The following is a 72,089-nucleotide window of genomic DNA, read 5'->3' on the forward strand; positions in this document are numbered from 1 at the left end:
AGGGGTCAGCTCTTGAGGAATGCTGATGGGATTAGGTTCCAGTTTAGTTCTGACACGAGTACTCATTCATGCGATGAAATATTCATTTCTGAATACGTCACGGTAGAAAGAAGCCACTTGTGCTCCTAAAGTGATTTCAACACCAGCATGTCCCACATCAGTCCAGAGCAAGTGTAGTAACTTTAGCTGTAACTTCCTACCACTAAACATGCCTTTACCCCCCCACCCCCGCTCTCCGCAGAGATCACTCTCTCTATGGTTTTCTTGTCCATTCAACCATCCCCACTGATCTCCCTTCCAGCACTTACCCCTGAAAGAGGCTAAAGTGCTGCACCTGTCCATTCACCTCCTCCCCCACCTCCATTCGGGCTCCAAACAGTCCTTTCAGGTGAGGAAACACTTCACCTATGAACCTGCTGGTATTGCCCATTGTGCCCACTGCAACTTTGTTGACATTGGTGAGAGCCGTTGTAAATTGGGGGATCGCTTCGTCGAGCACTTTCACACCATCTGTCACAAGCGGAACTTCCCGGTGGCCAAGCGTCTTAATTCTGATTCCCATTACCGTTTTGGCAAGTCAGTACATAGTCTCCTCTTGTGCCATGATGAGGCCACCCTCAGGGTGGAGGACCAACACCTTTTATTCCGTCTGGGTACCCTCCAACCTGATGGCATGAATATCGATTTCTCCTTCTGGTAAAAAAATTCCCTCCCCCTTCCCCCTTGTTCTATTCCCCACTCTGGTCTCTCATCTCTTCTCATCTGTTGCCTGGATTGGGGAGCATGCCTTATGAGAACAGGTTGAGTGAACTCGACCTTTTCTCCTTGGAGCAGCGGAGGATGAGAGGTGACCTGATAGAGGTGTATAAGATGATGAGAGGCATTGATCGTGTGGATAGTCAGAGGCTTTACCCCAGGGCTGCAGTGGCTAGCACGAGAGAACATAGTTTTAAGGTGCTTGGAAGTAGGTGCAGAGGAGATGACAGGGGTAAGTTTTTTATGCAGAGAGTGGTGAGTGCGTGGAATGGGCTGCTGGCGGCGGTGGTGGAGGTGGAAATGATAGGGTCTTTTAAGAGATTCCTGGATGGATACATGGAGCTTAGAAAAATAAAGGGCTGTGGGTAAGCCTAGGTAGTTCTAAGGTAGGGACATGTTTGGCACAGCTTTGTGGGCTGAAGGGCCTGTATTGTGCTGTAGGTTTTCTATGTTTCTATGTTTCTATCACCTCCCCCTGGGTCCCCTCCTCCTTCTCTTTCTTCCAAGGTCCACTCTCGTCTCTGATCAGATTGCTTCCTCTCCAGCTCTTTACCTTTACCACCCACCTGGCTTCTCTTGTTACCTTCCAGCCCACCTCCTTCCCCTTCCTCACTTTTTCTTTCTGCTGTCTTCCCCTTCCTTCTCATTCCAGAAGGATCTTGGTCCAAAATGTCGACTGTTTATTCATTTGCACAGATGCTGCCTGATCTGCTGAGTTCCTTCAGCACTTTGGGTGTGTTGCTTTGGATGTCCAGTATCTGCCAGGTCTCTTGTGTCCAGGTCCAGCTGTAATGGTCTAAATCTAATATTCGTCTCTCAGTAGTCACCTTCATGCTCTCCTTGGGATCTTCCTGTGCACAAATTGGTTACTGTTGTGAAGTGCAAAACATGGTAACCAATTGTGCACAGCAAGAACCCGGAAGCAACATGATGGTGAACATCATACACAAGATGCTGAGGGAGCTCAGCAGGTTTGAGCAGCATCCATGGTAAGGAAGAAACAGTCAACATTTCAGACCATGACTCTTCATCTGGACTCATGAAATGAAACGTCGACTGTTTATTCCACTCTGTGGATGCTGCCTGACCTGCTAAGTTCCTCCAGCTTTTTGTGTGTGTTGCACAAGACTTGCAGCATCTGCAGAATCTCTTGTGTTTATAACAGTGAGCGTTGAGAGATTAGAACAGGGAGTTCTACAGCAAGAAGATCATTCGGCCCATCATGATGCCGAATGAAACGTTCCCATGTGTACACGATCTATATCCCTCCATCTCTGGATATTCCGATAGTCCCTTTAACACCACAATCACATCTGCTTCAAGTTCAAGTTTAATTGTCATTCAGCCACACGCGGATAGTCATGTGCACAACCACATGAGACAGCGTTACTGCAGGGTCAAGGTGTAGAACACAGTACAACCAGTCACACACAGCACAAACCACATAGAGCATTTGTAAGGTATCAGTAAAATACAGTCACAAAAAGGAAACATCATCCTGGTCCATGAGTTCATGGATATTGCGGCTGACCACAATACAGCTTGTTTTCTGCAGAGTGAACAGTAGGGGGCAGTACCCTCCAGGTTGAATGCCACACTACACTGCCTCCAGTGAAGTGCACTGACTCCGATACCTCTATCCTAGGCAGCTGTAAGCAGGAGACACCACAGCTTGAGGCCGAATCCTCGCTACAACTGAGACCACACAGCTCCCGACCATCCGCTAAGAAATCAGTGAATCGATCTTGCAGCATTACACATTAACAATGTCCAGAAAGGTCTTGTGATCACAAGATTCCAACTCAGCCCTAACGGTACATTCCAAGCTCCTAAAACTCGGTATAAAAAACTTGCCCTACTCACTTATTTTTTTGAACAGAATCCTCTCAACTTAAATACATACCCTCTGGTATTAGAATCAGGTTTATTAAACACTGACATATAGAGTCATGGAGGCATAGAAAAGTACAACATAGAAATAGGCCTTTTGGCCCATCTAGTCTGTGCTGTACCATGGAAATTGCCTAATCCCATTGACTTGCAATGGGACCATAGCCTTCCATATCCCTACCATCCATGTACCTATCCAAACTTCTCTTAAACATTGAAATCATGTTTGCATGCACCACCTGTGCTGGCAGCTCGTTCCACACTCTCACCACCCTCTGAGTGAAGAAGTTTCCCATCTTGTTCCCCTTAAACATTTCACCTTTCGCTCTTAACACATGACCTCTAGTTGTAGTCCCACCCAACCTGCCTGCATTTATCCCATCTATACCCCTGATAATTTTGTATATCTCTATCAAATCTCCCCTCAACCTTTTATGTTCTAAAGAATATAGTCCTACCCTATTCAATCTTTTCTTATAACTCACGATCTCGAGACTCAGCAACATCCTTGTATATTTTCTCTGTACTCTTTTAAACTTATTTATATTTTTCCGGATTGGTGGGTGACCAGAACTGCTCACAATTAAGCCTCCACTAACATTTTGTATAACTTCAACATAACATCCCATCTCCATGCTCAGTACTTTGATTTATGCCATGAAATAATTGATTTGAGGCAGCAGTAAGGTGCAAGACATAAAAAACTTACTTTACATGACCATACAAATAAGGAAACAGTGCAAACAAGTAGTGCAAAAAATAGAAATAAAATAGTCGTGAGGTGGTGTTGATGGGTTCAATGTCCATTCAGAATTCAGATGGCAGAGGGGACGAAGCTGTTCCTGCATCCTTGAGTGTGTGCCTTCAGACTCCTGTACTTCCTCCTTGATGGTAGAAATGAGAAGAGGCATATTCTGGGTGGTGGGGGCCCTTAATGTTGGATGCCACTTTCTTGAGGCACTACTTCTTGAGGATGTCCTATATAGTGGGGAGATGTGTGTCCATGGTGAAGCTCAGTGTGTCTACAACCCTCAGCAGCTTCTTTGAATTCCGTACATTGGAGCCCCTAAACCAGATATCGTAACCAGTCAGAATGCTCTCCACCGCATGTCTGTAGAAATTCAGAAAGATGCCACTTGTCTATTCTAAGTCATTCTCTCGTAATTTAGAAAGTTTATTAGGTCTCCTCTCAGCTTCAGTTGCTCCAGAGAAAATAACCCAAGTTTCTCCAACCTCTCCTAATCCAGGCAGCATCCTGGTGAATCTCATCTTCAAAGTCCCAACATCTTTCCTGTAATAAGATGACCACAATTGAATGCAGCACTGCAGATGTGCCTTTGCAGAGTTTTAAAAGGGTGAAGGCTCTCTTGCACAAGAGTGCCCTGGTTTTGCTGTTTCACCACAAAATAAAACATCCAAATGTGTCTAATCTCTCCTTATAGCTTCTCAATGGCCTCAGGACTCGCACCACCAGGTTCAAGAACAGTTACTACACCTCAACCATGAGGTCTTTGAATAAAAGGGGATAATTACACTCACTTCCTCATCATTGAGATGTTCCCACAGCCAATGAGCTCACTGTAAGGACTCTTCATCTCATGTTTGCATGTTCTTGTTACTTGTTGCTATTTATTTATATTTGCATTTGCACAGTTTGTTGTCTTCTGCACTCTGGTTGATTTTTCATTAATCTTATTATAGTCACTATTCGATTGACTTTTCCAGTTTTATTGAGACTTATTGAGAGTGCCCACAAGAAAGTGAATCTCAGAGTTGTATATGGTGACATATATGTACTCTGATACTTTGAAATTTGAACTTTAAACTCTGGCAAAATGCAAAGAGATGAGGACACTTTTTCAGAAACGAGCCTCCCTTCCATGGACTCTACACCTTTTGCTGCCTCAGTAAAGCAGCCAGCGTAATCAAAGACCCTGCATATTCTCTCTTCTCCTCTTTCCCATCAAATGAGGAACAATTGATGGCTCTGGGCCTCAACTTACTGGAACTTAGAAGAATGAGGGGGGATCTCATTGACACCTATTGAATGTTGAAAGGCCTCGATAGAGTGAATGTTTCCTATAGTGGGGGAGCCTAGGACCTGGAGGCACAGCCTCAGAATAAAGGGACATTCATTTAGAATGGAGATGAATAGGAATTTCTTTAGCCAGAGGGTGGCAAGTCTGTGGAATTTGTTGCCACAGCTGGCTGTGGAGGCCCGGTCGTTGAATGTATTTAAGGTGGAAGTTGATAAATTCTGTATTAGTCAGTGCATGAAAGGTTACGAGTAGAGGGCGGGAGACTGGAGTTGAGAGAGAAATTATCAAATAGCAGAACAAACTCGATGGGATGAATGGCCCGATTCTGCTCCAATGTTTTATAATCTTCTCATGGGGCAGAAGATAGAAAAGCATGAAAGCACGTACCATCAGGCACAAGGAAAGCTTCTACCCCACTGTTAAAAGACTATTGAATGGTTCTCTAGTATGATAAGATTGACTTTTGACCTCACAATCTACATTAAGATCTTGCACCTTATTGTCTGCCTGCACTGCACTTTCTCCATAACTGTTACAGGCTGTTACACTTTGTACAGCTTCAATGTTGTTGCTTTTGTTGTTGAGTGTCGTCGAGTTGCCATCCACTCATGGATGGTACAGGATTTGCTGCCCAAATTGGGATCCTGGCCGGATTTGAACTCAGGACCTCCACCTCCAAATCCATTGCTGATGCCACCATACCACTAGCCAGCCCATTCTTCTTCAGTGCAGCGGGAAATATATTAGCAATATGCAAGACAGGCTTTTCATTGTACTCAGGATATGTGACAATAATAAACCAATTCCAAAATTCAAATTCCAGGACACTGACAACTTCTTCTTCAAATCTCCTACATAAAGCACTTACATTACCATGCAAAAGTCTTAGACACATAAGTCATTAGACATAGGAGCAGATTCAGGCCATTCAACCATCGTGTCTGTTCGGGCATTCCATCATGGCTGATCCCAGATCCCACTAGACCCCATACACCTGGCTTCTCACTATATCCTTTGATCCCATGACCAATCAGGAAACTATCAACTTCCGCCTTGAATATACCCAGTGACTTGGCCTCCACCGCAGTCTGTGGCAGAGCATTCCACAGATTCACCACTCTCTGGCTAAAAAAATTCCTCCTTACCTCTGTTTTAAAAAGTCACCCCTCGATTCTGAGGCTGTATCCTCTAGTTTTGGATATCCCCACCATAGGAAACATCCTCTCCACATACACCTGATCTAGTCCTGTCAACATTTGATAGGTTTCAATGAGATCCTCACACATTCTTCTAAATTCCAGTGAGTACAGGCCCAAAGCTGCCAAACGCTCTTCATATGTTAACCTCTTAATTCCCAGAATCAGCCTCCTGAACCTCCTCTGGATTCTGTCTGTTGATAACACATCCTTTCTGAGATATGGGGCCCAAAGCTGTTAACAAAACTCCAAGTGCGGCCTGACTTATAAAGCTTCAACATTATCTCCTTGCTTTTATATTCTATTCCCCTTGAAATAAATGCCAACTTTGCATTTGCCTTCTTTACCACAGACTCAACCTGTAAATTAACCTTCTGGGAGTCTTGCATGAGACACCTAAGTCCCTATGAACTTCTGATGTTTGAAATTTCTCCCCATTGAGATAATAGACTGCACTATTGTTCCTTTTATCAAAATGCATCATCATACATTTCCCAACACTGTATTCCATCTCCCACTTTTTTGCCCATTCTTCCAATTTGTCTAAGTCCTGCTGCAATTGCATTGCTTCCTCAGCACTACCTGCCCCTCCACCTATCTTCGTATCATCTGCAAACTTTGCCACAGAGCCATCAATTCCATTATCTAAATCATTGACAAACAATGTGAAAAGCAGCAGTCCCAATACAGACCACTGAGGAACACCACTAGTCCCTGGCAGACAACCAGAAAAGGCCCCTTTTATTCCCACTTGTTGCCTCCTGCCTGTCAGCCATTCCTTTATCCATGCCACTATCTTTCTTGTAACACCATAGGATTTTATCTTGTTACGCAGCCTCATGTGTGGCACCTTATCAAATGCCTTTTGGAAATCCAAGTAAATGACATCCACTGCCTTTCCTTTGTCTACTCCGCTTCTTACTTACTGGAAGAAAACCATAAAACCATAAAACAAAAGAGCAGAATTAGGCCATCTGGCCCATTGAGTTTACTCTGCCACTCCATCATAGCTGATCCTTTTTTTAAAATCTCCTCTTCCACCCCAGTTCCCGGCCTTCTCCCCGTAACCTTTGATGCCATGTCCAATCAAGAACCTATCAATCTCTGTTTTAAATACACCCAATGACCTAGCTTCCACAGCTGCCTGTGGTAACAAATTCCACAAATTCACCACACTTTGGCAAAAGAAATTTCTCCGTATCTCTGTTTTGAAAGGGTGCCCCAATATTCTGAGTCTGTGCCCTCTTGTCCTAGACTCTCTCACCATGGAAAACATCCTTTCCACATCTACTCTGTCTAGGCCTTTCAACATTCCAAAAGTTTCAATGAGATCCCCCCTCATCCTTCTGAATTCCAACGAGTACAGACCCAGAGCCATCAAAAGTTCCTCATATGATAACTCTTTCATTCCTGGAATCCTCCTGTGAACCTCCTCTGGACCCTCTCCAATGTGTTGTTTGAATTTCCAGCATCCGCAAATTTCCTCATGTCTACATCTTCTCAAAGATGAAGGGCCCAAGACTGTTCACAATACTCAAGGTGAGGCCTCACCAGTGTCTTATACCTCTTACTCTTACTCAATTCTAGACCTCTTAGAATGAATACTAACATGGCATTTGCCTTTCTCACGACTGACTCAGCCTTCAAGTTAACCTTCAGGGTGTTCTGCACAAGGACTCCCAATTCCCTCTACATCTCAGATTCCTGGATTTTCTCCCCGTTTTGAAAATAGTCTGCACATTTATTTACACTACCAAAGTGCATGACCATGCATTTTCCAACATTGTATTTCATTTGCCACTTTCTTGCCCATTGTCCTAATCTGCCTAAGCCCTTCTGCTTCCTCAACACTACCTGCCCCCCCCCCTACAATCTTCGTATCATCTGCAAACTTGGAAACAAAGCTATGTATTCCAACATCTAAATCATAAAAAGAAGTGGTCCCAACACCGACCCCTGCGGAACACCACTAGTCACTGGCAGCCAACCAGAAAAGGATCCTTTTATTCCTACTTGCTGCCTCCTACCAATCAGCCAGTGCTCTAACCATGTTAGTAACTGTAACACGATGGGTTCTTAAGTTGGTAAGCAGCCTCATGTGTGGCACCTTGTCAAAGGCCTTCTGAAAGTCCAAATATACAACATCCACCACGTTCCCTTTATCCATCCTACTTATAATCTTCTCAAAGAATTCCATCTGGTTCATCAGGCAGGATTTTCCCTGAAGGAAACCATGCTGACTTTGTACTATCTTGTCCTGTGTCACCAAGTACTTCATCACCTCAACCTTAACAATTGACTCTAACATATTCTCAACTACTGAAGTCAGGCTAACTGGTCTATCGTTTCCTTTCTGCTGCCTTCCTCCTTTCTTAAAGAGTGGAGTAACATTTGCATTTTTGCAGTCCTGTGGCACCATGCCAGAGTCCAAAGATTTTTGAAAGATCATTTCTAATGCCACCACAATCCCTAATGCTACCTCTTTCAGAACCCTAGGGTGCAGTTTCTGTGGTCTGGGTGACTTATGTACCTTCAGGTCTTTCAGCTTTTTGAGCACCTTCTCCCTTCTAACAGGAACTACACCCACTTCTCTCCCTTCATACACTATAACATCAGGCATACTGTTAGTGTCTTCCACAGTGAAGAGTGATGCAAAATACTCATTTTAGTTCAACAGCCATCTTCTTGTCCCCCGTTATTATTTCTCCTACCTCATTTTTTAGTGGTCCTATATCCACTCTCATTTCTCTTTTATTTTTAACATACTAAAAAATAAACTTTTACTATCCACTTTGATATTATTTGCTAGCTTACTTTCATATTTCATCTTTTCCCTTCTAATGATTTTTTTGGCTGCTCTCTGTAGGTTTTTAAAAATTTCCCAATCCTCTATCTTCCCAATAATATTTGCTTTGTCATATGCCATTTCTTTTGCTTTTACAATAGCTTTGACTTCCCTTGTCAGTCACAGTTGTACTATTTTACCATTTGAGTATTTCTTCATTTTTGGAATATGTGTCCTGCACCCTCGTCATTTTTCCCAGAAACGCACGCCATTGCTGCTCTGCTGACATCTCTGCCAGGAGCTCCTTCCAATTTACTGTGATCACTGGTTCCTAAGGGTTCTTTTACCTTAAGTTCCAATCAAGCATAGCTGACCCCCTAGTAGGCTCAACGACAAACTGCTCTAAAAGGCTATTTCTTAGGCATTCAACAAACTCACTCCCTTGAGATCCATTACCAACGCAGATACGGTAGGGTCTTTTAAGAGACTCCTGGATAGGTACATGAAGCTTAGAAAAATAGATGGCTGTGGGTAACCTTAGCTAATTTCTAAGTAAGTACATGTTTGGCACAGCATTGTGGACCGAAAGGCCTGCATTGTGTTGTAGGTTTTCTATGTTAACCTGATTTTCCCAATCGACCTGCATGATAAAATCTCCCATGACTACCATAACATTGCCTTTTGACTCGCCTTTTCTATTTCTTGTTGTAACCTGTGGTCCACCGCCCAATCACTGTTGGGAGGCCTGTATATAACTGCCATCAACATCCTTTTACCCTTGCAGTTCCTTAACTCAATCCACAAGGATTCAACATCTTCGGATCCTATGTCTCATCTATCTATTCATTTGATGCCATCCTTTACCAGCAGAGCCACACCATCCCCTCTGCCTACCTTCCTATCTTTCCTATATAATGTGTAACCTTGGATATTCAGCTCCCAACTACAACCATCCTTCAGCCACAATTCAGTGAAGAACTCTAACAGATTTGTCAGGCAAGATTTCCCTTCACGGAAACCATGCTGACTTTGACATATTTTATTATTAGCTTAGAGATACCCTGAAACCTCATCCGTAAAAATAGACTCCAACACTTTCCCAACCACTGAACTTAGGCTAATTGGCCTATAAGACTGTTGAACAGATCCTGACCCGGATCTGGGCCGTACCCTCCAAATATCCGGATCTGCCTCTCGGTTTTTTTTGCATTACCTTACTTTCCCTTTTCTATTTTCTATTTATGATTTATCATTTAAATTTCTAATACTTACTATCAATTTGTACTCCAGGGAGTGCGAAGCGCAGAATCAATTATCACTGTGATGATCGTACACTCTATTATCAATTGTTTGGCGACAATAAAGTATAAAGTATGAAGTGTAAAGTATTTCCTTTCTTTTGCCTTCCTCCCTTCTTAAAGAGTGGAGTGACATTTGTAATTTTCCAGTCCTCCAGGACCATGCCAGAATCAGGTGATAATTGAAAGATCATGACCAATGCATCTGTTATCTCTTCAGCAACCTCTCTCAGGACTCTGGGATGTAGTCCACCTGGTCCAGGTGACTTGTCCACCTTAAGACCTTTGAGTTTGCTGAGCACTTTTTCCTTTGTAATAACAATGGTACTCACTCCTGCTCCCTGACACTCACAGATCTCTGGCATACTCCTAGTGTCTTCCACAGTAAAGACTGAGGCAAAGTACTCATTAATTTCATCTGCAATATCTTTGTCCCCCATTACTACCTCACCAGCATCATTTTCCAATGGTCCAATATCAACTCTCACCTCCCTTTTACTCTTTATATAACTGAAAAAACTTTTAATATCCTGCTTTATATTATTGGCTACTTTGCTCTCATATTTCATCTTATAGCTTTTTAGTTGCCTTTTGTTGGATCTTAAAAGCTTCCAAATCATCCAACTTTCCACTCACCTTTGCTATCTTATATGCCCTTTCCTTGGCTTTTATGCAGTCCTTAACTTCCTTTGTCAACCATGGTTGCCTACCCCTGCCATTGGAGAACATCTTCCTCTGTGGGACATAGCTATCCTGTGCCTTGTGAATTATTCCCAGAAACTTTAGCCACTTCTGCTCTGCTGTTACCCATGCCAGTATCCTCCTCCAATCCACCTGGGCAAGCTCCTCTCTCATGCCTCTCTAATTCCCTTTATTCCACTCTGATACTGATATATGTGAGTTATACATCTCCCTCTCAAAATGTAGTATGAATTCAAACATATTATGATCACAGCCTCCTAAGGGTTCCTTTACCTTAAGCTCCCTAATATGATCTGGTTATTACACAACACCTAATCTAAGATAGCCCTTCCCTGAGTAGTCTCAAGCACAAGTTGCTCTAAAAAGCCATCTTGCAAGCATTCAACAAATTCCCTCTCTTATGATTTGACACCAACCTGATTTCCCCAATCCCTTTGCATACTGAAGACCCCATTACAATTGTGTCACTACCCTTAGTACATGCCTTTTCCAGCTCCCTTTGCAATCTCATCCCCACATCTTGGCTATTACTTGGACGCCTATATATGATTCACATAATGGTTTTTTTACCCTTGCAATTTCTTAATTCCACCCACAAAGATTCAACATTCTCTGACCCTGTGTCACCTTTTCTAAAGATGTAATTCTATCTCTTACCAACAGAGCCACACCACCGTCTATGTCTTCCTGCCTGTCCTTTCAATACAAAGTATAGCCTTTGATATTAAGCTCCCAACTATGGCCTTCTTTCAGCCACGACTCAGTGATGCCCTCAAAGTCATACCGACCAATCTCTAATTGCCCCCTGAGTTTGTCCACCTTACTCTGAATGCTACATGCATTTAAATACAGCACCTTCAGTCTTACATTCTGCACCCTTTTGAATTTTGCCTCTGTGGTACAATTTCACTCTTTGCTCTGTCTGCATTTGACCCAATCATTGGCTTGGCTTTCCTTACATTCATGTTACACCCATCATCCACTTGTAAAACTGTTGGCTGATCCTCAGCTCTATCATCCTGGTTCCCATCCCCCTGCCATATTAGTTTAAACCACTTCCAAAAGCTCTAGCAAACCTGCCCACTCAGATTCAAGTGCAACCTGTCCTTTTTGAAACAGGTGACATCTGCCCCAGAAGAGGTCCCAATTGTCCAGAAATCTGAATTGCTGCCCCCTGCTCCAATTCTTCAGCCATGCATTTATCTGCCACTTCATACTTGTCATGGTTTGGTCCGTGAAATCCGCATTCTGGTTCATGGTCCAGTCCATGTTCCTTATTCCAGGTTTTCCGGTTTTCCCCAGTTTCTGTTGAGGCAGCTGATTCTCGTTTGGGCTAGCTTCATAAATAGCTTCAGGATTCAGCCTCTGGCTGCTGGATTGTTCCTGTCCATACCTCTGTCTGAATCCCTTCCCTTCCTTCTGTTGCCTCGCCTGGCCTCGTCTGAAGCCTCACCTCGCCTTGTCTCGTCTGAATCCTCACCTTGCCTCACCTCACCTTGTCTGAAGCTTTGCCTCATCTGAAGCTTTGCCTTGCCTCACCTTGCTTCACCTGTAACTGTCGCCTGCACTGCTGTCTAGTTCAATCACTGGAGCAAGATAAGGAACTGTCTATTGTTGTCTTGAACTCTCTCTGTGTCCATGCATTCACTAAGTAAGTCTGGCTGTTTGCCACTACCTAGTGTTGGGAACTGTCTGTATCCATGCCTTTGCTAGGTAGGTCTGGCCGTTTGCCGCTACCTAGTGTTGAGAATCGTCTGTGTCCACGCCTTCGCTAGATAGGTCCGGCCATCTGCCACTACCTTGTATTGGGAACTGTCTTGTCATATTCTGCATTCTTTTTAATGAGTCCTGGCCCTACGTCCTGTTTCCAAGGAGGGGTCCTGGCTCTGTGTCCCATGTTCCTGTCTCTCCCTTGTCCAAGGCCCTGCGTTCCTGTCTCTCCCTCGTCCAAGTCAAGGCTTCGGGGTCTTGTCTAGTCCTAGCCATGATCCAAGAACCTTGTCCTGGCCAAGCTACGGCTTTGCGTTCTCGTCTTGTCCATGTGTCTCGCCCAGCCCAGGAGTAACTTGCCCAGCTGAGGTTCCCTCGTCCTGTGCTGGGGTTCCCTTGTCCTGTCCAGGAGTCTCACGTCCAGTCCTGTTGCCTCTCCTTGTCCTGTAGCCACGTCTTGTCCTTGCCTAGTTCTGGAGTCCGAGCCCAAGTGAAATCCTAACCCAATCTCTGGCTCAGAGTCCAAACCCAAGCCTCAAAGTACCCTCGCGCCTTGAGGAACCCAAGCCTTGTCATGTCTTCGCCTAGATGCAGGGTCGGAGCCCGAGCCAAGACCCAGGTTTCAGGTGCTAGTCCAATCTCTGGCTCGGAGTTCTTGTCCAGGCTCCTAGTTCCAAGTTCCATGTCCTGGTTCCGCTGTCCTAGCCATGTCCTAGCCCAGGCCCTGTATCCTTGTCTCGTCCAGGGCCTGTATCATGTCCAGCATCGTTTCCTCCTGACTTCCCTTGCCTTCTTGACACTCCTAGTCCAGTTCCTAGTATGTCAGTGTCTGTGCATTGCACTTGGGTCCGCCACCAACGCCCCCCTGTGACAATACTATTCTTATCCTCACTGTCGCGTGGCACTGGCAGCAATCCTGAGATTACTACCCTTGAGGTCCTGCTTCTCAGCTTCCTTCCTAACTCCTTGTATTCTGTTTTCAGGACCTCCTCCCTCTTTCCACCTATGTCATTGGTACCAACATGTACCATGGCTTCTGGCCGCTCACCCTCCCTTTTCAGGATATTGTGGACATATATATAAATAGGGTGTCAAAGACTCTTGCACAGTACTATATTTGTGAACGTGGAGTTGAAAGCGAGTTTGTAAATCTGGCGGGAGTAAAGGATGTTGGGAGTGGTGAGGGTGGAGCACCACGGGAGGGGTGTGGGCAGGGGGCAGAGATTGAGTCCAAGAGGAGGAAGGTGTTGAGGGTGCAGACACCCAGCCCTGAAACAACAGGCAAAGTAATTTGATTCCAAACAATTGGTTTATTGATCATTGGAGAATGTTTCTCTGGTGTTTAAGGCTCCCTTTCCTCTCCCTTCCCCTTTTCCCAACCATGATTCCCTCTCCCTGCCCCCTTCCCACTCTCAGTCTACAATAGAGACCCAGATCAGAATCAGGTTTATCATCGCTCACATATGTCATGAAATTTGGTTTTTTTTGCGACAGCAGTACAGTGCAATACATGAAATTACTGTGGTGTCCCTGTTATATATATGTACCGAAGACTTTTGCACAGTACTGTCGATTATATGTCATCCAGATATCTGGAGACACCAGATGGAGAAAAGACCCTGCTTATGAATGGGCAGCTAAACTGTGGTTCTTGGTTGCCTGCTGCTTGTCTATTGGACATGAGTCAGCCAATGGGAATTCCCTGATCCTGAATGATTGAACGGGCTCGAAGGGTGAATGGTCTTTCCCTGGAAAAGTCTGCTCAACTGTTCGAACTTATTTGAAGTATTTGACTGTGTTTGGAATCTAAATGATGTGCCCAACCCACTGGGGAGGATCTGAACACAATTCCTCGCCGTTGATAAACCAGTCTATTTCCAGTTTAGTGACACTATAGAAATAAGCTCCTGGCTTCCATCCTTCTGCTGCATACAATGTTATGCACTACATTAACTTTAGACTTTGCTCTTCCTATGCAGCCTGATCCGTGCTCTGCCCTCTGTGAACCTGGACTCGCGTTATAACCCTGCTTCCTCACTCCTGGGCTGGAGGGGTGGAGATACGTCTCTACCATAGCAGGTGTAAGGCACTCCCTCCCTCCGCCAGACCCCAGGTCACCCTCGATCAGGGTCACATGAAGCCATGCGAGCAGGTGGTGGATGGTCGTATGATCAGATGGTGTATATCACAAGCCCTGGGTGTACGGAGAATAAAGGAGGGCCCTCTACGCAGCCCTGAGGGGTTCCTGTATTGAGAGTCGGAGGAATAGAGGTGAGGGAGCCCACTCTTGCAACCTGCTGGTTATCTGACAGCAAGTCCAGGATCCAGCCGCACAAGGCAAGGTCAAGGCCGAGTTTTCTGTGCTTCTTGTTGAGCCTGGATGGAACTATGGTGTTGAATGCTGAACTGTAGTCCAAGAACAGCATTCCCACATCAGCAGTCTGCCTTCTCCAGATTGAACTGCCATTCAAGCAATGACTCAATGTTAGTCTTCTTATCCTTGTTTGTAATGTGCCAACCTTCATGTCTCTGGGTTGTGGGAGGAAACAGGAGCATCTGGGGAAGCCTACGTGCTCACAAGAAGAATGTGTAAACTTCAGACAAGCAGCTCCCGAGGCAGGGAATGAACCCAGGGTCTCTGATGCTGCGAGGTAGTGGCTTCGCTAGCTGCGCCAGTCTGTCACCATTGCTCTGATGAAGATTTTAGCTCTTAAACTTGTTTGTTCATTATGTGCCATGTCATATGATGCAGGCATTCATGGTCTTATCCATGAACTCTGCCATGATGGTCACAAACGAAAGGAGGACAGTTGGGCATGGGTCTAGCAATCTCATCACGTAAAATGCCAGAGCTACAGTAACGCCAGTAGAAGCTCCAGGGACCTCATCCCTAGGAGAGGAAAGATGCACTAAGAAGATAGACTACACCTGAGAAAGCTTGAAAGACTGGTGCAGGACAGAGGACTCTGGCAAGCTACTGTTGGTGGCCTATGCCACGGCAGGGGTGATGCGCTTAAGAAGAAGAAAAAGTTTTATCCATGACTATCATTGTTCTTGGCAATTTTCTTCTGCAGAAGTGGTTTGCCATTGCCTTCTTCTGGGCAGTGTCTTTACAAGACAGGTGGCCCCAGCCATTATTCAGAGATTGTCTGCCTGGTGTCAGTGATCACATAACTAGGACTTGCGATATGCACCAGCTGCTCCCATGATGTCACATGACCCTGATTGGGGGAGGGGGTAGCTAATTAGATGCTACACCTTTCTCAAGGGTGATCTGCAGACTAGTGGAGGGAAAGAGTGCCTTATGCCTTCTTTGGTAGGGACGTATCTCCACCCCACCACCCCTTGTTATCTCAAACTTGATAACTATTGAAACAGATCAGTGTCAAATTTTGGAGACACTAAGGACGGCAGTTGCTGGAATCTGGAGCAACACACTAAGCACTAGAGGAACTCTGCAAATCAGACAGCATCTGTAGAGGAAAATGGACAATCGATGTTTCGGGTCAAGACCCTTTAACTTGAAATGTTAACTGTCATTACGGCCTACATGGCCTACTGCCAAGCTGAGGCTAAACTCAGGTTGGAGGAGCAACACCTCATATACCGTCTAGGTAGTCTCCAGCCCCTTGGTATGAACATAGAATTCTCCAACTTCCGGTAATTCCCTCCCCCTCCCTTCCCCTATCCCTATGTCACTCTGCCCCCTCACCCAGCTGCCTATCACCTCCCTCATGGTTCTGCCTCCTTCTACTACCCATTGTGTTTCCCCCTTTTCCTCCTTCACCTTTCCTGCCTATCACCTCCCTGCCTCCCCTCCCCCACCCCTTTATCTTTCCCCTTACTGGTTTTTCACCTGAAACCTACCAGCCTTCTCCTTCCCACCCTCCTGCCACCTTCTTTGTAGGGCCTCTGCCCCTTCCCTCTTCAGTCCTGACGAAGGGTTCCAGCCCGAAACATCGACCGATCTTTTCCATAGATGCTGCCCGACCCACTGAGTTCCTCCAGCGTGTTGTGAGTGTTGCTTTGACCCCAGCATCTGCAGATTATTTTGTGTTTAACGTTAATTGTATATTTCCCTCCACAGATAACATACATAAATGGCTGGAGAAACTCAGCTGCTCAGGGAACATCTGTGGAAATGAATACACTGCTGATGTTTTGGGTCACGACCCTTCAACAGGTCTTAGTCCTGCCTGAACTGCTGAGTTCCTCCAGAGTTAAAAAGGTAACCAGGCAGGGTATAACCCATTCACTTTTTAAAAGTAACCAGGCAGGGTATAACTCATTCACTTTTTAAAAGTAACCAGGCGGAGTATAACCCATTCACTTTTTAAAAGTAACCAGGCAGAGTATAACCCATTCACTTTTTAAAAGTAACCAGGCAGGGTTTAACCCATTCACTTTTTAAAAGTAACCAGGCAGGGTATAACCCATTCACTTTTTAAAAGTAACCAGGCAGGGTATAACCCATGCACTTTTTAAAAGTAACCAGGCAGAGTATAACCCATATCAATTAAAATTAGTTCTAAACAAAAGCTAAAATTTACATCTTGTTCATTTGGAAAGGGGATATTTCTGTGTCATTGAAGGTAAAATGTTGCCCTCTGCCCCCTCAACAACACACACACAAACAAACAAACAAACACACACACACACGCACACAATAAAGTGTATAATTATTTTACAAAATGTCTATATTCACAGTATGGATTTCCAGCATCTGCAGAACCTCTGGTGTTTGAGTTGTCCTTCCACTGATGCTGCCTGACCCACGGAGGTCTTCCTGTAGTTTGTCATTTGCTTCAAGTTAAATTTCATTTGATAATGCTCCTATGTTTTGTGATATAAAGGGTAGATTGTAAATCCAAATCATCGCCGTGTGAGTGATTACAGTTTTTTGTCTTTTGCACCGGTTGAACGCCCAAGCTGGTGCAGTCTTTTATCGATTCTGTTATGGTTATTATTCTATAGATTTATTGATTATGCCCACAAGACAAAGAACCTCAGGGTTGTATATGGTGATATATGTACTTTGATAATAAATTTGCTTTGAACTTTGAAGAAGAATTGTATTTGACCCCCACTGGAGAATTGGAACTGGCATAACTCTCTCGGGCTGAATGGTTTTTCCCTGTGCTGTAAATACAAAGCTGATGGATCACCAGCCAGGAGGGCTGGATTCAACACAACTTGCAGGATGGGAACAGAGGTGAAGGAAAAGGCTCTGGAATTGTGGCAGGGAAGGTAGTGAAGTCAGAAACTCCCCAAACCTGTTGGGCCAACATACAGAGGTGGATCTCCAGGCTCTAATGAGAGCACACTTGGAGGATTGTGTTCAGTTCCAGTCAACTCATTTTAGGGAGGATGTGGAAGTTTTAGAGAGGGGACAGAGGAGATCTACTGGGATGCTGCCTGGATTAGAGAGCATTTCTTATGAGGAGAGGTTCCACGAGCATGGGCTTTTTTCTCTGAGGAGGAGGATTGCCAGTGTGTTGTATGTTTAATATTTGAATATTCTTCTATATATATTGTTTGGTAAAACAGTCTTGTTCATTTAAATAATTCATTACAGGTTATTTGTACAAATACGTGAAATGCATATGTCATCACCCTACCTTGTGACACGTGCACACCTCGCTTAAAGTAAACATGAAGTTACACTCACATTTCAGAATCCCATGTGTTCTGAATTAGATTAATGCTTCCAAGTTATGTAACATATCACAGTGCCTTTTTTTCTCCCAGGGTGGAAATGGCTAGGGGACACAATATTATGGTGATTGGAGAAAAGTATAGGGGGGATGTCAGAGGCAGTTTTTTTCAAACAGAGACTGGTGGGTGTGTGGAATGCCCTGGCAGGGATGGTGGTAGACAAAGACACAATTGGGACATTTAAAAGATCCTTAGATAGGTACAGGGATGAAAGAAAAACAGAGGGTTAAGCAGAGGGAACTGCTTGATTGACTCAGAGCAGCAGATAGTGGGCCAAAGGGCCTGTACTGTGCTGTACTGTTCTGTGCTCAAGCAATTCTTTATTGGCTGATACAAATGTGATTGATGTAATGGCTACAGCAGATGCGATCTCATTGGCTTTTCATGTGGCCTTGGATTACCTGGACAATACTAATACTTAAATCAGGCTGCTGTTCATTGACTACAGCTCAGTGTTTAATACAGTTATTCCTAGAAGTCTGACCATAAATCTCCAAAAGCTAGGCCTCTGTACCTCCCTCTGCAACTGGATCCTCGACTTCATCACCGGAGGACTACAGTCTGTGCCGATCGGAAATTACATCTCTACCTGGCTTATAATGAACACTGGCTCACCTCAGGGGTGTGTGCTTAGCCCACTGCTCTACTCTCTCTACACCAGTGACTGTGTGGCTAGGTACAGCCCAAATGCCATCGATAAATTTGCTGATGATATAATTGTTGACAAAATTTCAAATGGTGACGAGAGGACGTACAGGAGCGAGATATATCAGCTAGTTGAGTTGTGTCGCAGCAACAAATTTACACTCAACGTCAGTAAGATCAAAGTGTTAATTGTGGACGTCAGAAAGGGTAAGACAAGGGAACACACACCAGTCCTCATAGAGAGGTCAGAAGTGGAGAAAGTGAGAAGTTCCTGGGTGTCAACATCTTTGAGGATATGTCCTGGGCCCAACATATCGACACAGTTACAAAGGAGACACAACAGCGGCTATATCTCATCAGGAGTTTGAGGAGATTTAGTACGTCACCAATGACACTTGCAAATTTCTACAGATGTACCACGGAAAGCATTCTAATTGATTGCATCACAGTCTGGTATGGGTGGGTGGGGGCGGAGGTCCACTGCACTGGATCAAAATAAGCTGTAGAGAGTTGTAAACTCAGTCAGCTCCATCAAAAAGGCAGCATCCATCATTAAGGAGTCAAGGGCCCCCATCACCCAGGTCATGCCTTATTCTCATTGCTACCATCAGGTAGGAGGTACAGGAGCCTGAAGACACACACTCAGTGATTCAGGAACAGCTCCTTCCCCTCTGCCATCTGACTTCTGAATGGTCATTGAACCCATGAACACCACCTCACTACTTTTTTTCTCTGTTGGCACTACTTCCTTGTTAATTTTTTAAGATGCATAAATACTTCTAACTGTAATTTACAGTTTTTATTATGTATTACATTGTACTGCTGCCACATAACAACAAATTTCACGACATATGTCGGTGATATTAATTCTGATCTGGGTCTGATTCCTTCTACCTTATAAATTTTCAATGATCCTATGACTTTGAAATATTTGCATTTTGATGTGCTTGATCCCAATCTTGTGAGTGCAGCCACACTTGGCGAACCTCATCAAGTGTCAAGGCCTGTCAGGGTTTAGCCTTGAATTACTCCCACTTACATGGTTCAAAAATTTTCTTTTGAAGCTGTCAGCCATTAACTGGATGGACCACACACAGTTACTGGCCAGGTCTGTGGCAGTAAGGGAATTCAAGGCTGTATTTCAACACAGAGCTATTCACATCTACTTGAGCTATAACCCAAACATTAGTCAGTTTTGTTCTACCCGGCACAGGTTAAGCACAGTAATCAGGTACATTGTGCTATCTCTGGGAATGGTTCTCGCGGCCAACACTCCTTGCTGACGGTTAGCCTCTGACCCCTCACGTCCTGTCCCATTGCTCCCAGGGGAAATCAAGAGTGCTATAACTACACAGACATACTGCAATTGCACATTCTCTAGGTCAAAGTTCAATGTAAAATTTATTATCAAAGTACACATGTCATCATATACAACCATGGGATTTATTTTCTTGTGGGCACCCTCACAAATCTATAAGCACATAAGCCCATAGCACACAGGAGCAGAGTTAGTCCATTTGATCCATTGAGTCTGCTCCATCATTTCATTACAGCTGATCCATTTTTCCTCTCAGCCCCAATCTCCTGTCTTCTTCCTGTATCCCTACATGGCCTGACTAATCAAGAATCTATCAATCTCTGCTTTAAATATACGTAAATAATTGCCTTCCACAGTAACCTATGGGAATGAATTCCACAGATTCACCACTCTCTGGCTAAAGAAATTCCTCCTCAGCTCTGTTCTAAAATGACACCCCTTTATTCTGAGGCTGCGTCCCCTGGTCCTGGACTCCCCCACTATAGAATAGCCATAACAGAATCAGTGAAAGATCACCCAGCCATTGCATTCAACAAGTGCAGAAGGCAACAGACTGTGCAAATGCAGAAAGAAGGAACAATAATAATAAATAATCATTAAGTATTGAAAACATGAAATGAAAAGTCCTTGACAGTGAGTCTACAGGTTGTGGGAACATTTCACTGATAGGGCAAGTGAAGTTGACTGCCTCCAGCTCTCTGTCACCTGAAGGCAAAATAACTGGGGCATCCACTGAGACAAAAGACCTTGATGAGGATGGTCAGGACCCACATACTGGAGTATCCAAGGCAAAGACTTAAAGGAGAACTGAGCATTAAATAAGATGCTTAAATAAGTTGAGCTTTTGATTGAGCACTGAACCTAATTTCACGTGCTCCTTAAGTACTGCAATCCTAGTGCCAAAATATAACATCCGATTAGTGGGATGGCCCTAAATCCTTAAAGGGTTTCCAGCTATCCATACTCCAGAGAGCTAGAGTGCCGAAGTTCCAGAAGCTGGCACAGTTAGGTGCGCATCGTAACATCCACTCTTCCAGAAGTAAAGATTCACCCTCTCATTAAGACATTATTTTAACTATTGTACTTTGTGTTCAATGAAAAGCCCCAACTTGGATAAACATTGACAAGCACATGATATTTTGTCAACATTGTAACTTATTGCAAGGTCAATCTAATCCTTCTGTCCTACATAGAATGGCGCTCCGCCGGTGGGGGCTGACCATCGATGTTGCATTCCAGCTGTCTATGTGATATGCAAATCCAGGGCAGTACGATATAGAAAGCAAGCTGTTGCCCATGTAGCAGGCCCCCACTCTCCACGCATCTGATGAATCCAAATGAACGGCAGAGACCGATGTAGTTTGGTACCAGCAGTGTTCCAGGAGTTGCCAGTCACTGTTGAACTCAATGTAGGACTGCCTAGGGAGTCCAGTGCCAGACTTTTCCCTCGGGGTTTACTCCCAAAGCCTTCCCCATGAGTGGGTACAGCCACAAGGCAGCAGAAGATTGAGATCAGAGTTTTTCCTTCTCCAAGATGAGCTGCCAACCACAGCTGACGAGCTCCATCTGCCTGAAGCGACTGGTTATAGGGAGCTATTAACGTGACTTTGCCCCTTCTCCTGTCAGTAGAAACAGTTCCGGTACGCTTAGTAGCAGAGCCAGCCACGAAGGCCAGGCCTTGGTTGTCAGAGGCTATTTGATGTGCATGCCATTGGGAACATTTAATAGGTAGGGGGAGCTTTCTCTTACTATCCCTCCCCCACCTTAAGGAACCAACCTGCTACATCACTGTCCATTTTCCCTACATCCATGTACCGTGGGGACTTCCACCATCACTGCTTTCTCAGCTAACTGCAGTTGCTAACGCTTATGACTGAATGAACATTTAATCACAAAAATAGAACAGTTCAGCACAGTATAGGCCCTTTGCCCCATGATGTTGTGTCAACATTGTAATCTACTCCAAGATCAATCTATCCCTTCCCTATCACACACAGCTCCATTTTCCCTCATCCGTGTGTCTAAGAGTCTTTTAAGTGTCCCTAATGTATCTACTTCTACTACCACACTTGACAGAACATTCCACACACTCTCCCCTCTGTGTGTTAAAAAACCTACCTCTATACTTTCTTCTAAAACCAAAGTTAAGCTCCCCTGTATTAGCCATTTCCACCCTGGGAAAAACACTCTGGCTGACCACGTGATCAATGGCTTTTATCATCTTGTAGACCTCTATCGAACGCCGACTGTACCTCTTCCTAGAGATGCTGCCTGGCCTGCTGCGTTCACCAGCAACTTTGATGTGTGTTGCTTGAATTTCCAGCATCTGCAGAATTCCTGTTGCTTGCGTTTAAATTCTCTATAAAGTGCCTGTTTTACACTGTATCTCAAGAAAGGAAGTGTCTGTTCAACACTGTATCTCAATAACCTGCCTGTCCTGGTCGACCTATTGTCTCAGCTTGCTCCTGCCCCACCGAACTCGTTTCTGCATACCTCAACACGGTTTTATCACCCCTTGTTCAATCCCTTCTGACCTATGTTCGTGACATTTCTCACGCTCTTAAACTTTTCGATGATTTTAAGTCCCCTGGCCCCCACCGCTTTATTTTCACCATGGATGTCCAGTCCCTATATACTTCCATCCCCCATCAGGAAGGTCTCAAAGCTCTACGCTTCTTTTTGGATTCCAGACCTAATCAGTTCCCCTCTACCACCACTCTGCTCCATCTAGCGGAATTAGTCCTTACTCTTAATAATTTCTCCTTTGGCTCCTCCTACTTCCTCCAAACTAAAGGTGTAGCTATGGGCACCCGTATGGGTCCTAGCTATGCCTGCCTTTTTGTTGGGTTTGTGGAACAATCTATGTTCCGTGGCTATTCTGGTATCTGTCCCCCACTTTTCTTTCACTACATCGACGACTGTATTGGCGCTGCTTCCTGCACGCATGCAGAACTCGTTGACTTTATTAACTTTGCCTCCAACTTTCACCCTGCCCTCAAGTTTACCTGGTCCATTTCCGACACCTCCCTCCCCTTTCTAGATCTTTCTGTCTCTGTCTCTGGAGACAGCTTATCCACTGATGTCTACTATAAGCCTACTGACTCTCACAGCTATCTGGACTATTCCTCTTCTCACCCTGTCTCTTGCAAAAACGCCATCCCCTTCTCGCAATTCCTCCGTCTCCGCCGCATCTGCTCTCAGGATGAGGCTTTTCATTCTAGGACAAGGGAGATGTCTTCCTTTTTTAAAGAAAGGGGCTTCCCTTCCTCCACTATCAACTCTGCTCTTAAACACATCTCCCCCATTTCACGTACATCTGCTCTCACTCCATCCTCCCGCCACCCCACTAGGAATAGGGTTCCCCTGGTCCTCACCTACCACCACACCAGCCTCCGTGTCCAACATATTATTCTCCGCAACTTCCGCCACCTCCAACGGGATCCCACCACTAAGCACATCTTTCCCTCCCCCCCCCTGCATTCTGCAGGGATCGCTCCCTACGCCCCCCATCCCTCCCCACTGATCTCCTTCCTGGCACTTATCCGTGTAAGCGGAACAAGTGCTACACATGCCCCTACACTTCCTCCCTTACCACCATTCAGGGCCCCAAACAGTCCTTCCAGGTGAGGCAACACTTCACCTGTGAGTCGACTGGGGTGATATACTGCGTCCGGTGCTCCCGATGTGGCCTTTTATATATTGGCGAGACCCGACACAGACTGGGAGACCGCTTTGCTGAACATCTACGCTCTGTCCGCCAGAGAAAGCAGGATCTCCCAGTGGCCACACATTTTAATTCCACATCCCATTCCCATTCTGACATGTCTATCCACGGCCTCCTCTACTGTAAAAATGAAGCCACACTCAGGTTGGAGGAACAACATCTTATATTCCGTCTGGGTAGCCTCCAACCTGATGGCATGAACATCGACTTCTCTAACTTCTGCTAAGGCCCCACCTCCCCCTCGTACCCCATCTGTTATTTATTTTTATGCACACATTCTTTCTCTCACTCTCCTTTTTCTCCCTCTGTCCCTCTGAATATACCTCTTGCCCATCCTCTGGGTCCCCCCCCCCTTGTCTTTCTTCCCGGACCTCCTGTCCCATGATCCTCTCGTATCCCCTTTTGCCTATCACCTGTTCAGCTCTTGGCTCAATCCCTCCCCCTCCTGTCTTCTCCTATCATTTTGGATCTCCCCCTCCCCTTCCAACTTTCCAATCCCTTACTCACTCTTCCTTCAGTTAGTCCTGACGAAGGATCTCAGCCTGAAACGTCGACTGCACCTCTTCCTACAGATGCTGCCTGGCCTACTGCGTTCACCAGCAACTTTGATGTGTGTTGCTTGATCTCAATAAAGTGTCTGTTCCACACTGTATCTCAATAAGGTGCCTGTTCCACACTGTATCTCAATAAAATGCCTGTTCCACATTGTATCTCAATAAAGTGCCAGTGCCACACTGTATCTCAATAAAGTATCTATTCCACAATGTATCTCAATAACGCACCTGTACCACACAGTATCTCAACAAAGAAAGAGTTTGTTCCACACTGTATCTCAATAAAGTGCCTGTTCCACACTGTATATAATTAAAGTGCCTGTTCCACACCGTATCTCAATAAAGTGTCTGTTCCACAGTGTTTCTCACTGAAGTGCCTGTTCCCCACTCTATCTTAATATAGAAAGTGCCTGTTCCAATCTGTATCTCAATAAAGTGTCTGATCCACACGGTATCTCAATAAAGTGCCCGTTCAACATTGTATCTCAATAAAGAAAGTATCTGTTCAAAACTGTATCTCAATAAAGTGCCTGTTCCACACTGTATCTCAATAAAGAGCCTACTCCACACTGTATCTCAACAAAGAAGTGTCTTTTCAAGACTCTATCTCAATAAAGTTCCTGTTCCAGTATGTACCTCATTAAATTGTCTCTTGCACACTATATCTCAATAAAGTGTCTGTTCCACCCTTTATCTCAATAAAGTGTCTGTTACACACTGTAGATCAATAAAGAATGTGTCTGTTCCACACTCTGTCCCAATAATGTGACTGTTCCACACTGCGTCTCAATAAAGTGCTTGTTCCACACTGTATCTCAATAAAGTTCCTGTTCCTCTCTGTATCTCAATGAAGTGTCTGTTGCACATTGTATTTCAATAAAGAAAGTCACTGTTCAACACAGTATCTCAATAAAGTGCTTCTTCCATGCTGTATCTCAATAAACTGCCTGTTCCACATTGTATCTCTATAACGGTGTCCATTCAACACCATATGTCAACATTGAAAGTGCCCATTCCAATCTGTTTCTATATAAAGTGCCTGTTTCACACTGTATCTCAAGAAAGAAAGTGTCTGTTCAACACTGTATCTCAATAAAGTGTCTGCTCCACACAGTATCTCAATAAAGTGTCCATTGAACATTGTATCTCAACAAAGAAAGTATCTGTTCAAAACTGTATCTCAATAAAGTGCCTGTTCCACACTGTATCTCAATATAGAAAGTGCCTGTTCCAATCTGTATCTCAATAAAGTGCCTGTTCCACACTGTATCTCAAAAAAGAATTGCTTTTCAACACTCTATCTCAATAAAGTGCCTGTTCCACAATGTATCTCATTAAAGTGTCTCTTGCACACTATATCTCAATAAAGTGTCTGTTCCACCCTGTATCTCAATAAAGTTTCTGTTCCACACTGTATCTCAAAAAAGAAAGTGTCTGTTCCACACTGTATCTCAATAAAGTGTCTGTTCCACACTGTATCTCAATAAAGTGTCTGATCCACACGGTATCTCAATAAAGTGTCTGTTCTACACTGTATCTCAATAAAGAAAGTATCTGTTCAAAACTGTATCTCAATAAAGTGCCTGTTCCACACTGTATCTCAATAAAGGGCCTGTTCCACATTGTATATAATTAAAGTGCCTTTTCCACACTGTATCTCAATATAGAAAGTGCCTGTTCCAATCTGTATCTCAATAAAGTGCCTGTTCCACAATGTATCTCAAAAAAGTGTCTCTTGCACACTGTAACTCAATAAAGTGTCTGTTCCACACTGTATCTCAATAAAGTGTCTGTTCCACACAGTTTCGCAATAAAGTGTCTGTTCCACATTGTATCTCAATCAAGAAAGTGTCTGTTCAACAATATGTCGCAATAAAGTGTCTGTTCCACACTGTATCTCAAGAATGTGTCTGTTCCACACTGTATCTCAATAAACTGCCTGTTCCACTCTGTATCTCAATGAAGAAAGGGTCTGTTCCACACTGTATCGCAATAAAGAAAGTACCTATTCCACAATGTCTCTCAATAGAGCATCTGTTCCACAGTGAATCTCAATAAAGAAATTTGTTTGTTCCACACTGTATCTCAATAAAGTGCCTGTTCCACACTTTTTCTCACTGAAGTGCCTGTTCCACACTGTATCTCAATATAGAAAGTGCATGTTCCAATCTGTATCTCAATAAAGTGCCTGCTCCACACTGTATCTCATTAAAGAATTGCTTTTCAACAATCTATCTCAATAAAGTGCCTGTTCCACAATGTATCTCATTAAAGAGTCTCTTGCACACTATATCTCAAAAAAGTGTCTGTTCTACACTGTATCTCAATAAAGTGCCTGTTCCACATTGTATCTCAATAAAGAAGGTGTCTGTTCAACAGTATGTCTCAATAAAGTGTCTGTTGCACACTGTATCTCAATAAAGTGACTTTTCCAGAATTTATCTCAATAAAGTGTCTGCTCCACACTGAATCTGAACACACGCTGTGTCTCAATAAAAAGATGTCTGTTCCACACTGTATCTCAATAAAGTGTCTGTTCTACACTGTATCTCAATAAAGTGACTGTTCCACATTGTATCTGAATAAAGAAAGTGTCTGTTCAACAATATAGCTCAATGACGTGTCTGTTCCACACTGTATCTCAATAAAGTACCATTTCCAGAATTTATCTCAATAAAGTGTCTGCTCCACAATGAATCTGAACACACGCTGTGACTCGATAAAGAAAGTGTCTGTTCCACACTGTATCTCAACATAGTGCCCTTTCACATTATATCTCAGTAAAGTGTCTGTTCCACACTGTATCTCAATGATGTTTCGGTTCCAAACTTTATCTCAATAAAGTGCCTGTTCCTCATTGTCTCTCCATAAAGAAAGTGTATGTTCCACACTATTTTTCAATAAAGAAAGTGTCTTGTCCACACTGAATGTCAATAAAGTGTCTGTTCCACACTATATCTCAAAAAGTGCCTTTTTACACTGTATCTCAACAAAGTGCCTGTTCCACACTGTATCTCAGTAAACTGCCTGTTCCACACTTAATCTCAATATAGTAAGTTCTTGTTCCAATCTGTTAATCAATAAAGTGCCTGTTCCATATTGTATCCCAATATAGAAAGTGTCTGTTCAACACTGTATCGCAATAAAGTGTGTGTTCCACAATGTATCTCAATAAAGTGCCTGTTCCACACTGTCCCTCAACAAAGTGTCTGTTCCACGCAGAATCTCAATAAAGTGCCTGTTGCACGTTGTATCTCTATAAAGAAACTGCTGTTCCACACTGTATGTCAATAAAGTGCCTGTTCCACACTGTATCTCAATAAAGTGTCTATTGCACATTGTATCTTAATAAAGAAAGCGTCTGTTCAACACTGTATCTCAGTAATGTGTCTGTTCCACACTGTATCTCAATAAAGTGTCTGCTCCACACTGTATCTCAATAGTGTCTATTGCACATTGTATCTTAATAAAGAAAGCGTCTGTTCAACACTGTATCTCAGTAATGTGTCTGTTCCACACTGTATCTCAATAAAGTGTCTGCTCCACACTGTATCTCAATAAAGTGCCTGTTCCGCACTGTATCTCAATAAAGGAAGTATCTATTCCACAATGTCTCTCAATAGAGCATCTGTTCCACACAGAATCTCAATAAAGAAATTTGTTTGTTCCACACTGTATGTCAATAAAGTGCCTGTTCCACAGTATATCTCAATTTAGAAAGTTCCTGTTCCAATCTGTTAATCAATAAAGTGCCTGTTCCATGTTGTATCCCAATATAGAAAGTGTCTGTTCAACACTGTAACTCAACAAAGTGCCTTTTCGTGCTATATCTCAATAAAGTGTCTGTTCCACACTGTATCTCAACAAATAGCCTTTTCACACTGTATCTCAATAAAGTGGCTGTTCCACACAGTCCATCGATAAAGTGCCTGTTCCATGCTGTATCTTAATAAACTGTCTGTTCCACATTGTATCTCTATAAAGAAAGTGTCTGTACAACACTGTATATCAACATTGAAAGTTCCAATCTGTTTCTCTATAAAGTGCCTGTTTCACACTGTATCTCAAGAAAGAAAGTGTCTGCTCCACGCTGTATCTCAATAAAGTGTCTGTTCTACACTGTATCTCAATAAATTGTCTATTCCACATTGTATCTCAAGAAAGAAAGCGTCTGTTCAACACTGTATCTCAGTAAAGTGTCTGCTCCACACAGGATCTCAATAAAGTGCCTCTTCCACGCATTATCTCAATACAGTGCCTGCTGCACAATGTATCTCAATAAAGAAAGTGTCTGTTCAACACTGTATCACAATAAAGTGTCTGTTCCACACTTTATCTCAATTAAGTTTCTGTTCCGCACAGTGTCTCAATAAAGTGCATGTTCCAGGCTGTATCTCAATATAGAAAGTGCCTGTTCCAATCTGTATCTCAATAAAGTGCCTGCTCCACATTGTATCTCAACAAAGAAGTGTCTTTTCAACACTGTATCTCAATGAAGTGCCCGTTCCACAGTGTAGCTCATTAAAGTACCTGTTCCACACAACACCTCAATAAAGTGTCTGTTCCACACTTTATGTCAACAAAGTGCCTGTTCTGCACTCTCTCAATAAAGAAAGTATATGTTCCACACTGTTTCTCAATAAGGAAAGTGTTTGTTCCACACTCAATGTCATTAAAGTGTTTGTTCCACACTGTATTTCAAAAAAGTGCATTTTCACTATATCTCAACGAAGTGCCTGTTCCACACTGAATCTCAATAAACTGCCAGTTCCGCAGTGTATCTCAATATAGAAAGTCCCTGTTCCAATCTGTTAATCAATAAGGTGCCTGTTCCATGTTGTATCCCAATATAGAAAGTGTTTGTTCAACAGTGTATCTCAACAAAGTGCCTGTTCCACACTGTACCTCAATAAAGTGTCTGTTCTATGCAGAATCTCAATAAAGTGCCTGTTTCACATTGTATCTCTAAAAAGAAAGAGTCTGTTCCACATAGTATCTCAATAAAGTGCCGCTTCCACGCATTATCTCAATGAAGTGTCTGTTGCACAATGTATCTCAATAAAGTGTCTGTTCCACACTGTATCTCAATAAAGTGTCTGTTCCACGCATTATCTCAATAAAGTGTCTGTTGCGCATTGTATCTCAATAAAGAAAGTGTCTGTTCAACACTGTATCTCAATAAAGTGTCTGTTCCACACTGTATCTCAATAAAGAAAGAATCTATTCCACAATGTCTCTCAATAAAGCAACTCTTCCACACAGTATGTCAATAAAGAAATTGTTTGATTCACACTGTATGTCAATAAAGTGCCTGCTCCACAGTGTATTTTAATAAAGTGCCTGTTCCACACTGTATATAAGTGCTTGTTTCACGCTGTATATAACTGCCTGTTCCACACTGTATCACAATAAAGTTTCTGTTCCACAGTGTTTCTCACTGAAGTGCCTGTTCCAAACTCTATCTCATAATAGAAAGTGCCTTTTCCAATCTGTATCTCAATAAAGTACCTGATCCACACTGTATCTCAATAAAGTGCAAATTGTACGCTTTAGCTGAATAAAATGTCTTTTCCACACTTTATCACAATAAAACACCTGTTCCGCACAGTATCTCAGTGAAGAAAGTGACTGCTCCACACTGTACATCAATAAAATGCCTGTTTCACACCGTATCTCAATAAAGAAAGTGCCAGTTCCACACTATGTCCCAATAAAGCATTTGCCATTTACACACTGTATCTTAATAAAGTGTCTGTTACACACTGTATCTCAATAAAGTGCCAGTTCCACACTGTATCTCAATAAAGAAAGTGTCTGTTCAACACTGTATCTCAATAAAGTGTCTATTCCACACTGTATCTCAATAAAGCACCTGTTCCACACAGTATCTCAATAAGGTGTTTGTTCTACATTGTATGTTAATGAAGTGCATGCTGCACACTGTATCTCACTAATGTGCCAGTTCCACACTGTATCTCAATAAAGTGTCTGTTCCACATTTTTTCTCACTGAAGTGCCTGTTCCACACTATATCTCAATATAGAAGTCCTGTTCCAACCGGTATCTCAATAAAATGTCTGTTCCACGCTGTATCTCAATAAAGCCTCTGTTCCACACAGTATCTCAATAAAGAAATTGTTTATTCCACATTCTATGTCAATAAAGTGCCTGCTCCATACTGTATTTTAATAAAGTGCCTTTTCCACACTGTATCTCAATAAAGTGCCTGTTCACACTGTATCTCATTAAAGTGTCTGTTGCACACTGTACCTCAATAAAGTGCCTGTTCCACACTGTATCTCCATAAAGTTTGTTTTCCACACTGTATCTCAATAAAGTGCCATTTCCACACTGTATCTCCATAAAGTTTGTTTTCCACACTGTATCTCAATAAAGTACCTGTTCCACACTGTATCTCAATTAAGTGCCTGTTCCACACTGTATCTCAATTAAGTGCCTGTTGCACATTTTTTCTCAATAAAGGAAGTGTCTGTTCAACACAGTATGTCAATAAATTGCCTGTTCCACACTGTATCTCAATAAAGTTTCTTTTTTTAAATATAATTTTTATTGAGTTTTCAATCTTGATTACATGGAATAATAATATCTACCCTCCCCCCTCCCCTTGTCCCTTCCCCCAGATATATACCCCTACCTAAAAGAAAGAAAAGAAAAAGAAAAGAAAGAGAGAAAGACTGCCTGGATATTGGAAGGTCTCCACATGCTCCATGGGAGTCTAAGTAAATTAATATATGTATTTGTTTCTTTCCCCAAAGGACCAACATCTTTATCATCTAAGCACCTATATATGCCAACCTATCTTTTGTAAATAAGGGCGCCAAATATTCAAAAATGTATCATATTTATCTCTTAAATTATGATTAATTTTTTCAAGTGGAATACAGCTAAAAATTTCATCATTCCAATGAACCATACTTAAATACGAATCCAATTTCCAAGTAACTGCTATAGCCTTCTTGGCTACTGCCAATTCAATTTTTATAAATTCTTTCTGGTATTTATTCAATTTAAGTTTCGGTTTTATCCCTTCAATGTCACCCAATAAAAATAATATAGGGTTATGTTGAAGTTGAGCTCCAGTAATTTGTTCCAATAAAACTCTTAAATTTATCCAAAAAGGTTGAAATTTGGAACAGGACGAAGTAGAATGTAAAAAAGTACCAATTTCTTGATTACACCGAAAACATTGATCAGATAAGTTTGAATTTAATCTGTTTATTTTTTGCGGTGTAATATATAATTGGTGTAAAAATTATATTGTACTAATCTGAGTCGAACACTTATTGTATTTGTCATACTGTCAAGACGTAGTCTTGACCAATTTGTTTCATCAATATTAATACTCAAATCCGTTTCCCATTTTTGTCTTGACTTGTGGATTCCTTGTTTAAGTAACACACATCAAAGTTGCTGGTGAACGCAGCAGGCCAGGCAGCATCTCTGGGAAGAGGTGCAGTCGACGTTTCAGGCCGAGACCTTTCATCAGAGCTAACTGAAGGAAGAGTGAGTAAGGGATTTGAAAGTTGGAGGGGGAGGGGGAGATCCAAATGATAGGAGAAGGCAGGAGGGGGAGGGATTTTGAATCAGATTATACATAAAAGAAATAAATTTTTTAATTTTTTCTTTTTGAATTAAAATTTCAATTTCATTAGGTTTCAGCAAAAACATTTTTTGACCCAGTTTGTCTCTTAAATAAGCCCTTAATTGAAGGTAACAAAAGAAAGTGTTATTTGGTATTTTATATTTATTCTTTAATTGCTCCAATGACATCAATATACCTCCTTCATAACAGTCTCCTATACATCTAATCTCTTTTTGGTACCAATTATATAAAAGTTGATTATCCATTGTAAAATGAATAAGCCTGTTTTCAATCAAAGGTCTCCTTGCTAATAAAGATTTCTTTATTTCATCATCAATGTTTATCTTATTCCATAGATCAATCAAATGTTTTAATATAGGAGATTCTTTCTTTTCCAGTAGCCATTTAGATTCCCATTTACATATAAAATCTTCGGGTGTATTTTCTCCTATCTTATCTAATTCTATTCTAATCCAAGCCGATTTTCGTTCGTCAAAGAAAGATGCAATAAATCTAAGTTGATTTGCTTTATAATAATTCTTAAAATTTGGAAGTTGTAACCCTCCTAACTCAAACTTCCATGTCAATTTTTCCAATGATATTCTTGACATCTTACCTTTCCAAAGAAATTTCCTCACACATTTATTTAACCCTTGAAAAGATATCTGTGGCAGTTGTATTGGTAGTGTTTGAAATAAATACTGTAATTTGGGAAATATATTCATTTTTACAGCATTGACTCTACCCACTAATGTTATTGGTAATATCATCCATTTGTCAAGATCTTCTTGAATTTTTTTTCAATAGTGGTAAATAATTAAATTCATATAAATTCTTCATATCATTATTAAGTCTTATACCTAAATACTTTATACCATTTACCGGCCATCTAAATTGGGTTGCTAATTGGCATTGGCTATAGTCTCCTTTAGTAAGAGGTAAGATTTCACTTTTATCCCAATTTATTTTATACCCTGATACATTCCCATATTCTTCCAATCTAGAAGATAGTTTACGTAACGAATGCAGTGGGTTTGTTAAATAAACCAAAACATCATCAGCAAATAAATTAATCTTATATTCCTCCTGATTAACTCTAAAACCCTTAATATCTGAATCAATTCTACTTAGTTCTGCTAATGGTTCTATCGCCAGTACAAATAAAGCAGGTGATAATGGACAACCTTGTCTAGTTGACCTTTTTAACTGGAATGGTGTTGAAATTTGACTATTTGTCACTACTTTAGTGTTAGGATTAGCATTTAAGGTTTTAATCCAGTTTATAAAAGGTACTCCCAACCCATATTTTTCTAATACTTTAAATAAAAAATCCCATTCCAATCTATCAAATGCTCTTTCTGCATCCAAGGCTACTATCATACTCATTTCCTCCCTTTTTTGTGCCAAATGAATTATACTAAGTAGCCGAGTTACATTATCTGCCAATTGTCTATTTTTAATAAATCCTGTTTGATCCATATGTACTAATTTTGGTAAATATTTAGATAATCTACTAGATAAAATTTTTGCTATTATTTTATAATCTGTGCTCAACAAAGAAATAGGCCTATATGATGCTGGTTTTAAAGGATCTCTATCTTTTTTTGGCAATACTATTACAATCACTGTTGAGAAACATTCTGGAAGATTGTGTTTTTTTCTGCTTGACGTATTAACTCCATAAAAGGAGAAATTAATAAATCTTTAAACTTTTTATAAAATTCAGGCGGAAAACCATCCTCTCCCGGAGATTTATTACTTTGAAGTGATCCTAAAGCTTCTTCAACCTCTTTTAATGTAAAAGGCATATCTAATCCCTTCTGTCTTCTGAATTCAATTTTGGAAGAGTTATTTGTGATAAAAATCTTTCTATGTCATTAACATCGTTTTGTGATTCCGATTGATATAATTCAGAGTAGAAACTTTTGAAGGTATCATTAATTTCTAAAAGTTTATAAGTAATTTTATTTGCACTTGTTCTAATTGCATTTATTGTTTTGGAAGCCTGTTCTGTTTTCAACTGCCAAGCAAGAATTTTGTGTGATCTCTCACCTAACTCATAATACCATAGAAACCATAACCATAGAACCATAGAAACTACAGCACAGAAACAGGCCCTTTGGCCCTTCTTGGCTGTGCCGAACCATTTTCTGCCTAGTCCCACTGACCTGCACACGGACCATATCCCTCCATACACCTCCCATCCATGTATCTGTCCAATTTATTCTTAAATGTTAAAAAAGAACCCGCATTTACCACCTCATCTGGCAGCTCATTCCATACTCCCACCACTCTCTGTGTGAAGAAGCCCCCTCTAATGTTCCCTTTAAACTTTTCCCCCCTCTCCCTTAACCCATGTCCTCTGTTTTTTTTCTCCCCTTGCCTCAGTGGAAAAAGCCTGCTTGCATTCATTCTATCTATACCCATCATAATTTTATATACCTCTATCAAATCTCCCCTCATTATTCTACGCTTCAGGGAATAAAGTCCTAACCTATTCAACCTTTCTCTGTAACTGAGTTTCTCAAGTCCCAGCAACATCCTTGTAAACCTTCTCTGCACTCTTTCAACCTTATTTATATCCTTCCTGTAATTTGGTGACTAAAACTGAACACAATATTCCAGATTCGGCCTCACCAATGCCTTATACAACCTCATCATAACATTCCAACTCTCATACTCAATACTTTGATTAATAAAGGCCAATGTACCAAAAGCTCTCTTTACGACCCTATCTACCTGTGACACCACTTTTAGGGAATCTTGTATCTGTATTCCCAGATCCCCCTGTTCCACTGCACTCCTCAGTGCCTTACCATTAAACCTGTATGTTCTACATTCGTTTGTCCTTCCAATGTGCAATACCTCACACTTGTCTGTATTAAACTCCAACTGCCATTTTTCAGCCCATTTTTCCAGCTGGTCCAAGTCCTTCTGCAGGCTCTGAAAACCTTCCTCACTGTCTACTACACCTCCAATCTTTGTATCATCAGCAAATTTGCTGATCCAATTTACCACATTATCATCCAGATCATTGATATAGATGACAAATAACAATGGACCCAGCACTGATCCCTGTGGCACACGACTAGTCACAGGTCTCCACTCAGAGAAGCAATTCTCTACTGCCACTCTTTGGCTTCTTCCATTGAGCCAATGTCTAATCCAATTTACCACCTTTCCATGTATACCTAGCGACTGAATTTTCCTAACTAACCTCCCATGCAGGACCTTGTCAAAGGCCTTACTGAAGTCCATGTAGACAATATCCACTGCCTTCCCTTCATCCACTTTCCTGGTAACCTCCTCGAAAAACTCCAATAGATTGGTCAAACATGACCTACCACACACAAAGCCATGTTGACTCTCCCTAATAAGTCCCTGTCTATCCAAATGCTTGTAGGTTCTGTCTCTTAGTACTCCCTCCAATAACTTACCTACTACCGATGTTAAACTTACCGACCTATAATTTTCCAGATTACTTTTCGATCCTTTTTTAAACAACGGAACAACATGAGCCACTCTCCAATCCCCCAGCACCTCACTCGTAGACAGCGACATTTTAAATATTTCTGCCAGGGACCCCGCAATATCAACACTAGTCTCCTTCAAGGTCCGAGGTAACACCCTGTCAGGTCCTGGGGATTTATCCACTTTAATTTTCCTCAAGGCAGCAAGCACCTCTTCCTTTTCAATCTGTACAGTTTCCATGATCTCACTACTTGATTCCCTTAATTCCATAGACTTCATGCCAGTTTTCTTAGTAAATACAGATGCAAAAAACCTATTTAAGATCTCCCCCATTTCCTTTGGTTCCGCACATAGCTGACCACTCTGATCTTGAAGCGGACCAATTTTATCCCTTACAATCCTTTTGCTCTTAATATACCTGTAAAAGCTTAGTTCCTTTGCTTAGTTCTCATGATTGCTTTTTCCGTTCGATATGACTGAAGTGTATAATATTGTAACTTCCTATTGACAAGTTGTCTTCGTTTTTCTTCTATCATATGTCTTTAGATTCTTTTTCTAATTTTGTAATCTCTTTTTCCAATTGATCTAGTTCTACCATATATTCCTTCTTAATCTTAGACGTATAACTTATTATCTGACCCCTCAAATAAGCTTTCATTGCATCCCATAATACAAATTTATCATCAACTGAATGAGAGTTTGTATCCAAAAAAATTTGGATCTGTTTTTTCATAAAATCACAAAAATCTTGACGTTTTAATAATATTGAATTAAATCTCCATCTATAAGTCGCTTCTTCCTTATCCGTCATTATTATTGTCATTAATAAAGGAGAATGATCTGACAATATTCTTGCTTTATATTCCATATTTTTCACTGTCTTGAATATTCATTGATAATAGAAAAAAAAATCTATTCTTGAGTAAGTTTTATGACTGTTAGAATAGAACGAGTAGTCTCTTTCTTTGGGGTTAATTCTTCTCCATATATCAATCAAATTTAAATCTTTCATCAATGATAAAGTTAGTTTTACTACTTTTGATTTTGTAACAGCCTTGGTTGATCTATCTAAGACTGGGTCTAGGCAAAAGTTAAAATCTCCACCTGTTAATACTTTATCATGTGCATCAGCTAAATTCAAAAAAGCTTCTTGTATAAATTTTGCTCATTTTCATTTGGTGTATAAATATTCATGACAGTCCATAATTTGGAAAAAAAGTTGGCAGTGTATAATCACATATCTCCCCGTAGAATCAGTTATTACATTTTGTTTTCTAATTGGTAACGTTTTATTGATCAAAATTGCTACTCCCCTCGCTTTTGAATTAAATGAAACTGCAACAACACTTCCCACCCAGTCTCTCTCTAATTTCTGATGTTCTGTTTCTGTTAAGTGTGTTTCCTGCAAGAAGGCTATATCTACCTTCATTTTCTTAATGCCTGTTAAAATTCTTTTTCTTTTCACCGGTCCGTTAAGCCCATTAACATAAAAACTCAAAAAATTCAATAAGTTAGTCATTATTCTTAACAAAATTACTCCAATCTAAAACATTACTTAACATCTCAGCTCTCATAGTTCTTTGGGGAATCTCTTTAAACTTTACCATGTTGCTATGTGTTTCCCCCCCAATCATCCAGGCAAAAAGAAAGAAGTAAAAGATAGACATAATATAAAAAGAAAAATAACAAAATACCCCTCTACTAATGCTGTGAGTGAAAAAAACCGCAACATTACCCCCCCTCCATTTTGTGGGTCATGGCTGTTGCCACGATTGCACACATGAATCCCGTAGTGATTGGTCAGTATTTCTTCCAGCTCCCCCGTAACAAAAAAAATTACATATATATATAAAAAAAAGTCACTATTCCCAACTAATATTACTCAAACTTTTACATTTCTTCCCCTCTCATATAATTAGTAATATATTTATATATTCTTCCGCCTTTAAAAATCCACCAAGTCTATTCCCTGTCCCAGCCTTCATCTTTAATCCATCTCGCTCCCCTAGATTTCTTCTTGTATCTGGTGAATATTCAAAGATTCTCGCACAAACTCCTCTGCTTTCCGGTAATCATCAAAAAATTTTTTCTCTGCCAGCCAAAACAATCTTCAAAGTTGCAGGAAAGCGCACTATAAATTGATAACTGTGATCCCATAGGACTTTTTTCTCTGGGTTGAAATTCTTTCTTCTCTTCAAAAGTTCATAACTTATGTCAGGGTAGAAAAAAATATTGTTCCCTTCTATCATCAATGGCCTTTTCCATTCTTGGCAGCTTGGAAAGCTGCCTGTAGAATCCTTTCTTTGTCTTGAAATCTTAAACATTTTCTCATGGTGTGAGCAGAATTATCTGCAGCTTAATATGAAAAGACTAAGGAGCTGGTGGTAGACCTGAGGAGAGCTAAGGTACCGGTGACCCCTGTTTCCATCCAGGGGGTCAGTGTGGACATGGTGGAGGATTACAAATACCTGGGGATACAAATTGACAATAAACTGGACTGGTCAAAGAACACTGAGGCTGTCTACAGGAAGGGTCAGAGCCATCTCTATTTCCTGAGGAGACTGAGGTCCTTTAACATCTGCCGGTCGATGCTGAGGATGTTCTACGAGTCTGTGGTGGCCAGTGCTATCATGTTTGCTGTTGTGTGCTGGGGCAGCAGGCTGAGGGTAGCAGACACTAACAGAATCAACAAACTCATTCGTAAGGCCAGTGATGTTGTGAGGATGGAACTGGACTCTCTGACGGTGGTGTCTGAAAAGAGGATGTTGTCCAAGTTGCATGCCATCTTGGACAATGTCTCCCATCCACTACATAATGTACTGGTTGGGCACAGGAGTATATTCAGCCAGAGACTCATTCCTCCAAGATGCAACACAGAGCGTCATAGGAAGTCATTCCTGCCTGTGGCCATCAAACTTTACAACTCCTTCCTTGGAGGGTCAGACACCCTGAGCCAATAGGCTGGTCCTGGACTTATTTCATAATTTACTGGCATCATTTACATATTACTATTTAACTATTTATGGTGTTATTACTATTTATTATTTATGGTGCAACTGTAACGAAAACCAATTTCCCCCGGGATCAATAAAGTATGACTATGACTATGACCATGACTATTAAAATTGATCGTGGATATTGGTCATGTTGTGGTTTTGGGCTTAGAACTCTACGTGCCCGTTCAATTTCAATTGACCGATCTCCCTCTTCCATTTGCAAATTTTCCGGGATCCATGTTTGAAAAAATTCTATTGGATTATCTCCTTCTATACCTTCCTTAAGACAAACAATCTTAATATTAATTCGCCTACTAAAATTTTCCAGCACATCCACTTTTTCCAACAACCGATCTCTTTCCGTTTTCCAGGCAAGAATATCATTTCGTTTTTTCCACTCTATCATTGATATCTTCCATTGTTCTTTCCAACTTTTGAAGTTTCTTATCTGTTTTCTCCTGTCTTTTCATAGCTTTATCATACCTAATCCTCATGATTTTAAACTCTATTTTTATTCTTTTTAATTCAAGCATTATTTCCACTAAAGTCTCTATTATGTCTCCACGATATCATTTACTTTTTATCTCTTCTTGTTCTTTTTCCTCCTCTTCTTCATCTGCATTCTCCAGGGAATCCAATTCTGACTCCAGGTCACTTTCACTTTCAGTGGCAGTCAGTTCCTATAATTTGACTTGTTCGACTGTATCTCAATAAATTTTCTGTTCCACACAGTATCTCAACAAAGTGCCTGTTCCACACTGTATCTCAATAAGGTGTCAGTTCCACACTGCATCTCAATAAATTGGCTGTTTCAACACAGTATCTCAATAATGTGTGTATTCCGCACAGAATCTCAATAAAGTGTCTGTTCCGCACAGTACCTGAATAAAGTATTTGTTCTGCACAGTATCTCAATAAAGTGCATGCTCCACACTGTATCTCAATAAAGAAATACTGTTCCACACTGTATCTCAATAAAGTGTCTGTTCCGCACAGTATCTCAATAAAGTGCCTGTTCCAAACTGTATCTCAATAAACAGTCTGTTCCACACTGTATCTCAATCAAGTGGCTGTTTCAACACAGTATCTCAATAATGTGTGTATTCCACGCAGAAACTCAATAAAGTGTCTGTTCCACACTGTATCTCAATAAAGCGTCTGTTCCACACTGTATCTCAATGAAGTGTCTGTTGCACAGTGTTTCTCAATAAATTGTCTGTTCCACACTCTAACTCAATATAGAAAATGCCAGTTCCAATCTGTATTTCAATAAAGTACCTGTTCCACACAGTATCTCAATAAAGAAGTGTCTGTTCAATACTGTATCTCAATAAAGTGCCTGTTCCACAATGTATCTCATTGAACTGCCTCTTGCACACTGTATCTCAATAAATTGTACATTACACACTGTATCTCAATAAAGTGCCTGTTCCACACAGTATCTCAATAAAGTGTCTGTTCCACACTGTATCTCAATAAAGAAAGTATCTATTCCATAATACATCTTAATCAAGCACCTTTTCCACACAGTATCTCAATAAAGTGTCTGTTCCACAATGTATGTCAATGAAGAGTCTGTTCCACACAGTATCTCAATAAAAAAAAGAGTTTGTTCCAAACTGTATGTCAATAAAGTGCCTTTCTACACTATATCTCAATAAAGAATTGTTTGGTCAACACTGTATCTCAATAAAGTGTCTGTTCCACACTGTATCTCAATAAAGAGTCTGTTCAACACAGTATCTCAATAGAGTGCCTGTTCCACAATGTATGTCAATAAAGAGTCTGTTCAACACAGTATCTCAATAATGTGCATGTTCCGCACTGCGTCTCAATAAAGATTTTGTTGTTCACTGTATTTCAATAAAGTGTCTGTTCCACACTGTGTCTCAATAACGTGTCTGTTCCACTCCATATCTCAATAAAGTGCCTGTTCCGCACTGTATCTCAAGAAAGAAATTCTATTCCACACTGTATTTCAATAAAGAAAGTGCCAGTTACACACTGTATCTCAATAAATTGGCTGTTCAACACTGTATCTCAATAAAGAAAGTATCTATACAACAATATATCTCAATAAAGTACCTCTTCCACACAGTATCTCAATAAAAAAAAAGAGTTTGTTCCAAACTATATGTCAATAAAGTGCCTTTCTACACTATATCTCAATAAAGAATTGTTTGGTCAACACTGTATCTCAATAAAGTGTCTGTTCCACACTGTATGTCAATAAAGAGTCTGTTCAACACAGTATCTCAATAATGTGCATGTTCCGCACTGCGTCTCAATAAAGTTTTTGTTGTTCACTGTATTTCAATAAAGTGTCTGTTCCGCACTGTGTCTCAATAACTTGTCTGTTCTACTCCGTATCCCAATAAAGTGTGTGTTCCGCACAGTATCTCAATAAAGTGCATGTTCCACACTATATCTCAATAACAAAAAGTGTTTGTTCCACACTGTATCTCAATAAAGTGCCTGCTCCACATTGTATCTCAATAGAGTGCCTGTTCCACACTGTATATCAATGAAGAGTCTGTTCAACACAGTGTCTCAATAATGTGCATATTCCGCACTGCATCTCAATAAAGTTTTTGTTGTTCACTGTATTTCAATAAAGCGTCTGTTCCACACTGTGTCTCAATAAAGTGTCTGTTCCACTCTGTATCTCAATAAAGTTTCTGTTCCACACTGTATCTCAAGAAAGAAATTCTGTTCTGCACTGTATTTCAATAAAGAAAGTGCTAGTTCCACACTGTATCTCAATAAAGAAAGTGCCAGTTACACACTGTATCTCAATAAATTGGCTGTTCCACACTGTATCTCAATAAAGAAAGTATCTATTCAACAATATATCTCAATAAAGTACCTCTTCCACACAATATCTCAATAAAAAAAGTGTTTGTTCCAAACTGTATGTCAATAAAGTGCCTGCTCCACACTGTATCTCAATAGAGTGTCTGTTGCACACTGTATATCAATAAAGTGGCAGTTCAACACAGTATCTCAATAATGTGCGTCTTCCACACTTCCCAATAAAGTGTGTGTTCTGCACAGTATCTTAATAAAGTGTATGTTCCACACTGTATCTCAATAAAGTGTCTGTTCCACACTGTATCTCAATCAAGTGTCTGTTCCACACAAGCCCATGACATCTCCAAAGGGTTCAACGTTGCTACTTGGTGTCCCAGATACACCCCCCTCAGTTCCATACCCTCCTGTCTTCACCTTGCAGCACAGGTGTTGTCTTTCCTTTTAATCCAAATCCAATTGCGGCTTTCTTCTGCTGCATTTGACAAGGACTTGATTGCTTGTTGGATAGAGTGACCCCTCACCCCTATCTTCTTCAATAGACTGATCGTAGATGTAGCAACAAATCCCCTGCATTCCACTACTACAGGGAAAATCTTCCAGCCATTCTGGGCAGCTTCAGTTGCCATAAAGGAAGTATCTATTCCACAATGTATCTCAATAAAGCACCTGTTCCACACAGTATCTCAATAAAGAAAGTGTTTGTTCCACACTGTATCTCAATAAAGTGCCTGCTCCACACTGTAACTCCACACTTGCCTGTTCTACACTGTACCTCAATACAGAAAGTGTCTGTTCCACAATGTATCTCAAGAAAGTGTCTTTTCCGCACTATACCTCAATAAAGTGTCCGTTCCACACCGTATCTCAATATAGAAAGTCCCTGTTCCAATCTGTTAATCAATAAAGTGCCTGTTCCACATTGTATCCCAATATTGAAAGTGTCTGTTGAACATTGTATCTCAATAAAGAAAGTGTCTGTTCCACACAGTATCTCAATAAAGTGCCTGTTGCACACTGTCTCTCAATAAAGAAAGTGTATGTTCCACACTGTTTCTCAATAAAGGAAGTGTGTGTTCCAAACTGAATGTCAATAAGGTGTCTGTTCCACACTGTATCTCAATAAAGTGCCTGTAAGGGGTTTCTTTTTTTTTATGTCACTGCGTAGTCTAATTAAAATGGCTTCTTTGTTATGTTATAATTGAAAGGGCTTCTTTGTTATGTTAACTGCTGAGAAAGTCCTCCCGCTAACTGTTTGTTTTGGATTATCTATTGATAAGAGGACGAATGAACCAATTGGGTTAGTTGTTATGCTTTCTGTTTGTCTGTATGCGCAGGTTTTTGGGGAGAAGGCGGGAGAGAGAGAAAGGATGGACCAGGTGCTGCGAATCCGCTAACGGGGTCGGAACCCGAGCAGGAGTCCGAAGTCCAGGGTGTTCGGCGAGGAGAGGAGACGGAGACGGACTCATGTGGAGCACCTGGTCGACCACCGTTGTAGGTCCCATGCGGCCAGTTGAGGTGGTCCGAGGGGTCACAGCATGAAGAAGGAGGGTCCTGAGCTCCAACTGTTGGTGCACAAAGAGATTGAACTTTGATAAGTGTGTCGCTTTTTATTTTCCTTTTATATTTTATTCTCTATTAATTATATAGTTCCAGTAATATCTATAAACTGTACTTCATTTAATCATATCTGGTGTATTGTCTGTTATTTGGGGGGGCTGGGGTACATCCAGCATCCACTCAAACTAATTACCCAGATTGGCGGGGTCGAGGGCTGTTTCCCTAGACGACAGTGAGCTGAGCAACCCTGAGCCTGGCCGGGGGGCTACATTGTGTGGGTTTTTGTCCGGGATTGGATCTAGTGGTATGCTGTGTGGTTGCCCTGTATAAATCAGTAATGTGTCTCTCTGTGGGTTATTTGCTGGTTTTTCCTGCATGCGTGTTGGGTGAGGTCTTTGTTCAAGTTCAGACTAGCGTTGACGAGTTGGGGGTGGAACTCGGGGCTGTCCATGCTGTTGGGAGGGAGAATAAAGAGTGGTCTGATTCGGAGATTGTATCTGCGAATAAATGTTCTAGCTCTGGCAGGCTCCGCCTGGCGTTTGGGATAGTGTCTACCCCAAGAGGGGTGGAGGCATGCGAGGCGTGGGCGGAGCGGATCTCTCAGTTGTTAGATGAGTGGCAGTGCTCGGTTGAGGGAGAGTGACAGGGATTGGTTGAAAGTGTAAGTAGGCGGGCTGGTGACGGTGTTAGAGCTATCAGATTCAATTACACCGTAGTGACAGCGGTCAGTTATTTGAAAGAGGGGTGAAAGTTTTCAGTGTGTCTTCTCTGGCTAGGAGAGCAGTTAAACTGCTTGCAGTGCCATGGGGATCATTTCAGGAGATCAGCCCCTCCTTCAGTTGTTCAGTTGATCAGAGAGGTGTCGGGAAACTTAGTGGAGGCCCCGTGGGGGAATGACTCCGGGTCTCTGGGGAAGCACGTTCCCAGCAATGTCCAATGAACTTCTGAAAGGAAAAGACCCTATTCCTGAAGGCTCAGAGGGACCACGCCCCAGGGAGTCATTACGGATAGAGGGAATCGATGCTAAAGGCATCCTCGACCCCAGGGCACAGGTCAAGTTGTTGGACAGTTCGTTTTACAACCGGTGTCTGAAGCATTTACCTTTGACAACCGCAAGGGCACCAGAGATTTTGGGTACCAGTGCCAGTAGTTATCCAGAAGACGATGATTGGTTAATAATCCTGGAGTTCATGGGGGCTTTGTCTGGGCACCCAGCATGTCGAGTTGCTTCTGAGGACGTGTGTACAGCCTTGAGCTGGTACCGAATTTGAACAAGACCCAGCGGTGGTACGGCCTGGGGGAAGTAGCTGAGGATGAGACCCTCTTAGTAGATGCTCTGAACTACCACGAGGGAGGGGAGTTGACCGCTGAAGTCACCTCAGTGAGAGAGAGCTCGCAGCAACTGGACCCTGGCGCCGTGGAAGATGAAGGCAGCGTGTGTGTGGATTATGCGACGTGGTTTAATGTGCTGGATCTGAGGGGTGGATGTTGCCAGATCCTGAAGAGTGCAGCTGTTGAGCAGAAGATGGCCGTTATCAGTTCCCTAGGATTCTTCCAATCCGAAAAGATGCCCAAGGGCATATCCGGAGCCCTTGCATCCTTCCCTCGGGGCATGAGGAAGACCATGGGGGAAGTGACAGTGTGTGGAGTTTTGGCGTATGTGGATGACCACCTAGAGCTTGGATTTGCCCAGGGGAACTATGAGGTGAGGCAAGTGGCTGAGCCCGGGAGACAGAAGTGAAGTGTCAAATGTGGAGGAATTTTTGGCCGGAGGAGTTTGGTGCAATGTGAGAAAAATGACCCAACATACCAGTTGAACTTCCTGGTGCTGGAACAGACGGTGGAGAACCTGGGGATGGAAACCCAGGTCGTCAATTGGAATGAGACACAGGGGAAAGAGGGGATTTGGACCACTGAACTGAACATTCAGAAATGCAGGTCGGAGACGGAGTGCCGCTCTTGCGTGACGACCATTGCAGACTTGGAATTCACACTCATCAAAGTGGAGAAGGAGAAACAGAATTCCGAGCTGACACTGCGGTCATGTTCTGATGAATTAGTCCAGAAAAGATTGGAAGATTTACAAGTTGAGGAAGATCAAGGAAGTGTTCTGACTCTGGTCAACAGAAAACCGAGAGCCCAGGGAGGGGAGTTTGACTACACTCCCGAGGAGGTGAAGCAATGGAGGACAGATCTCGGAAAAGGGAGGCGGACGCTTGAAAGGAACCTAAAGATGATTATCGACAGTTTAAATGAAGTGGAAAAACTGCAAGTTGACCTGGAAGAAGTCATCAGGAAGAAAAAACTGGAGGCTGAACATCCTTTAACCACTGCTTTTCAGGTCAGTGTCGAAGAAGCTGGTGGGGTAACTGTGTCCCAGACTGAGATGGCCAAGAAGCGTGAGTCAGAACTGTTGAGGCTGTGGCGAGAGTTGAAGGAGTCCCCGAAGAAGCTGATGTCTCCACTGCAGGAGGCTGAAGGGGTAGTTCGGGCTAAATGCTTCAGTTTTAAGAAACTCAAACAGCAGCTACGAGCAAGGGAATGAAGAAGAATACGGATTCGAAGGACGATGTGCTGGACATGTGGTACATGCTGCCTTTCGCTAACTTCCCTGTGATTAAGGAAGAGACCTTTGGCCCTTCTCCCACTGAGAGGTGTAGTGGGGAGGGCCAGCTGTGGGCAGTCTGGGTTACAGTAGGACCAGGAAGGAAAAGAAGGGGGGCCCCGGACACAGGACAGGGGGTTCCGAGTTGTAGTGGTGGCATGAGTGAGAGAGGAGTTGGCAAGCAGACCCGAGCTTTCCCTAGCAGTGTCTGAGCTTTTAGGGTTTAGGTGAGGGGGTACGGAGGTCTCGGAGGATTAAGAAGCTCCCAGTAGGTTGGCCAATTTAGCATCCGTGGACGGACGGAAGGTCCACTGTTTGGGGGAGCAATGTCACTGTATCTGGGTGGGTGTCATGGTCCAGATCAGGGTCCCTTTAAATTTACCTTGTTTATGTTACGATCCGGACCGTTGATTCCCTGTTTTCCCGTGTCCCTCGACTTTGGTGATTAGAGGCAATTAACGCTCTGCTGAACTGGTAGTTTATAGTTTCCGGCTTTCAGCCGTTCGGCACGGGAGCGTCTGCAAAGACTGCAAAGTCACGGCATGCCAATATCATCTGGCTGGAGCAAGCCTAGTCTCTGCCGAAGCGAGTGCCAGTAATTCGCCTTTTCCTCACTGGAGCAACCCTGTCCAGTTACCTCACCAAAGCGAGCCTACAAAGTTTCCTCACCGAGGTGGGTCCGTCAGTTAACCTACCGGAGGGAATCAAGAACCGCTGTCTACTGTTCCTGGGCCGAGTCAAGAGCTTGCCACTACCTGGAGGCTCCAAGTCAAGTCCTGGCTCCGGCGGCATTCAAGTTCCAAGTCAAGTCCTGTCTCCAGCGGCATTCAAGCACCAAGTCAAATCCTGGCTCCAGCGGCATTCAAGCACCAAGTCAAGTCCTGGTCCTGGCGGCAATCAAGCACCAAGTCAAGTCCTATCCCTGGCGGCATTCAAGCACCAAGTCAAGTCCTGGTCCTGGCAGCATTCAAGCACCAAGTCAAGTCCTGTTCCTGGTGGCATTCAAGCACCAAGTCAAGTCCTTTTCCTGGCAGCTTCCCAGTTCTGAGTCAAGTCCTGGCCCTGGCGGTCTGTGATTCCTGTCCTACCCCCTTGTCTGAATCCCTTCTCTGCCCCCCTCACCTCTAGCCCTCGTCTGCAGACCCCACCTGCACTTCAGTCTATTTCCATCACCAGAGATAGATAGGTACTGTCTGGTGTTCATTCGTGTTGGTCTTGTCTTGTCTGGTCCTCGCCTCTGTGGGGTAAGTCAGGCCGTCTTGCCGTTGCTCCGCGGGGGGTCATGTCTTGTCTTGTCTGGTCCTCGCCTCAGTGGGGTAAGTCAGGCCGTCTTGCCGTTGTCCTGTGGGGGTTCATGTCTTGTCATGTCTTGTTCTCGCCCCCATGGGATAGGTCAGGCCGTCTTGCCGTTGCCCCGCGGGGGGTCATTTTCTGTCTTGTCTTGTCCTCGCCTCCGTGGGGTAAGTCAGGCCGTCTTGCCGTTGTCCTGTGGGGGTTCATGTCTTGTCATGTCTTGTTCTCGCCCCCATGGGATAGGTCAGGCCGTCTTGCCGTTGCCCCGCGGGGGGTCATTTTCTGTCTTGTCTTGTCCTCGCCTCCGTGGGGTAAGTCAGGCCGTCTTGCTATTGCACCGCGGAGGGTCATGAGTCCCGGCCCTATGTCATGTACCCAAGGAGGGGTCACGGCTCTCTGTTCTGTGTGTGAGTCCCAGCCCTATGTCTTGTACCCAAGGAGGGGTCCCGACTCTGTGTTCTGTGTATGTGTCCACGGTTCCATGTACCTGCTCCCTGAGACCGAGGCTCTGTGTTCCCATGTTCCTCCTCTCCCTAGCCCATGTCATGTCCTTGCCTGGTTCTGGGGTCCGAGCCCGAGGCAAGACCCAGGTACTGGGCCCTTGCCAGTCTCTGGCTCGGAGTCCATACCCTAGCCTCTTCATGTCTCCTCTAGTTCTGGGAGCCGATTTCCGAGTCCAAGCCCAGACCCTTGGTCCCAGACTAGTCGTAGTCCTGAGTCCTTGTCCAGTTCGCTATTTCCTGCTCCTGGTATCGAACAATAAACTAAGTCTAAGTAACCTCACAAGATGTGTCTTGCATTTGGGTCCACCCTTGCTCCCAATGCCCCACCACTGTGACAGTGAGTTTTTCTGTCTGTAGAACTGGTTGGTGAGTTATTTAGAAGTCATGAGGGTATGGCTTTTATTTGGTGGGGAGGAGAGTGTAAGGGGTTTCTTTTTTTTATGTCACTGCATAGTCTAATTAAAATGGCTTCTTTGTTATGTTATAATTGAAAGGGCTTCTTTATCATGTTAACTGCTGAGAAAGTCCTCCCGCTAGCTGTTTGTTTTGGATTATCTATTGATAAGAGGACGAATGAACCAATTGGGTTAGTTGTTATGCTTTCTGTTTGTCTGTATGCACAGGTTTTTGGGGAGAAGGCGGCAGAGAGAGAGAGGATGGACCAGGTGCTGCGAATCCGCTAACGGGGTCGGAACCCGAGCAGGAGTCCGAGGTCCGGGGTGTTCGATGAGGAGAGGAGACGGAGACTGACTCGTGTGGAGCGTCTGGTCAACCACCGTTGTTAGTCCCAGGCGGCAGGTCGAGGTGGTCCGAGGGGTCGCAGCGTGAAGAAGGAGGGTCCTGAGCTCCAACTGTTGGTACACGAAGAGATTGAACTTTGATAAGTGTGTCGCTTTTTATTTTCCTTTTATATTTTATTCTCTATTAATTATATAGTTCCAGAAATATCTATAAACTGTACTTCATTTAATCGTACCTGGTGTATTGTCTGTTATTTGGGCGGGGTGGGGGACATCACACAGCATCCACACAAACTTTGGCGGGGCCGAGGGCTGTTTCTGTAGACAACAGCGAGCTGAGCAACCCTGAGGCTGGCCAGGGGGGCTACATGCCTTTTTACACTGCATCTCAATAAAGTGCCTGATCCACACTGTATCTCAATTTAAAAAAAGTGCCTGTTCCATACTGTGTCTCAATAAAGTGTCTGTTCCACACTGTATCTCAATAAAGTGCCTGTTCCACACCATATCTCAATATAGAAAGACCTTGTTCCAATCTTTTAAACAATAAACTGCCTGTTTCATGCTGTATCTCAATAAAGGAAGCGTCTGTTGAGCACTGTATCTCAATAAAGTGTCCGTTCCACACTGTACCTCAATAAAGTGCCTGTTTCATACTGTATCTCAATAAAGTGTATGTTCCAGACTGTAGCTGAATAAAATGTCTGTTCCACACTGTAACTCAATAAAGCACTAGTTCCACACTGTATCTCAGTAAAGAAAGTGCCTGTTCCACACTGTATCTCAATAAAGTGTCTGTTCCACACTGTATCTCAATAAAGAAAGTGTCTGTTCCACACTGAATGTCAATAAAGTGTCTGTTCCAAACTGTATCACAATAAAGTACCTGTACAATGCAGTATCTCAATAAAGTGCCTGTTCCACGCAGTAACTCAATAAAGTGCCTTTTGCACATTGTATCTCAATAAAGAAATTGTCTGTTCCTCTCTGTAACTCAATAAAGTGTCTGTTCCACACGGTACCTCAATGAAGTGCCTGTTCTACCCTGTATCTCCATAAAGTGCCTGTTCCACACTGTATCTCAATAAAGTATCTGTTCCACACTGTATATCAACATAGAAAGTCCCTGTTCCAAACTTTTAATCAATAAAGTGCCTGTTCCACACGGTACCTAAATTGGTTGTTGACTTCAGAAGGAGTAGTGGACCGCACAACCCAACTTACATCTGTGGTGCGCAAGTGGAACAGGTCAAAATCTTTAAGGTCCTCAGGGTCAATATCACAAGTAACCTGACTTGGTCCAACCAAGCAGAGTTCACTGCCAAGAAGGCCCACCAGCGCCTCTACTTCCTGAGAAAACTAAAGAAATTTGGCCTGTCCCCTAAAACCCTCACTAATTTTTATAGCTGCACCGTACAAAGCATTCTTCTATGGTGCATCACAACCTGGTATGGAAGTTGTGCTGTCCAAGACTGAAAGAAGTTGCAGAAGATCATGAAAACGGCGCAGCACATCACACAAACCAACCTTCCGTCCATGGACTCACTTTACACTGCACGCTGTCGGAACAGTGCTGCCAGTATAATCAAGGACACGACCCACCCAGCCAACACACTTTTCGTCCCTCTTCCCTCCGGGAGAAGGTTCAGGAGCTTCAAGACTTGTACGACCAGATTTGGGAACAGCCTCTTTCCAACAGTGATACGACTGCTGAACGGATCCTGACCTGGATCTGGGCCATACCCTCCAAATATCCGGACCTGCCTCTCAGTTTTTTTGTACTACGTTACTTCCCATTTTTCTATTTTCGATTGATGATTTCTAATTTAAATATTTAATATCTACTAATTGTAACTATTTTAAATATTTTTGATATTTAATATTTGTAATCCAGGGAGTGTGAAGCACAGAAACAAATATCGCTGTGATGATTGTACGTTCCAGTACCAATTGTTTGGTGACAGTAAAGTATAAACTATAAAGTATAAAGAAAGTGTCTGTTCAACCCTGTATCTCAATAAAGTGCCTGTTGTACACTGTAGCTCAATACAGTAAGTGTCTGTTCCACAATGTATCTCAAAAAATGTCTTTTCCACACTGTATCTCCATAAAGTGCCAGTTCCATACTGTATCTCAATTAAGTACCCGTTCCATGCAGTATCTCAATATAGGAAGTCCCTGTTCCAATCTGTTATTCAATAAAGTGTCTGTTCCACACTATGTCTCAATAAAGTGTCTGCTCCACAATGTGTCTATTCCACACTGTATCGGAATAAGGTGTCTATTGCACATTGTATCTCAATAAAGAAAGTGTCTGTTCAATACTGTATCTCAGTAAAGTGTCTGTTCCACACCGTATCTCATTAAAGTGCCGTTGCACACTATATCTGAATAAAGTGCCTGTTCCATGCAGGATCTTGATAAAGTGCCTGCTGCACATTGTATCTCAATAAAGAAATTGTCTGTTCCTCTCTGTATCTCAATAATGTGCCTGTTCCACATTGTATCTCAATAAACTTTCTTTTCCACACTGTACTTCAATAAAGTGCCTGCTCCACACTGCATCTCAATAGAGTGTCTGTTGCACACTGTATATCAATAAAGTGGCAGTTCAACACAGTACCTCAATAATGTGCGTCTTCCACACTTCCCAATAAAGTGTGTGTTCTGCACAGTATCTTAATAAAGTGTATGTTCCACACTGTATCTCAATAAAGTGTCTGTTCCGCACTGTATCTCAATCAAGTGTCTGTTCCACACAGTTTCTCAATAAAGTGTCTGTTCCACATTTTATCTCAATCAAGAAAGTGTCTGTTCAACAATATATCTGAATTAAGTGTCTGTTCCACACTGAATCTCAACAACGAAAGTGTCTGTTCCACACTCGATCTCAATAAAGAATGTGTCTGTTCCACTCTGTATCTCAAGAAAGTGCCTTTTCACACTGTATCTCAATAAAGTGTCTGTCGCACACAGTACCCCATTAAAGTGCCTGCTCCACACAGTATCTCCATAAAGTGCCTGTTGCACATTGTATCTCAACAAAGAAGTTGCCTGTTCCTCTCTGTATCTCAATAAAGTGTCTGTTCCACACTGTATCTAAATAAAGTGCCTGTTCACACTGTATCTCAATGGTATCTGCTCCACACTGTAGCTCAAATAAATGTCATTTCCACACTGTAAACAATAAAGCATCTGTTCCGCACTGTATCTGAATAAAGAAAGTGTCTGTTCCACACTGTACTTCAATAAAAAGCCTGTTCCACACTCTATCTCCATAAAATGCCTGTTCCACACAGTATCTCAATGGTGTCTGCTCCAGACTGTATCTCAAGAAAGTGTCAGTTCCACACTGTATCTCAGTAAAGAAAGTATCTATTCCACAATGAATCTCAATAAAGCACCTGTTCCACACTGTATCTCAATATAGAAAGTGCCTGTTTCACAATGTATCTCATTAAAGTCTCTGTTGCACATTGTATCTCAATAAAGCATCTGTTCCACACTGTATCTCAATGAAGTGTCTATTCCACACAGTTTCTCAATAAAGTGTCTGTTCTACATTGTATCTCAATCAAGAAAGTGTCTGTTCAACAATATATTTCAATAAAGTGTCTGTTCCACACTGTATATCAATAAAGAATATGTCTGTTTCACACTGTATCCCAAAAGAGTGGCTGTACCACAATTTATCTGAATAAAGTGCCTGCTGCACACTGCATTTCAATGAAGTGTCTGTTCCACTCTGTATCTCAATAAATTGTCTGTTCCACACTGATCTCACTGAGGTGCCTGTTCCGCACTGTCTCAGTATAGAAAGTGCCTGTTCCAATCTATATCTCAATAAAGTGCCTTTTCCACACTGTATCTCAATAAAGTGTCTGTTCCACAGTGTATCTCAATAAAGTGTTTGTTCCACACAGTATCTCAACAAAGTGTCTTTTCACACTGTATCCCAAAAAAGTGTCTGTTGCACACAGTACCTCAATAAAATTCCCGTTCCACGCAATATCTCAATAAAGTGCCTGTTGCACATTGTATCTCAATAGAGAAATTGTCTGTTCCTAACTGTATCTCAGTAAAGTGCCTGTGCTACACTGTATCTCAATAATGTGCCTGTTGCACACTGTATCTCAATAAATTTTCTGTTCCACACTACATCACAAGAAAGTGCCTGCTCCACGCAGTATCTCCATAAAGTGCCTGTTGCACATTGTATCTCAGTAAAGAAGTTGCCTGTTCCTCTCTGTATCTCAATAAATTGTCTGTTCCACACTGTACCTAAAAAAAGTGGCTGTTCACACTGTATCTCAATGAAGTCTCTGCTCCACACTGTAGCTCAAATAAATGCCATTTCCACACTGTAAACAATAAAGCATCTGTTCTGCACTGCATCTGAATGAAGTGTCTGTTCCACACTGCACTTCAATAAAGAGCCTGTTCCACACTCTATCTCCATAAAATGCCTGTTGCACACAGTATCTCAATAAAGTGTCTGCTCCAGATTGTATCTCAGTAAAAAAAGTATCTATTCCACAATGAATCTCAATAAAGCACCTGTTCCACACAGTATCTCAATAAAGAAAGTGTTTGTTCCACACTGTATTTCAATAAAGTGCCTGTTCCACATTGTATCTCAATATAGAAAGTGCCTGTTCCAATCTGTATCTGAATAAAGTGCCTGTTCCACACTGCATCTCAATTTACAAGTGTCTGTTGAACTCTGTATTTCAATAACCTCTCTGTTCCACACTGTATCAAAATAAAGTGCCTGTTCCACAATGTATCTCAATAAAGTGTCTGTTGCACACTGTAACTCAATAAAGTGTCTGTTCCACACTGTATCTCAATAAAGTGTCTGTTCCACACAGTTTCGCAATAAAGTGTCTGTTCCACATTGTATCTCAATCAAGAAAGTGTCTGTTCAACAATATGTCGCAATAAAGTGTCTGTTCCACACTGTATCTCAATAAAGTGCCTTTTCGAGAATTTATCTCAATATGGTGTCAGCTCCACACTGAATCTCAACAACGAAAGTGCCTGTTCCACCTTCTATCTCAATAAAGAATGTGTCAGTTCCACTCTGTATCTCAAAAGAGTTTCTGAACCACAATATATCTCAATAAAGTGCCTGTTGCACACGGTATTTCAATAAAATCTCTGTACTTCAAGCATGTGCCTGCTCCACACTGTATCTCAAGAAAGTGCCTGTTCCACACTGTATCTAAATAAAGTGCCTGTTCACACTGTATCTCAATGAAGTGTCTGCTCCACAGTGATCTCACTGAAGTGTCTGTTCCACACTATCTCAGTATAGAAAGTGCCTGTTCCAATGTATATCTCAATAAAGTGCCTGCTCCACACGGTATCTCTATTAAGTGTCTGTTCCACACTGTATCTCAATATAGAAAGTGCCTGTTCCACTCTGTATATCAATAATGTGCCTGCTCCACACTGTATCTCAGTAAAGAAGTGTCTGTTGAACACTCTATTTCAAAAAAGTCTCTGCTCCACACTGTATCAAAATAAAGTGCCTATTCTGCAATTTCTCTCATTAAAGTGTCTGTTGCACACTGTATCTCAATAGTGCCTTCTCCAGAATTTATCTCAAAATGGTGTCAGCTCCACACTGAATCTCAACAACGGCAGTGGCTGTTCCACACTGTATCTAATAACAAATGTGCCTGTTCCACACTCTATCTCAATAAAGAATGTGTCTGTTCCACACTGTATCTCAAAAGAGTGCCTGTTCCATAATTTATCTCAATAAAATTTCTGTTCCACACAGTATCTTAATAAAGTGTTTGTTCCACACTGTATCTCAATAAAGTGTCTGTTCCACATTGTATTTCAATCAAGAAAGTGTCTGTTCAACAATATATCTCAATAAAGTGTGTGACAAGAATACACATAGATTAAGATGTTAGCTGTCCTGTGCTGGCACCAGTGGGATCAGCAGTTGGTCTGCCAGCTGTCTTCAGGAGAGAGAGAGATATGGAAAACAATGGAGCAGCATTTGGAGATGTTAATGAAGGGACGGGAGAGAGTAACGGAAGGAGAGCTGTCAAGATCGGCTCCCCCCTTTGAACCCTGAACTGTTTGAAGTGATGGACAGGCGATACCCCAGCAGGGGGATAAAAAGGGACAGGTTCGCTAAGGCAAGACACACACGACACCACGAGGTAACAAGACCCTGGAAGCGGTGTGCCTCCCATAAGTCGGTGGGAAGTTTTGGAGGGCTGATCGCGGGACCAAGCCATAGACGCACAGGGTGGAAAGGCATGATCGGCGGGAACCTGGTGTGTGTCTGCCCTTGCCTGGGTGCCAGGTTCACTGCAGAGAAACGATCGTATCTGGAAACGGAGGGGTCATGGTTGGTGACCTCAGAAGACATCACAAAGGGCTCGCCCGAAAGCTGACTGCAAAGAATATCGAAGGTCTGTGTGGAAGCCGTTTGAACATTCATTCGTTTTGCTCTCTCTCTCCTTCCCCCCACTGTCCATCTCCCACGGCAGTGATTACTGTGAACTGAACTGAACTGAACTAAATTGAACTGAACCTTGCGTCACTTTAAAACTGGTCATTTACCCCTAGACGACGATAGAGCTTGATTGATCCTGTTACCCTAATTCTGTGTACATGTGTGTTTATCATTGCTGAACTGTTGCATTTATTATCCTTTTCATTAGAGTACTGTGTTGCTTGTTTCTTTAATAAAACTTTCTTAGTTCTAGTAATCCAGACTCCAACTGAGTGACCCATTTCTGCTGGTTTGGCAACCCAGTTACGGGGCACGTAACAAGTGTCTGTTCTACACTGTATCTCAATAAAGTGCCTTTTCCAGAATGTATCTCAATATGGTGTCAGCTCCACACTGAATCTCAACAACAAAAGTGTCTGTTCCACACTCTATCTCAATAAAGAATGTGTCTGCTCCACACTGTATCTCAATAAAGTGTTTGTTTCACACTGTATCTCAATAAAGTGTCTGTTCCACACTGTATCCCAGGATTTAATAAGTGATCTTGAAGTAAAGGAGCCATTAGGAGGTAGTGACCATAATATGTTAAGTTTTTATCTGCAAGTTGAGAGGGATAAGGCAGATCAGAAATGTCAGTATTGCAGTTGAACAAAGGAGACTATGGAGCCATGAGGGAGGAGCTGGCCAAAGTTGACTGGTCGGATATCCTAGCAGAAAAGACAGTGAAACAGCAATGGCAGGTATTCTTGGGAATAATGCACAAGGTGCAAAATCAGTTCATCCCCTGGAGAAGGAAGGATTCAAAGGGGGGAAAGTGGCCACAGTGGTTGACAAAGGAAGTCAGAGATAGCATAGCATTAAAAGAGAAGAAGTATAACAGAGCTAAGGTGAGTGGGAAGACGGATGATTGGGAAATTTTTAAGGAGCAACAGAACTTAACTAAAAAGGCAATACGGGGAGAAAAAATGAGGTATGAACGCAAGCTAGCTAGGAATATAAAGGAGGATAGCATAAGTTTTTTTAGATATGTGAAGAGAAGGAAGATAGTTAAGAACAATGTTGGGCCCTTGAAGAATGAATTGGGAGAAATTGTTATGGGAAACAGAGAAATGGCAGATGAATTTAATAAGTACTTTGGATCTGACTTCATTAGGGAAGACACAAGCAATCTCCCAGATGTATGGATGGGCCAGGGACATAGGGTAACAGAGGAACTGAAACAGATTGACATTAGGAAGAAAACGGTGATGAGTAGACTGATGGGACTGAAGGCTAACAAATCCCCAGGTCCAGATGGTCTGCATCCTAGGGTACTAAAGAAGGTGGCACTGGAAATTGCGGATGCATTGGTGATCATTTTCCAATGTTCCTTAGATTCAGGATCAGTTCCTGAGGATTGGCGAATGGCTAATGTTATCCCGCTTTTTAAGAAAGGAGGGAGGGAGAAAACAGAGAACTATTGCCCTGTTAGCCTAACATCAGTAGTGGGGAAGATGCTAGAGTCCATTATTAAAGATGAAGTAGCGGCATATCTTGATAGCAGTGATAGGATTGGGCCGAGCCAGCTTGGATTTACCAAGGGCAAATCAGGCTTGACTAAGCTATTGGAATTTTTTGAGGATGTAACCAGGAAGATAGACGTGGGAGATCCAGTGGATGTGGTGTACCTTGACTTTCAGAAGGCATTTGATAAGGTACCACATAGGAGATTGGTGGGTAAAATCAGAGCTCATGGCATTGGGGGGAGGATATTGACATGGATAGAAAACTGGTTGGCAGATAGAAAGCAAAGGGTAGCAGTGAATGGGTGTTTCTCGGAATGGCAGGTGGTGACTAGTGGGGTACAAAAGGGCTCGGTATTGGGACCACAGCTGTTTACAATTTACATCAATGATTTAGAGGAAGGCATTGTGAATAACATCAGCAAGTTTGCTGATGATACTAAGCTGGGTGGCAGTGTGACATGTGATGAGGATGTTAGGAGAATTCAAGGTGACTTGGATAGGTTGGGTGAGTGGGCAGAAACTTGGAAGATGGCGTTTAATGTGAATAAGTGTGAGGTTATTCACTTTGGGAGCAAGAACAGGAAGGCAGATTATTATCTAAACGGTGTGGAGTTAGGGAAGGGAGAAATACAAAGAGATCTAGGAGTACTTGTTCATCAGTCTCTGAAAGTGAATGAGCAAGTGCAGCAGGCAGTGAAGAAGTCTAATGGCATGTTGGCCTTTATTACAAAGGGAATTGAGTACAAGAGCAAGGAAATCCTTTTGCATTTGTACAGGGCCCTGGTGAGAGCACACCTGGAGTATTGTGTGCAGTTTTGGTCTCCAGGGTTAAGGAAGGACATCCTGGCTGTGGAGGATGTGCAGCGTAGGTTCACTAGGTTAATTCCTGGGATGTCCGGACTGTCTTACGCAGAGAGGTTAGAGAGACTGGGCTTGTACACGCTGGAATTAAGGAGATTGAGGGGGGGGGGATCTAATTGAGACATATAAGATTATTTAGGGATTGGACAAGACAGAGGCAGGAAATATGTTCCAGATGCTGGGAGAGTCCAGTACCAGAGGGCATGGTTTAAGAATAAGGGGTAGGTCATTTAGGACAGAGTTGAGGAGGAACTTCTTCTCCCAGAGAGTTGTGGAGGTGTGGAACGCGCTGCCTCAGAAGGCAGTGGAGGCCAATTCTCTGGATGCTTTCAAGAAGGAGCTAGATAGGTATCTTATGGATAGGGGAATCAAGGGTTATGGGGACAAGGCAGGAACCGGGTATTGATAGTAGATGATCAACCATGATCTCAGAATGGCAGTGCAGGCTCGAAGGGCCGAATGGTCTACTTCTGCACCTATTTTCTATTGTCTATTCTCAATGAAGTCCCTGTTCCACATGGTATCTCACTGAAGTGCCTGTTCCACACTGTACCTCAATTTAGAAATTGCCTGTTCCAATCTGTATCTCAATGAAGTGTCTGTTCTAGACTGTATCTCAAGAAAGTGCATGCTCCACACTGTATTTCAATAAAGTGTCTGTTGCACACTATACCTCAATAAAGTGCCTGTTCCATGCAGTATCTCAATAAAGTGCCAGTTGCACATTATACCTCAATAAAGAAATTGTCTGTTCCTCTCTGTATCTCAATAAAGTATCTCCTCCACACTGTAGCCCAAATAAATGTCATTTCCACACTGTAAACAACAAAGTGTCTGTTCCACACTGTACTTCAATAAAGAGCCTGTTCCACACTCTATCTCCATAAAGTGCCTGTTCCACACTGTATCTCAATATAGAAAGTGCCTGTTCCAATCTGTATCTCAGTAATGTGCCTGTTCCACAATGTATCTCAATAAACAAGAGTCTGCTGAACACTGTATTTCAATAAAGTCACTGTATCAAAATAAAGTGCCTGTTCCACAATGTATCTCATTAAAGTGTCTGTTGTGCACTGTATCTCAATAAAGTGTCTGCTCTACACTGTATCTCAGTAAAGTGTCTGTTCCACACTCTATCTCCATAAAGTGCCTGTTCCACACTGTATCTCAATATAGAAAGTGCCTGTTCCAATCTGTATCTCAGTAATGTGCCTGTTCCACACTGTATCTCAATAAACAAGAGTCTGCTGAACACTGTATTTCAATAAAGTCACTGTATCAAAATAAAGTGCCTGTTCCACACTGTATCTCAATAAAGTGTCTGTTCTACACTGTATCTCAGTAAAATGTCTGTTCCACACAGTTTCTCAATAAAGTGTCTGTTCCGCATTTTATCTCAATCAAGAAAATGTCTGATCAATAATATAACTCAATAAAGTGTCTGTTTCACACTGTATCTCAGTAAAGTGCCTTTTCGAGAATTTATCTCAATATGGTGTCAGGTCCACTCTGAATCTCAACAACAAAAGTGTCTGTTCCACACTCTATCTCAATAAAGAATGTGTCTGTTCCACTCTGTATCTCGAAAGAGTGCCTGTTCCACAATTTATCTCAATAAAGTGTCTGTTCCACACTGTATCTCAATAAATTGTCTGTTCCACACTGATCTCACTGAAGTGCCTTTTCCACACTATCTCAGTATAGAAAGTGCCTGTTCCAATCTATATCTCAATAATTGCCAGTTCCACACTGTATCTCTATAAAGTGCCTGTACCACACTGTGTCTCTATAAAGTGTCTGTTCCACACAGCGTCTCAATAAAGTGCCTTTTCACACTGTACCTGAATAAACTGTCTGTTGCACACAGTATCCCAATAAATTGCCCTTTCCAGAATTTATCTCAATAAGGTGTCAGCTCCACACTGAATGTCAACAACGAAAGTGTCTGTTCCACCCATTATCTCAATAAGGAATGTGTCTGTTCCACACTGTATCTCAAGAGTGTCTGTTCCACAATTTATCTCAATAAAGTTCCTGTTCCACACAGTATATCAATAAAGTGTTCATTCCATATGTATTTCAATAAAGTGCCTGCTCCACACTGTATTTCAATAAAGTGTCTCTTCCACACTGTATCTCAAGAAAGTGTCAGCTCCACACAGTTTTGCAGTAAAGAAAGTATCTATTCCACAATGTATCTCAATAAAGCATCTGTTCCATCCAGTATCTCAATAAAGAATGTGTCTGTTCCACACTGTATCTCAAAAGAGTGCCTGTACCACAATTCATCTCAATAAAGTGCCTGTGGCACACTGTATCTCAATAAAGTGTCTGTTCTATACTGTATCTCAATAAAGAAAGTATCTATTCCACATCGTATCTCAATAAAGTGCCTTTTCCAAAATTTATCTCAATAAGGTGTCAGCTCCACACTGAACCTCTACAACGAAAGTGTCTGTTCCACCCATTATCTTAATAAGGAATGTGCCTGTTCCTCACTGTATCTCAAAAGAGTGTCTGTTCCACAATTTATCTCAATAAATTGCCTGTTGGACACTGTATCTCAATAAAGTGTCTGTTCCACACTATATCTCAATAAAGTGTCTGTTCCACACTGTATCTGAATAAAGAGTCTGTTCCACACTGATCTCACTGAAGTGTCTGTTCCAGACAATCTCAATATCAAAAGTGCCTGTTCCATACTGTGTCTCAATAAAGAAATTCTTTGTACCACACTGTATTTCAATAAAGTTCCTGCTCCACACGGTATCTCAATAATGTGCCTGTTCCACACAGTATCTCAATAAAGTGCCTTTTCAAACTGTATGTCAATAAAGTGTCTGTTGCACACGGTACCTCAATAAAGTGTTTGTTCCACACAGTATCTCAATAAAGTGCATTTTCACACTGTATCTCAATCAAGTGCCTGTTGCAAACATTACCTCAATAAAGTGCCTGTTCGACACAGTATCTCAATAAAGTGCCTGTTGCACATTGTATCTCAATAAAGAAATTCTCTGTTCCTCTCTGTATCTCAATAAAGTTTCTGTTTCACACTGTATCTCAATAAAATGCCTGTTCACACTGTACCTCAATAAAGTGTCTGTTCCACACTGATCTCACTGAAGTACCTGTTCCACACTATCTCAATATAGAAAGTGCCTGTTCCAATCCGTATCTCCATAAAGCGCCTGTTCCACACTGTGTCTCAATAAAGTGTCTGTTCCACACTGTATCTCAATGAAGTACCTTTTCACACTGTATCTCAATAAAGTGTCTGTTGCACATGGTACCTCAATAACGTGCCTGTTCGAGGCAGTATCTCAATAAACTGCCTGTTGCACATTGTATCTCAATAAAGTAAATGTCTCTTCCTCTCTGTATCTCAATAAAGTGTCTGTTCCACACTGTATCTCCATGAAGTGCCTATTCACACTGTTTCTCAATAAAATGCCTGTTCTACACTGTATCTCAATAAAGAGCTAGTTCTTTACTGTATCTCAAGAAAGAGTCTGTTCCACACTGTATCTCAATAAAGAAGTGTCTATTCAACACTGTATTTCAATAAAGTGTCTCTTCCACACTGATTTCACTGAAGTGCCTGTTTCACGCTACCTCAATATAGAAAGTGCCTGTTCCAATCTGTATCTCAATAAAGTGCCTTTTCCAGAATTTATCTCAATAAGGTGTCAGCTCCACACTGAATCTCAACAATGAAAGTGTCTGTTGCACCGATTATCTCAATAAAGAATGTGTCTGTTCCACATTGTATCTCAAAAGAGTGCCTGTTTCAATCTGTATCTCAATAAAGTGCCTGTTCCACACAGTGTCTCAATAAAGTGTCTGTTCCACGCTGTATCTCAATAAAGTGCCTTTTCACACTGTATCTCAGTAAAGTGTTTGTTGCACACAGTACCTCAATAAAGTGACTGTTCCACACAGTATCTCAATAAAGTGCTTGTTGCTCATTGTATCTCAATAAAGAAATTGTCTGTTCCTCTCTGTATCTCAATAAAGTGTCTGTTCTACACTGTATCTCAATAATGTGACTTCCTCCAATTACCTGCTTGTCTCCTCATTTGCACCTACCTGTGCCTAATTTTCACTCATTACCCTGTCCATTTAAACCCTGCCTTGACTGACATTCTCTGCCAGTTCGTCCCAGTTCTGACCTGTGTCGTTCGAACCTGTCATTGTGAATTCTGCCAACCAATTTTGCCTGATTCTGTGTTTTGGACTTTGCCTGCTCTTGGACCCGATTTTTGCCTGTGCACTCTGGATTGTCTGCCCTCACCTGACTGCCTTTCCTGGTAAGACCCCTGCCTGCCATTTGGGATTCATGCCTGCCTTCTGTTTTTGAAAGACTGTTGCCTTTGTGCTCCCTAATAATCCTGGTGAAATAATATTCATTGGTCTGCACTTGAGTCCCGCCGAAACCCGATAGAACCCGACAGAATGAACTGGCCAAAATGGACTCAGTGGACCGCAACCAGGTGCGTAAGGCCCTCTCCCGACAGGGTGTGTTGTGATGGAGATATGAAACACAGTTCGCCTCTATTAACCAGTCGATGGAAGCCTTCTCCGCCACTCTGACCAGCATGGCCTCCCAGCTACAGCAGATTCAGCTGGCGCTGAGCTCTAACTCGCCTTCTCTTGCTGCGCCATCAACCCCACAGACTCCAACCCAACCAGCCCGAGAGCCCCGTTTACCTCCACCTGAAATTTACAATGGTGAGCCAGGCACCTGCAGATCCTTCCTGTCTCAATGCTCGCTGATTTTTGAGCTGCAGCCCACTACCTTTCCCACTGATCGATCCCATATTGCTTATGTTATCACGCGGCTGTCAGGAAGAGCAAGAGAGTGGGACACGGCTGTGTGGGACAGCAAAGCCCCTTTTTGCCACACGCTTAAGGACTTTTGTGAGGAGAGGAGAAGAGTCTTTGACCATTCCCAGCAGGGGCGAGAGCCAGCAAGGTAGATGTTGCGATTTCGTCAGGGTAACCGTTCTGTTTCGGACTACGCCATTCAGTTCAACACTCACAACGCGCTGGAGGAACTCAGCAAGTCAGGCAGCATACATGGAAACAATCAGTCGACGTTTCGGGCTGGAACCCTTCGTCAGGATTGTAGGGGGAAGGGGCAGAGGCCCTATAAAGAAGGTGGGGGGAGGGTGGGAAGGAGAAGGCTGGTAGGTTCCAGGTGAAAAACCAGTAAGGGGAAAGATAAAGGGGTGGGGGAAGGGAGGCAGGGAGGTGATAGGCAGGAAAGGTGAAGAAAGAATAGGGGAAAACACAATGGGTAGTAGAAGGAAGCTGAACCATGAGGGAGGATGCAATAGGTGACCCCAACAGACTCACAAGTGAAGTGTTGCCTCACCTGGAAGTACTGTTTGGGGCCCTGAATGGTGGCAAGAGAGGAGGTGTAGGGACAGGTGTAGCACTTGCGCTTACAGGGATAAGTGCCAGGTGGGAGATCCATGGGGAGGGACGTGTGGACCAGGGAGTCGCGGAGGGACCAATCCCTGCGGAAGGCGGAGAGGGGTGGAGAGGGAAAGATGTGCTTAGTGGTGGGACTGGTCCCTCCACGACTCCCTGATACACACGTCCCTCCCCTTGGATCTCTCACCTGGCACTTATCCCTGTTAAGCATAAGTGCTACACCTGTCCCTACACCTCCTCTCTTGCCACCATTCAGGGCCCCAAACAGTTCTTCCAGGTGAGGCAACACTTCACTTGTGAGTCTGTTGGGGTCATCTATTGCATCCGGTGCTGCTGGTGCGGCCTCCTCTACATCGGTGAAACCCGACGCAGATTGGGGGACCGCTTCATCGAGCACCTCCGCTCCGTCCGCCACAACAGACAGGATCTCCCAGTAGCCACCCACTTCAACTCTGCTTCCATTCCCATTCAGATATGTCCATACATGGCCTCCTCTACTGCCATGATGAGGCTAAACTCAGGTTGGAGGAGCAACACCTCATATACTGTCTAGATAGTCTCCAGCCCCTTGGTATGAACATAGAATTCTCCAACTTCTGGTAATTCCCTCCCCCTCCCTCCCTCTATCCCTATTTCATTCTGCCCCCTCCCCAGCCGCCTATCACCTCCTTCATGGTTCCATCTCCTTCTACTACCCATTGTGTTTTCCCCTATTCCTTCTTCACCTTTCCTGCATGTCACCTCCCTGCTTCCCCTCCCTCACCCCTTTATCTTTCCCTTTACTGGTTTTTCACCTGGAACCTACCAGCCTTCTCCTTCCCACCCTCCCCCCACCTTCTTTATAGGGTCCTTGCCCCTTCCCTCTTCAGTCCTGACGAAGGGTTCCGGCCCAAAACATCGACTGATTGTTTCCACAGATGCTGCCCGACCTGCTGAGTTCCTCCAGCGTGTTGTGAGTGTTGCTTTGACCCCAGCACCTGCAGAATATTTTGTCTTTGCCATGCAGTTCCACACACTAGCCGCCACTACCAACTGGAATTCGGCGGCCCGATCTGACGTGTTCCTCTATGGGCTTTACGAGAGGTTAAGGATGAACTAGCTACCCGCGATCTGCCTGCCAGCTTCCAAGACCTAGTCGATTTGGCCATTAAGATTGACAGCCGCATAAAACAGCGTCAGCAGGAGCATGATGTCCAGGGGTCACGAAGAACCACCAGGGGGCGTCTGAACTCTTCCCAGCCAGCACCCAGATCTCCTTCCCTGAGTCCTCAGTCACCCCCATCCAGCCCAACGGAGCTCATGCAGATTGATCGTACCCGTCTGTCTCCTTTGGAAAGAAGGAGGAGAGTCAGTACCAACTCCTGTCTGTATTGTGGTCAGGCTGGTCACTATGTACCTACCTGTCCTGTAAAAGCCAATGCTCCCTCGTGAAGAGAGGACTACGGGCAAGCAGTACTTCCTCCCCCCGGTTCCCCGTCACTCAAACCCTGCTACCTGCTTTTATACTGGCTGAAGGGAGGAGACGCACCGTTTCAGTTGTTATCCACTCTGGGGCTGAGGGAAACTTTATCAGTTCCAGTTTTGCGGCCAATCTTGGGATGCCACTCTGCCGTCTGAAACATAGAAACATAGAAAATAGGTGCAGGAGTAGGCCATTCGGCCCTTCGAGCCTGCACCGCCATTTATTATGATCATGGCTGATCATCCAACTCAGAAACCTACACCAGCCTTCCCGCCATACCCCCTGATCCCCATAGCCACAAGGGCCATATCTAACTCCCTCTTAAATATAGCCAATGAACTGGCCTCAACTGTTTCCTGTGGCAGAGAATTCCACAGATTCACCACTCTCTGCGTGAAGAAGTTTTTCCTAATCTCAGTCCTAAAAGGCTTTGCCTTTATCCTCAAACTGTGACCCCTCATTCTGGACTTCCCCAACATTGGGAACAATCTTCCTGCATCTAGCCTGTCCAATCCCTTTAGGATTTTATACGTTTCAATCAGATCCCCCCTCAATCTTCTAAATTCCAATGAGTACAAGCCTAGTTCATCCAGTCTTTCTTCATATGAAAGTCCTGCCATCCCAGGAATCAATCTGGTGAACCTTCTTTGTACTCCCTCTATGGCAAGGATGTCTTTCCTCAGATTAGGGGACCAAAACTGCACACAATACTCCAGGTGTGGTCTCACCAAGGCCTTGTACAACTGCAGTAGTACCTCCCTGCTCCTGTACTCGAATCAACCCCTGAAGCAACCCCTGGAGGCCAGCGGTTTAACCGGAGTGAAACTCGCCATGGTTACCAACTCTACAGCTCCGGTGAGTCTCCTCATTTCCAGCAATCACCAGGAGAACATTCTTTCCATGTGATAGATTCCCCCAAAGCCGAAGTTGTGTTAGGCCACCCATGGCTAGCTCAGCACGGCCCACACATTGATTGGTCTAATAACAGAGTGTTAAGCTGGAGTCCTTTCCGTCTAAATCATTGTCTGCATGTTGCTCGTGCTACTCGAAGTCTGGTTCCTCTGCCTACAGAAGAGTTTCCCGATCTGCCCTCTGTACCACCTGAATATCTGGACCTAAAGCTGGTATTCAGCAAGACTCAGGCCACCACCTTACCCCCACATCACCCCTATGACTGCACTATAGATCTCCTTCCGGGAACTGTGCCACCAAGGGGCCCTCTGTATTCCCTGTCTCCACCTGAAAGGGAGGCGATGGACGAGTATATCCAGGAGGCCTTGGGTGCAGGAATTATCCACCCCTCTTCCTCCCCAGCAGGCGCAGGGTTCTTTGTAGCCAAGAAGGACGGGTCTGTGCGTCCTTGTGTGGACTATAGACAACATTCTGATATTTTCTAGGTCCCCCTCTGAACACATCCAGTCTGTTGGGTGCTCCAACGACTCCAGGAGAATCAGTTATTTGTGAAGGCGGAAAAGTGTGAATTTCACCGGAGTTCAGCTTCGTTTCTGGGATATGTGATCAGCGCTGGAGGAATCCAGATGGACCCCCAGAAGTTTAAGGCGGTAGAGGCATGGCTACAACCCGCCTCTCAACGAGATGTTCAACGCTTTCTTGGGTTTGCCAACTTCTATCGCCGATTCATTCGAAATTTCAGCATCCTGGCCGCCCCACTGACTGCCCTAACCTCCTCCAAGTCGAAGTTCATCTGGAATCCAGCGACTGAGAAAGTCTTTTTGGATCTGAAGACTCGTTTCACCACGGCACCTATCCTCCTCCAGCCCGATCCTACAAGGCAGTTTATTGTAGAGACTGACGCCTCTGATGTAGGAGTAGGGGCTCCATTGTCACAGCGTTCAGCAGAGGGTGACGGGATACACCCGAGCGCCTTTTTCCCCACAAATTTTCTCCCGCAGAATGCGACTATGACATCGGCAATCGAGAGTTATTGGCTGTTAAACTTGCTCTTGAGGAATGGCGGCACCGGCTTGAGGGAAGGACTCTTCCCTTTCTAGTCTGGACGGATCACAAGAACCTGGAATATATCCATTCAGCCAAATGCCTCAACTCCCGCCAGGCTCGGTGGTCCCCGTTTTTTGCCCATTTCAGATTCACCCTGGCCTACCATCCTGGCTCTAACAACGGCAAGCCTGACGCGCTCTCCAGGCAGTTTCCAACAACCGACGAGGCACCCGAGGTTACGACCATTCTCCCCAAGCAATGTCTGGTCGCCGCAGCACAGTGGGGGATTGAATCTGTGGTCCAGTCTGCCCAGCAGGGTGAGTCTGTTCCTAGTGCCTGCCCTGCAAATCTATTGTATGTTCCCCAGTCTGTCCGCTCCCAGTTTCTCCAGTGGGGACACACCTCCAGACTGGCATGTCATCCTGGCATCAGATGCACGACGGCTTTCATCAGTCGAAGATTTTGGTGGCCATCCCTGAGGAAGGATGTTGAGAGCTTCGTTTCTGCCTGCCCAGTCTGTGCACAGAACAAGACCTCCAGCCAGCCACCAACTGGTCTCCTGCAACCCCTGCCTGTTCCTAGAAGGCCCTGGTCACACATTGCACTGGACTTTGTCACCGGCCTCCCTCCGTCCGACAGTAACACTACCATTCTTACCAGAGTGGGTCGTTTTTCCAAATCGGTCCACTTAGTTCCCCATCCCAAGCTGCCCTCTGCCAAGGAGACTGCCAACCTGGTGATTCAGCATGTTTTCCATATTCACGGTCTCCCCGTTGAAGTGGTATCTGCTGGAGGTTTGCAATTTACCTTCCATTTTTGGAGGGCCTTTTGCAAACTACTCGGCATCAGGGTTAACCTCTCATCTGGGTTTCATCCACAGAGTAATGGCCAGACTGAGCGGGCTAATCACCAGATGGAGGTGATGCTCCATTGTGTGACGTCTCAGGAACCTTCCTCTTGGAGTCAGCAACTTCCCTGGGTCGAGTATGCCATTCTTTGCCTTCTGCTTCATCAGGTTTATCACCATTCCAGTGCTGTCTTGGCTATCAACCCCCTTTAGTCGCGTCTCAGGAGGAGGAAGTGGGCGTTCCCTCAGCCGAAGCGTTTGTTCAGAGGTGTTCACGGACCTGGAGATGAGCCTGAAAGGCGCTGCTTCAATCTACAGCCAGAATGAAGCAGCAAACAGACCGTCACCGCATCGAGGCCCCCCGCTACCACCAGGGTCAGAAGGTGTGGTTATCTCCGCATGACATCCCCTTGAAGGTGGACTCCCGCAAGCTGGCTCCACGCTACATTGGATCTTCCCCATCACCAAGGTGATCAACCCTACGGCTGTATGTCTAAAACTACCCCCTACCCTTCGCAGAATCCATCCTACATTCCATGTTTCAAGGATTAAACCCTTGGTCTGCAGCCCCCTCTGTCCTACCCCTAAGCCCCCTCCCCCTCCTCGTTTCATCGGTGGCTCAGAGACCTTCACTGTGCGCCTATTACTGGATGTTCGACGCAGAGGTCGTGCACTGCAATACCCCGTTGATTGGAAGGGCTATGGCCCCGAAGAGAGGTGTTGGGTTCCCGCTCGAGATATCCTGGATCCCTCTCTCATTAAGGACTTTCATAGGAGCCATCCCCTACCAGCAAGAAGGGCGTCTGGTTGGGGGTGGGGGGGGGGGGGGTACTGTTCAGGATCCGGCCTGAACACTGGGTTGAAGGGCCTCTGCTGGTAGCTCTGGACCACGACAGTCTTTAATTTCTGTTTTCTTTCACCTGGCCATGTGGATTCTGACCCAGGCCCTTTCCTTTTTTGGACTTCCTCCAATTACCTGCTTGTCTCCTCATTTGCACCTACTTATTTCTAATGTTCACTCATTACCCTGTCCATTTAAACCCTGCCTTGACTGACATTCTCTGCCAGTTCGTCCCAGTTCTGACCTGTGTCGTTTGAACCTGTCATTGTGAATTCTGTCAACTGATTTTGCCTGATTCTGTGTTTTGGACTTTGCCTGCTCTTGGACCCGATTTTTGCCTGTGCACTCTGGATTGTCTGCCCTCACCTGACTGCCTTTCCTGGTAAGACCCCTGCCTGCCATTTGGGATTCGTGCCTGCCTTCTGTTTTTGAAAGACTGTTGCCTTTGTGCTCCCTAATAAACCCTGGTGAAATAGTATTCATTGGTCTGCACCTGAGTCCCGCCGAAATCCGACAGAACCTGACAGTTCCACACTTTATCTCAATAAACAGTCTGTTCCACACTGTATCTCAACAAAAACAGTGTCTGTTCCACACGTTATCTCAATAAACAGTCTGTTCCACACTGTATCTCAATAAAGTGTCTGTTCCACATTGTATCTCAATGAAGTGTCTGTTCCACACTGTATCTCAATAAACAGTCTGTTCCACACTGTATCTCAACAAAAACAGTGTCTGTTCCACACGTTATCTCAATAAAGTGTCTGTTCCACATTGTATCTCAATAAAGTGTCTGTTCCACATTGTATCTCAATAAAGTGTCTGTTCTACACTGAATCACAACAAAGAAAGTGCCTGTTCCACACTGTATCTCAATACAGAAAGTGTCTGTTCCACACTGTATGTCAAAAAATGTCTTTTTAACACTGTATCTCAATATAGAAAGTCCCTGTTCCAAATTGTATCCCAATATAGAAAGCATCTGTTCAACACTGTACCTCAATAAAGTGTCTGTACCACGTGGCATCTCAATAAAGTGTCTGTTTTACACTGTATCTCTATAAAATGCCTATTCCACACTGTATCACAATAAATTGTCTGTTCCACACTGTAGCTCAATAAGGTGCCTGTTCCACGCTGTTCTACAAATCCGGCCACAATAACCTCACGACTAGCAATGAACTGTTTCTTAGAACCAGAAGTCTGTTTTCCCATCGTTAATTTCTCCATCTCTAACTCAAATTTCCTCTGGTTTTCAGCTCCTCTTTCTTTAAATTCCCTGAGTTTACTTTCCTCTCTTTCTTTAAATTCCCTTAATTTATTTGCCTCGCTTTTGGCCATTTCTGCTTTAAATCCTTCAAACTTTATCAGTTCAAGATGTAACTGCATTTCCAGTGTGTTCATTGGAAACCTATCTAACACCTCATCATCAAACTTTTCCAAACTTGTATAATGCTCAGTTATTTCTCTTTGAATTAATCCCTTTGTTGTACCCTTCATAATTCCTTTAATATCCAACCTCCAAGCAATCTCCGATACAACAAGTTTTCTCGCATTTGCTAAAAACTCCGGGTCAGACGAATCCATAGATTGCTGCCGAATACCACTCACACAACCAATCAAACTAAAAAAAAAAAGTCGGGTATTTCCTTTTTCCAAATCAGAATGCCAATTAAACAAGCACTTAAGCTCAAAAATTTGGAACAAAATCTAGATGAACCCCCACAATTTATGTTACGTAACTGGTTACAATGAATATCAATTGAGTCAGGTTATATAAAAACAACCAAACATTTATTAAACACAGATAAACAATAAAAAAACAAACAAAAACCTTGACCGGAAGCTATGCTGGTTCTTAAAGCGGTAAAGTCAAATACAGTTCTTAAAATGGTAAATTCAAAAGTCCAACAGATTTAAACATTCAATTGAGAGAGACTTCTCTAGAGAAGGATTTCTTCACAGACATGACTTTTGAGCTGGTTCTGTACAAAGGATTCACGATGAAGGAAATAGATGGCTTAAAAGCAACTGACTTTTCTTCTGGCGAGCAAATCCTGCATGAACTGCCTTGTTCTTTTGGCAGGAGTTATCTCGATGCAGGTCGCTACTTCTTCAACAAAGACTCAATAAGGTTGATCCTTTGTTAAACTGCTGAACATTACAACTTCTCTTAATCCTTCAGGTCCTGTACTTCGATAAAGTCTTCACTCTCCAATACTGCTGAAAAGATATATCAACAAATCTGGCAGAAGTGGGTAAACTGCCAGTCCAGCACTATTGTACCTTAGAATAGAATGTAAAACTCCGTTTTAAAAATGAAACGGCGCCATAAAAAAACACGCTATGGAGCGGAGCCTCAGGCTAATGTTCAAGCTGGAAAACTAACTTTGATACTCATGGTGAACATGTCATCACATGACCTCACATCGGCGGGAAAATTACATCAGGTGACCTCCAAGAGACCATTACCACATTCTCACAAGGAAGTCACAAGATCTCTTTGAAGTATGTAACACCTCCCTCCAAAAAAAATTTGGTCTCTTAAGGAACAAAATTTTAACAAGTAACAATTTACACAAAAAAAATACAAAGGTATAAAATTTACAACATACTCAATATACACATTATTATCTTTCAGCACTTTACAAACTAATATACGGTAGGAGTGTTACAAAGGTTAAAATACTACTCCATAAAAAAAAATTCATTGTACATTTAACATCTAGATAGACAATCAGCGATCACATTATCTTTACCTTTAATATGAGTGAACAAAATATTATACTCCTGTAACATTAAACTCCAATTTAATAATCTTCTATTTTTGTTTTTCATCTTACTCAAAAACACTAACGGATTATGATCGGTATAAACTGTGAGTGGTTTATGAGTAATATTAACATACACTTCAAAATGTTGTAAAGCCAAAACAAGAGATAATAATTCCTTTTCTGTTGTTGAATAATTTCTTTGATGTGCATTAAACTTCTTAGAAAAATAAGCTACCGGACAATCAACTTCATCACCATCATCTCTTTGAAGTAACACTGCTCCTGCAGCTTCATCACTAGCATCTACAGCTAACGAAAATGGTTTTCAAAGTCAGGAGATTTGAGCACAGGTTGACTACATATTATAGTTTTCAATTTATCAAATGCTTCCTGACAAGACTCTTTCCAAACAAACCTTTCATTTTTCTTCAAGAGATTAGTTAATGGAAGAGCAATACTTGAAAAATTCTTACAAAATTTTCTGTAATATCCTACCATACCCAAGAATCTACTGAGAGTTTTCTTACCAGTTGGAGTGGGTACTTCTAAAATTGCCTGAACTTTTGCTTGAACAGGAGCTAATTTTCCCTGACCCACAACATAACCAAGGTAAGTCACTGTGGCACGACCAAATTCACTTTTAGCTAAGTTAATAGTTAAGTTAGCTTTTGAAGGTCTCTCAAATAGTTTCTCCAACGCAGTAATATGCGCTTTCCACGTATTATTTCCTGTAACTAAATCATCAATATAGGTATCTGTATCTTTTAATCCCTGAATCACACTATTAATCATCATCTGAGAAGTACCTGGTGCATTCTTCATCCCAAATGGAAAAACATTATATTCAGATGGGGTTACAAATGCAGAAATCTCTCTACCTCTATCTGTCAATGGAACACACCAATAACTTTTTAACAAATCAATCTTTGTAAGGAATTTGGCTTGTCCAACTTTATCCACACAATCATCTACCCTAGGGATTGGATATGCATCAGTTTTTGTCACAGCACTCACTTTCCTGTAATCTGTACAAAACTGAATACTATTGTCTGGCTTAGGCACCATAACACGCGGTGAACTCCAATTCGAATTAGAATGTCTAATAATATCATTCTCTAACATATACTTAATTTCTTGTTCAGCAAGTTCACATTTTTTCCTGTTCATTTGATACGCATCTCCAACATCTACATCATGCGTAGCTATGGTGGTTCTTCCAGGAACATCTGGAAATAAATCTCTATATTTAAAAATTAACTGTTCCATCTGCTCTGGTGGTAAATGAGCTAATTTCTCATCAATATTTCCTAGAATTTTTGTATTTTGGTAACCTTGCTGAAATAATGTTGGGTTCAAAATGAGTTTCAGATGAATCATCCATTAAGTTTTTAGAAAGATCAGACTCATTATTAATCACAACAGTCATAGTAGCAGCTTCTCTCTCATAATATGGTTTTATCATATTTATATGACACAGATGTGTTGGCTTTCTTCGATCAGGGGTTTTTAGCACGTAACCGACATCATTTACTTTAGATTTAATCTCATAAGGACCATGAAACTTAGCTTGTAATAGGTTCGTTTGCACCAGGAAAAGAACCAACTCCTTATGTCCAGGCTTAAATGACCTCATTCTAGCTTCCTTATCATACCAAGTCTTCATTTTCTCTTGAGCCAATTTTAAATTTTCCTTTGCCAAGCTACAAGCTTTATATAATCTTTCTTTAAATTTTAAAACATAATCTAGCAAATTAGTATGTAGCTCTTTATTAATCCACTGTTCTTTCAACAAGGCCAAAGGTCCTTGAACTCCATGCCCAAACACAAGTTCAAAAGGACTGAAAACTAATGATTCCTGCACTGCCTCTCATACTGCAAAAAGTAGTAAATGTATACCTTCATCCCAAACCTTTTCATTTTCCACACAATATGTCCTAATCATATATTTTAGGGTAGAATGGAATCTCTCCAAGTCTCCTTGCGATTCTGGATAATATGCAGATGAGGTA

The sequence above is a fragment of the Mobula birostris genome, chromosome 22 (genome assembly GCF_030028105.1).
Source record: "Mobula birostris isolate sMobBir1 chromosome 22, sMobBir1.hap1, whole genome shotgun sequence".
In the NCBI taxonomy this organism is placed as follows: Eukaryota; Metazoa; Chordata; class Chondrichthyes; order Myliobatiformes; family Myliobatidae; genus Mobula; species Mobula birostris.